The sequence below is a fragment of the Vulpes vulpes genome, unplaced genomic scaffold (assembly GCF_048418805.1).
Source record: "Vulpes vulpes isolate BD-2025 unplaced genomic scaffold, VulVul3 Bu000000626, whole genome shotgun sequence".
NCBI lineage: Eukaryota > Metazoa > Chordata > Mammalia > Carnivora > Canidae > Vulpes > Vulpes vulpes.
This window is the reverse complement of record NW_027325669.1, coordinates 1660807-1732895: the sequence shown is the minus strand read 5'-3', so window position 1 is coordinate 1732895 and position 72089 is coordinate 1660807. Positions and strand designations below refer to the sequence as shown.

Sequence of the window (72089 nt, the reverse complement as noted above, 5' to 3'; positions counted from 1 at the left end):
GTTGTGATTTGTTTTTCCCTGATGATCAGTGATGTTGAACATTTTTTCATGGGTCTGTTATATATGTCTTTGGAAAAAAATTGATTCATGTCTTCTGCCCATTTCTTAACTGGATTGCTTTTTGGGTATTGAGTTTTATAAGTCCTTTACAGATTTTGGATACTAACCCTTTATCAGATATGTCATTTGCCTGATCCTGGAGTCCTGGGATCGAGTCCCATGTCAGGGTCTCTGCATGGAGCCTGCTTCTCCCTCTGCCTGTGCCTCTGCCTCTCTCTCTCTCATTAATAATAAATAAATAAAATCTTTAAAAAAAATATGTCATTTGCAAACATCTTCTCCCATTCCTTCAGTTGCTTTTTAGTTTTGTTAATTGTTTCCTTGAATGTGCAGAAGTTTTAATTTTTTTTTAATTTTTTTACTTATTATTCTAGTAGTTCATTTTTGTTTTTTTTTTTTTTTTTTTTTTTTTTTTTAAATTTTTTTTTTTTTTTTTTAATTTTATTTATTTATGATAGTCATACAGAGAGAAAGAGAGAGGCAGAGACACAGGTAGAGGAAGAAGCAGGCTCCATGCGCCGGGAGCCTGATGTGGGATTCGATCCTGGGTCTCCAGGATCGCGCCCTGGGCCAAAGGCAGGCGCCAAACCGCTGCGCCACCCAGGGATCCCCTAGTAGTTCATTTTTGAATGAACTAGTAAGAGATATATCTAGTAAGAAGTTGCTATGGCCAATATCAAAGTGGTTACAGCCTGTGTTCTCCTCTAGGATTTTTATAGTTTCAAGTCTTATATTTAGGTCTTTAATACATTTTGACTTTATTTTTGTGTAAGAAAGTGGTCCAATTTCATTCTTCTGCATGTTGCTGTCCAGTTTTCCCAACACCATTTGTTCAAAAGATTGTCTTTTTCCCACTGAAAACTCTTTCCTCTTTTGTGAAAGATTAACTGGCTGTATAGTTGTGGGTTTATTTTGGGGGTTTCTGTTCTGTTCCATTGATCTATGTGTCTGTTTTTGTACCAGTATCATACTGTTTGATTACTATGGCTTTGTAATATAACTCGAAGTCTAGAATTATGAAGCCTCCAGCTTTGCTTTGCTTTTTCAGGGTTGCTTTGGCTATTCAGGGACTACTGAGAAGTCTGATTAAAGACTTACAAGTTTTATTTAGCTTTTCAGAGAACAAGCTCTTGATTTCATTGATTTTTTTCAATCGTTTTAAGCCTCTATTTAATTTATTTCTGCTCTGGTCTTTATTATTTCCTTCCTTTTGCTAGGTTTGGGTTAGTCTTCTTTTTCTAGTTTAAGTGTAATGCTTAAATGAGATATTTCCTGTTTCTTGAGGTAGATCTGTACTGCCATAAAGTTCCCTCCTAGAACTGCTTTTATTGCATTCTAAAGATTTTTAACTGCTCTGTTTTCATTTTCATTTGTCTCCATGTATTTTTTAAAATTTCCTCCTTGATTTCTTCATTGACCCATTGGTTGTTTAGTAGCATGTTGTTTAGCTTCCATGTGTTTTTGTTTCTTCCAAATTTTTTCTTGTAATTGATTTCTAATTTCAATCTTTTGTGGTCAGAAAATATGCTTAATATTATTTTAATATTTAAATTTATAGACACTTATTTTGCAGACTAACGTGATGTATTCTGGAAAATGTTTCATGTGTGCTCGAAAAAAAAGTGTGTTCTGCTATAATATATATATACTATATATATTGTATATGCAATATATACACAAATTACATATAAATCACCATATATGCATAATAATATATATACCCATATATATTATATTACATATATTAGGTCCATTTGGTCTAATGGATTGTTCAAAGGCATTGTTCCTTGGTGATTTTCTGTGTGGATGATCTATCCATTGATGTAAGTGGGGTCTTAAAATCTACTATGATTGCATTTTATCCATTTCTCCCTTTATGTCTCTCTTTAGGTTAATCTTTGCTTTATGATTACATGCTCAATGTTAAATGCATAGATATTTACAGTTGTTATATCTTCTTCTTTAGATTGATGCCTTTATTATTATGTAATGACCTTCTTTGTCTTTTTTTACAGTGTTTGTTTTAAAGTCTATTTTGTTGGAGAAAGTATTGCTACGTTGGTTCTTTTTTTTTTCTTTTTTTTTTTAGGTTTCCATTTGCATAAAATATCATTTTACATTCCTTCACTTTCAATCTGCATGTGTCTTTAGGTCTGAAGTGAAACTTGTAGGCAGCATATAGATTGATATTACTTTTTATCTACTCAGTTATCCTATGTTTTTAACTGGAACATTAATCAATTTATATTTAAAGTAATTATTGATAGGTATGTACTTATTGTCATTTTGTGAATTGTTTTACAGTTATTTTTGTAATTCTTCTCTGTTATCTTCTTCTTTTCTGTTTCTCTCCTCTTGTGGCTTCACAGATTTTTTTTTTTTTAGTATTATGCTTGCATTCCTTTCTCTTATCTATTATAGGTTTTTGATTTGTGGGTACTCTTGCATTCATAATAAATATCCTATGTGAATAGTAGCCTATGTTAAGTTGATGGTTTCTTAATTTCAAACAAGTTCTAAAAGCACTAAATTTTTACTTCTCCTCATTTTATGGATATAATGCTAAATTTTACATCTGTTTGTGTGTGTGTGTATCTATTGACTAATTTTCATATATATGATTGATTTTACTACTTTTGTGTTTTAACCTCTACACTGGCTTTATAAGTATTTAATCTACTACCTTTAGTATATTTCATTTTTACCTGTGCAATTGTTTTTCTTTTCATAATTTACTACTTCTAGTTATTGCTTTTCCTTTAAAAAAAGAAGATTTTATTTGTTTATTCATGAGAGACACAGAGAGAGAGAGACAGGCAGAGACATAGGCAAAAGGAGAAGAAGGCTCCATGCAGGAAGCCCAATGTGGGATTGGATCCTGGGACTCAATCCTGGGACTTCAGGATTACACCCTGAGCCAAAGGCAGATGCTCAATCGCTCAGCCACCCAGGCGTCTAGTTATTGCTTTTCCTTTCCACATAATGAATTTCTTTCAACATTTCTTTTAAGACTGATTTGTGATGAATTCCTTTAACTTTTATTTGTCTGGTAAACTAGTTGTCTTTCAATTATGAGTGGCAACTTTGCTACTTAGAGTATTCCTGTTTGTAGGTTTTTTTTTCAGCACTTTGAATACATCATGCCACTCCCTTTTGGGTTATAGTTTCTCCTAAAAATTAGCTAAGACCCTGATGGGGTTTCATTTGTACCTAACTGTTCTCTTTTCAAGGTAGCAATACTTTCTCTTCCTGCTGATAAGATTTTCTATTAAACATTCCTTTTTGCCATTTTAATTATTATGTGTCTTGGTTTGGACCTCTGTGGGTTCATCTTATTTGGGGTTTCTGTATTTTCTGGACCTGGATAGTTGTTCCTTCCCTAGAGTCGGGATATTTTCAGTTGTTGGTTTTTTTCAAGTTTTCTTTTCAAGTTTTCTGCCCCCTTCTCTCTTCATTTTTGGGGATCTCTATAATGCAAATATTATTAGTCTTGATGATGTCACACAGAGTTCCATTAACTTATTTTGTTTTTTATTATTCTTTTTTTTTTCATTTTGCTGTTCAACTAGATTGCTCTCTATTATTGTGTCTTTCAGAGTACAGATGTGTTATAATCTATTATAGGTTTCCTTGCTGTATTTTCATTTCAGTTATTATATTCTTCAATTCTCATGAGTTCTTTTTTATACTTTCTATTTTATTGTTTGAGTACTCACTGAGTTAATCCCCTTTTTTCAAATCCAGCAAGTAACTTTACAATCATTACTTTGAATACTTTATCAGGTATTTGCTTATTTCCATATCATTTAGCTCTTTTATTGTGACTTTTTTTTCTTTCCTTTGGGCATATCCTCTTTGTTCATTTGTCTAATAAGTGTCTGTGTTTGTTTCTATGTACTAGGTATGCCAGGTGCATCATCTCATCTTGAAAGTAGTAACCCTATGTAGAAGAGGTCCTGTGGTGCCCTATAGTCAAACCATCCTTGTCACTAAAGCTCCAGAATGTCCCCTGTGTTGGCTATGTGTGCTTCCTGTTGTGGCTGAGCTGCAATTGTGTTCAGTCCAGCCAGCTACAATTTGCCTGCTGTGGATACACTGGGCTGGATTCAGTCCCTTTGCTGTTAAAAGGCATGGCCGTGGCCACAGAAGGCTTATTGGTGGATGATGCTGGCACTCAGCTTCGCTGTCTATAATTAGCCTCTCTGCACAACTGTAGGACCATCGAAGGATATGGCTTCTCTCTTCTCACCTCACCAGGGCAGGAGTCATTTTGGGGTGTTATATGTCTTCGCTTGGGCTGACTTCTGGGTATAATGGGGTAAGAGCCACTTTGCCAAGATGCAGTGGTGAGATGGGTGTGCCGGGCAGTTCTGGGGTAGGGTACATGTGCTAGCAAGATAGATGGTGAGTATTAACACTGGCTCCTGCAAGTGTCCAGCTTTCTGGGGTGAGGGGGGGGAACAGAAATGGTACCCCTTAGCATTTTTGTTCACAGGGAACTCTACTGCAGGTCCCTGCCCCCCAGCATACATTCTATGATTAGTTAATAAATCTTCATATTTACCACAGGCACTTTTCAATCTGCTTCTCCTGCTTTGCTGTTTTCCATTGAATATCTTTTTCAATGCTTTTTGTGTGCTATTAAAAATCCTTAGTTAACTTTTTCCTCAAAAAGAGTGTCAGCATTAATATTTAGGTCAATGATCCATTTTTGTTTAACTTTCATAGATAATGTGAGGAAATAGCTTATGTTCATTTATTTATGTATGCATTGATGTGTTTATTTACTGATTTATCCATTGTGCATATGGCCACTCAATTGCTTCAGTATTATTTCTTTTTGGAAAGTGATATTCTATTTCATTGCTTTTCATGGCATCTTGGTCAAAAGTCAGTTACAACATATATATATAGACCTACTTCTTGACACTATTCTTTCCTTCTTATCTACAAGTCTTTTTTTTAATGCCAATATCAAGTAGTCTTTACTATAGACTTAGAATAAATTTTGATATCAGATAATGTAAGTTCTCCAAGGGTTTTTTTTTTTTTTCAAAATTACTTTGGCTAACTTAGGTTCTTTACATTTCCATGTAAACTGTACAATGGACTCATCAATTTCTACAATGTAGCCTGCTGAGATTTTTATAGGGATTGTGTTGAACCTCTAGAGCATCACAGAGAGAATTAGCATTTTAAGGAAATCTGAAATATACCAAGCAACAAAGTGTATCTTTCCATTTATTTAGAGCTTATTTAATTTTTGTCAGGAATATGTTGTACTTTTCAATTTACTAGACTTCACTTTTTTTATCAAACATATTTCCAATTTATTATGTCTTTAATTCTACTGTAAATACTATTCATTAAAATATTATCTCCAGCTGAACATTGCTAGTATGAAAAATACCATCAATTGTTACGTGTTGACTTTGTACCCTACTAGGATGTTTTTGCTGGTTCCTTAGAATTTTCTACATAGACAATTATGTTTCTAGATTCTGTGCATCAAGTTATTGATACTTCTTCCTTTGCCATCTAATTGCATTTTGTCAGCCACTTAAGACCATCAAACTTTAAAAAAATACAATATGGTAAATTATATTGATTTTCAAATGTTATATCAACTTTGCATTCCTGGGGAAAATATGCCCCCCATAGTCTTTGGTGTATGTTGTTAAATATGACTTATTAAAACTTTGTCAGGAAATTTTGTTTGTTGTTGTTGTTTTTTAAGATTTTATTTATTTATTCATGATAGTCACACAGAGAGAGAGAGAGAGAGAGGCAGAGACATAGGCAGAGGGAGAAGCAGGCTCCATGCAGGGAGCCTGACATGGGATTGGATCCCGGGTCTCCAGGATTGTGCTCTGGGCCAAAGGCAGGTGCTAAACCACTGCGTCACCCAGGGATCCCTGTCAGGAAATTTTGTGTCTGTATTTATGACATATACTGATATATAGTTCTCTCAGAATTTCTTCTTCTGGTTTAATATTAGGGAATTGTTGATCTCACAGGATAAAATTATATGCAGATTTGATAATATTTCTTTATTAAATTTTGAATAAGTTAATAGTGAAAATATCAAGGATTGGAATTTTCCTCAAAGAAAATGTTCCACTGTATCCAACTTCTTCTTTTGATTGATTGATTTTGTATATATATATATATTTTTATTGGAGTTCGAGGTGCCAATGTATAGCAATAACACCCAGGGCTCATCCTATTAAGCGCCCCCCTCAGTGCCCATCACCCAGTCACCCCAACACCCTCACCTCCCTTTCCACCATCCCTTGTTCGTTTCCTAGTGTTAGGAGTCTCTCATGTTCTGTCTCTCTCTCTGATATTTCCCACTCATTTTCTCTCCTTTCCCGTTTATTTCCTTTCACTATTTTTTACATTCCCTAAATGAATGAGACCATATAATGTTTGTCCTTCTCCTATTGACTTATTTCACTCAGCATAATACCCTCCAGTTCCATCCACATTGAAGCAAATGGTGGGTATTTGTCGTTTCTAATGGCTGAGTAATATTCCATTGTACACATATCTCTATCCATTCATCTTTCGATGGACACCAAGGCTCCTTCCACAATTTGGCTATTGTGGACATTGCTGCTATAAACATTGGGGTACAGGTGTCCTGCCATTTCACTGCATGTATATCTTTGGGGTAAATCCCCAGCAGTGCAATTGCTGGGTCATAGGGCAGGTCTATTTTTAACTCTTTGAGGAACCTCCACACAGTTTTCCAGAGTGGGTGTAGCAGTTCACATTCTCATCAACAGTGCAAAAGTGTTCCCCTTTCTCCACATCCTCTCCAACATTTGTTGTTTCCTGTCTTGTTAATTTTCCCCATTCTCACTGGTGTGAGGTGGTATCTCATTGCGTTTTTGATTTGTATTTCCCTGATGGCAAGTGATGCAGAGCATTTTCTCATGTGCTTGTTGGCCATGTCTATGTCTTCCTCTGTGAAAATTCTGTTTGTGACTTTTGCCCATTTCATGATTGGATTATTTGTTTCTTGGGTGTTGAGTTAATAAGTTCTTTATAGATCTTGGATATTAGCCCTTTATCTGATCTGTCATTTGCCAATATCTTCTCCCATTCTGTAGGTTGTCTTTTAGTTTTGTTGACTGTTTCTTTTGCTGTGCAGAAGCTTTTTAACTAGTTTAAGTTCCCATAGTTCATTTTTGCTTTTGTTTTCCTTGCCTTCATAGAAATATCTTGCAAGAAGTTGCTGTGGCCAAGTTCAAAAAGGGTGTTGTCTGTGTTCAAAAGAAATAAAAGGCATTCAAACCGGCAAAGAAGCCAAACTCTCCTTCTTTGCAGATGACATGATACTGTACCTAGAAACCCCAAAGACTCCACCCCAAGATTGATAGAACTCATACAGCAATTCAGCAGTGTGACAGGATACAAAATCAATGTCCAGAAATCAGTGGCATTTCTATACACTAACAATGAAACTGAACAAAGAGAAATTAAGGAGTCAATCCCATTTACAATTGCACCCAAAAGCATAAGATACCTAGGAATAAACCTAACCAAAGAGGTAAAGGATCTATACTCTAAAAACTACAGAACACTTCTGAAAGAAATTGAGGAAGACAAAAAGAGGTGGAAAAATATTCCATGCTCATGAATTGGAAGAATTAATATTGTGAATATGTCAATGCTACCCAGGGCAAATTACACATTCAGTGCAATCCCTATCAAAATACCATGGAATTTCTTCAGAGAGTTGGAACAGATAATCTTAACATTTGTGTGGAATCAGAAAAGACCCCAAATAGCCAGGAGAATATTGAAAAAGAAAACCAGAGCCGGGGGCATCACAATGCCAGATTTCAGGTTGTACTACAAAGCTGTGGTCATCTAGACAGTTTGGTACTGGCACAAAAACAGATACATAGATCAATGGAACAGAATAGAGAATCCAGAAATGGGCCCTCAGTTCTATGGTCAACTAATATTCGACAAAGAAGGAAAGAGTATCCATTGGAAAAAGGGCAGTCTCTTCAATAAATGGTGCTGGGAAAATTGAATGAAACTAGACCATTTTCTTACACCATACAGAAAGATAAACTCAAAATGGACGAAAGATCTAACTGTGATACATGAATCAATCAAAATCCTAGATGAGAACAAAGGCAACACCTTTTTTGAACTTGGCCACAGAGCTTCTTGCAAGATACATCTATATATCCAACTTCTTTAGTAGATAGGAGGCTACTCAGTTTATGTATCACTTTTTACATGTGCTTTGGTAATGAATCTGTCTTTTTCATCCATATTGTTGGATTTAAGCCTTTAATATGTATATAATGTAGAATCTTCAAATATTCTCATTTCGTAATTTTTAATCTTCTCTCTTTTTTTCTTATGTGTCTAGAGAACTATTATTTTGATTGTTTCAAGAAGTATCTTTGATTACATTATTTTTCCTTATTCTTGTGTTGTCTATTTAATAATAGTCTTATCTTTATTATTAACCTTTGCTTACTTTGTTCTTATTTTTGAAATGTAATTATTGATATTTATAAAAATACTGCATCAAAATAATAAATAATAAATAATAATAAAAATATAAAATAATAAATATATTAGAAATAATATATAAATAATATATAAATATATTTAGAAATAATAAATATTTCTAAATTTAAAAATATTACTCTTTTTTAAAAATTGTATTTATTTATCCATGAGAGACTCAGAGAAAGGTGCAGAGACATATGCAGAGGGAGAACTCCATCCCAGGACCGGGATCACAACTTGAGCCAAAGGCAGACACTCAACCACTGCGCCACTCAGGTGCCCCCCCCCCCCAAAATAATACCCTTAATGCCATCTCATAGAATAACCTGTGACAACTATGTCCTAATAATCTGTGAGGTCTAATCTTTTTTTCTCCTCTCCATGTATTTTTATTCACATACTCACATATACACATATACATATAGACGCATAGGTACACATACAAAACTTTTTCTGAGTCACTTTTGGTGAAGAATGCAATAAAAATAATATAGTGAAGCATATGAACTACAAATTTTTCTAATTCTACTTAAATGGAGATAGATATTTATATAAAAATGGAATTTAAGTCAATAATAATAAAAATGCCACATTAAAAATATTTTAGTCCAATCCAGTGATGAATAAATGATCACTAAGTACATATTCTCTCTTGGAATCATTTGATATTTAAACAGCAATGATATGCAGTCTGCATTCAGAATGCATGTTCATTTATGATTCCCATGAGGCTGCAGAAATCTTCCACATTTTGGGTTTGAGTAGATATTAGTGTAGGAGAAATTCCAACATAACAGAAGTACTAAAGGACATGTCCAATTTCCCTTCTTGAATCATTTGGATTTGGCAATCTATAAGATTAGAGATTACAGAGAAAGCTGAACAAGAGTTCACCAGCAACAAGAAATTGAAATTCTCCTTAAATTCACACATGCTGCCCAGAATTTTTACAGCTTCCTAGAAATTGTACTAATTCCAGATAACATAGCAATAATTTTCATTCACTGCAAATTCTGCTAACAACTCTTGTCAGCAAGAAGAGGAAATAGATTTGACCTATTTATTCACTAAGATTGTACTACCTGGAAAGAATTTCTGAGATACTTTAATTCCTCATAGAAATTCTAGTAGTTCTGGTTAACATATGAATTACAGAGAAATAATATGTCATTTTCTGGTTTGTTCTGAATTTACAAAAGTTAATAACAAGTTAAGGAGATCAAAAATTTAATCGTGACCTTTTCTAGCATATATTAAAATGATCTTAGAGGGAAAAAAGTGAACAGAACCATAGTTCATTGGGTTGGTTAAATGTCCCTTTTTACCAAGACATTTTATAGTCTTTCATTCTACTTAACAACAACCAACCCTTTATTCATAGTGTGCTATATAAGGTGATTGTTTTTCATAATATGCAAGAGCTACTCAGGCACAAATTTTGTTGAAACTCACAGAACTTTATATGAAAGGAGTCATGGAAAATATCTAGTTTAGTATCTTCAATTTTATATATAATGAAATTGCCCTCAGAAATTTCTTCAATTTACCACCTTGCCCTTTTTCCTTCATTTTCAAGCCTAATCACATTCTACATTAAAATGATAGGACATGCACATAGTCCCAAATTTTATCAGTTATGCATTGAATTTCAGCACTGTTGCTCATCCATTTCTATAATTATATATTTGTGTGTGCTGCCAAAAATAATTGGCATTGAGTTTTTGAGGTAAAGTTAGTATATAATAATATATAAGTTTTAGGTATATAACATTATAATTCAACATCTGTATACATTACAAAAGTCGAGTTATCATCCATAAACATGCAATTGACTCTCTTCACCAATTTTGCCCACCTCCCAACGCTATTCTTTTTTGGTAACCATCAATTTGTTCTCTGTATTTATGAGTATGTTTTTGTGTTTTTTTTTTTTTTTTGATTCTACTTATGAGTGAAATGAAAAAAAATATTTTTCTCTATCTTCTTATTTCACCTAGCATAATTTCCTTAAGGCTCATCCATGTTGTCACAAATAGGAAGATTTCATTCATCTTTATGGTTGAGTATTCCACTGTATATGTATACCACATTTTCTTTATTTGTTCACTATCAATGGAAAAGTAGGTCGCTTCCATATTTTGGGTTTTATAAATAATGTTGCAGTGAACATAGGGATATATATATATCTTTTAAAATTAATCTTTTCATAATTTTAGATATATACCAAGAAGTAGCATAGCTAGGTCATATGGTAGATCTATTCTTAATTTTTTGAGGACTCTCCATGTTGTTTGCTATAGTGGTTGCACCAATTTATATTTCTACCAAGTGTGCAAGGATTTCCCTTTCCCCACATTCTCTCCCATATTTATTATTTGTCTTTTTGATAATAACTATTCTAACTGATATGAAGTGATATCTCATTTTAATTTTAATTTCCATTTTTCTAATAATTTGTGATGTGGAACATTTTTTCATGTGCCTGTTGGCCATCTGTATATTCTTTGGAAAATGTCTGTTAGATTCCTGGTTTTTTTGTTTTGTTTTGTTTTGTTTTAGTTTGGTTTTTAGTTTTTTATTTAAATCCCAGTTAGTGACATACAATGTAATATTACTTTCAGATGTACAATACAGTGATTCAAGACTTCCATATAACACCCAGTGCTCATCACAAGGGTGCTCTTTAATCCTCATCACTTACTTAACCCATGCTCTCACCCACTTCCCTTTTGGTAACCATCAATTTGTTCTCTATAGTTAAGAGTCTGTTTCTTAGATTGCCTGGGTGGCTCAGCTGGTTGAACATCTGACTCTTGATTTTGACTCAGGTCATGATCTTTGGGTCATGGGATCAAGCTCCCTGTTGGTTTTGTGATCAGTGTGGAGTCTGCTTGTCCCTCACCCTCTGCTCCTCCCCTTATTTTCTCTCTCTCTAAAGTAAATAATTAATTATTAAAATAATTTGTTTCTTAAATTCCACATATGAGAGAAATTGTATGGTATGTGTCTTTCTCTGACTGACTTATTTCACTCAGCAATAATAGTCTTTAGCTCTATGCATGCCATTGCAAATGGCAAGATTTCATTCATTTTTATGGCTGAGTAATATTCAATTGTAAATATTCCACCACTTCTTTATCCATTCATCAATGCGCACTTGGGCTGTTACCATAACTTGGCTATTGTAGATTATGCTAGTGTAAACATCAGGGTAAACATATCCCTTCAAATTAGTGTTTTTGTGTTATTTGGTAAATATCTAGTATTGCAATTGCTGGATTGTAGGGTAGTTCTATTTTCAAATTTTTGAGGAACTTCCATACTAATTTCCATACTCTGCCCCCTTTTTTGTAGCTTTTTGATTCTCTATTGTTGAGTTTATGAGTTCTGTATATTTTGTATAATAACCCCTAATTGGATATATGATTTGTAAATATCTTCTCCCATTCAGTGGTTTGCCTGTTTTTTTTGTTTTGTTTTGTTTTTAAAGATTGTATTTATTTATTCATGAGACAGAGAGAGAAAGAGAGAGAGAGAGAAAGAGAGAGAGGCAGAGACATAGGCAGAGGGAGGAGCAGGCTCCATGCAGGGAACCTGACATGGGACTGGATCCCAGGTCTCCAGGATCACACCCTGGGCTGAAGGTGGCACTAAACCGCTGAGCCACCCGGGCTGCCCAGTGGTTTGCCTGTTTTAATGATTTTTTTTTTTCTGTAAAGATTTTTGTTTTTTAGTTTGATATAGTTACCTTAATTTATTTTTTATTTTATTACCCTTGCCTTTGGCATAAGACCTACAAATACATCACTAAGATCAACATCAATGCTTGTTGCCTATGCTTTCTATTAAGAATTTTGTGATTGCAGGCCTTAAATTCAAATCTTTAATAAGTTTGGAGTAAATTATAGTGTATGTTATAAGATAAGGTCCAGTTTCATTCTATTGCATGTGGCTAACCAGTTTTCCCAATACCATTTATTGAAGAGATAGCTATCCTTTCTCCATCGTGTATTCTGATTTTCTGTTATAAATTAAATTATTCATTTATGTGTGGATTTAGTTGAGTTCTCTATTCTGTGTCACTGATCTATGTGTTTGTTTTTATGCCAGTACCATGCTGGTTTTGTTACTATCACTTTGTAGTATAGTTTGAAATCAGTAAGTGTGATACTTCCAACTTTGTTTTTCTTCCTTATGATTGCTTTAGCCACTCAGAATCATTTGTGGTTCCATACAAAGTTTAGAATTATTTGCTCTAGTTCTGTGGAAAATGCCACTGGAAAATGATAGGGATTTCATTGAATCCATATATTGCCTTGGGTTGTATGGACATTTTAACAATATTAATTATTTCATTCATGAGCACTGAATACATTTCTATTAATTTGTGTCTTCTTCAATTTCTTTCATCAGTGTTATAGTTTTCAGAGTGCCAGTCTTTCACCTACTTGGTTAATTATATTCCTAGATATTTTACTATTTTCGATGTTACTGCAAATGGGATTGCTTTATTAATTTTTCTGTATGGTAGCTCATTATTAGTGTATAGGAATTCCATAAATGTCTGAATACAGACTTGTATCCTGTAACTTTACTGAATTCATTTTTAGTTCTACAGGGTTTTTTTTTTTTAGTATAGATTTCAGGATTTTCTATGTATAGCATCATGTCATTTATAAATAAAAGCAGTTTTACTTCTTCCTGTTTGATTTGGATGTGTTTCATTTCTCTTGTCTGATTGCTGCAGCTAGGACTTTCAGTACTGTGTTGAATAAAAGTGGCAAAAATGGGCATACTTGCCTTGTTCTTGGATCTTAAAGCTTTTAGTTTTTCACCATTAAGTGTGATGTTAGCTGTGGATTTTCACATATGCCCTTTATTAATTTGAGTTACAGTTCCTCTATACTAACTGTTGAAAAATTTTACCATAAATTTAGATTGAATTTTGTCAGATGCTTTTTCTGCATTTATTGAGGTGATCATATGATTTTTATTTTTCATTTTGTTAATGTGGTGTATTGCATTGATGGATTTGTGGATGTTGAACCATCCTTTGCATCCTTGGAATAAATACCACTTGATCATGGTGTATGATTCTTTCAAGGTTTTGTTGAATTTGGCATGCCAATATTTTATTGAGGATTTTTGCAGCTATATTAATCAAGGATGTTTGTCTATATTTTTTTGTGATGTCTTTTTCTAGGTTTTGGTAATAAGATAATGCTGGCCTAAATAAAATAAAATAAAATAAGATAAGTTTCATAAAATAAGTTTGGAAATGTTCTCTTCAGTTTTTTGGAAAAGTTTCAGATAGATAGGGACTAAATCTCTGAATGTTTGATAGAATTCACTAATGAAATCATCTGATCATGGACTTTTGTTTGTTTGGAATTTTGCCTTACTGATTCAATCTCCCTAAAAGAAAGGTTCCTGATTTATCAATTTTGTTTATCTTTTCAAAAAATCGGCTCTTAGTTTCATCAATCTTTTCTATTAGCTTTTTAATACCCATTTATTTACTTCTGCTACGCTTTTCATCATTTCTTTTTTTCTACTAACTTTGGGCTTTGTTCTTTTTTTTTTTGCTAGTTCTAGATATAAAGTTAAATTGTTAATTTGAGATTTCTCTTATTCCCTGAGGTAAGCCTGTATTGCTCTGATCTTCTTTCTTAAAATCATTTATATTGTATCTCATAGATTTTTGTATGTTCTATTTGTGTTTTCATTTCTGTCTAGGTATTTTTTGTTTTTACTCTGATTTTGTTGATGACCCACTGGCGTTCAGTAGTATGTTTTTTAATCTCCACATTTCAATTTTTTTCCAGTTTTCTTCTAATTGATTTTTACCTTCATAACACTGTGGTCAGAAAAGATGCTTGATATAATTTCAGTCATATTAACTTTACTGAGACTTCCTTTGTGGCCTAACATGTAATGTATCCTGGAGAATGTCCTATATGTCTTTGAATATAATGTGTATTCTGTTGTTTTTTGATAGAATGTTCTGTTTATGTCTATTAAGTCCATCTGGTCTAATGTGTTATTTAAGGAGATATATCCCTTTGATCTTCTGTTTGGATGATATATTCAATTATTTAAGTTGGGTTTTGAAGTCCCCTGCTATTATCACGTTCCTGTCAATTTCTCCTTTTGGATTTGTTAAAGATTTATTTATTTATGTTTAGAGGAGGAGAGAGACCATGAATGAGTGAAGGAGGGGCAGAGGGAAAGGGAGAGAGTGGGAGAGAATCTCCAGCAGATTCCTGCTGAGCATGGAGCTCCATCTCAAGGTTGTGACCGGAGCCAAAACCAAGTCAGATGCTCAACCAACTGAGATGTCCAGGCTCCCCTGCATTATACATTTTTGTTCTCCTATGTTGGAAGCATATATATTTATCAATGCTATCTCTCCTTACTAAATTGCTCTCTTTGTTGTTGTATAATACCCTTCATTGTTTTTTATTATAGTCTTTGTTTTAATGCCTATTTTGTCTGATCTGAGTATAGCAATACCAGATTCTTTTTGTTTCTATTAGCATGGAATATCTTTTTCTAACTCTGTACTTTCAGTCTGTATGTATCTTTAATTCTTAGTAAGTCTCTTGTAAAGCATAGAGAGATGGGTCCTTTTTATTTTTTTATTTTTTTATTTTTTAAAGATTTTATTTATTTATTCATGAGAGACACAGAGAGAGAGAGAAACAGAGACACAGGCAGAGGGAGAAGCAGGCTCCATGCAGGAAGTCTGATGTGGGACTCAATCCCGGGTCTCCAGGATCACTCCCTGGCCCAAAGGCAGGCACTAGGGAATATTATGAGCTCCTCTGACCCTAAGCCGGTGTTCATTTGACCTCTGTGTCTATCTGCCAACAGAACCTGGAGAAAACTTTATCATATGCAGGAAATTAAACAGAATTAGTGTGTTAGCCAAAGAATAAAAGATAAAAAAGAGCACTCCTCCTATCCCTCCATTTTTGTAAAGTCAATCAATGAATTTTGGTCTGTCAGGATGGGTGGACCCAAGATCCAGTGAGTGATTCAGCTGATCCAAGGCTTATATTTTCCTTTATTTATCATCCATCCTCAATTGATGTAACTTCTTGTACTATTATGATTAATTTTATGTAAAACTAGTTTACTTAAAAAAAAAATGTGCCTACGTAATAAAGTCTACACACTGGCTAACTTTAAAAAAAGAAAAGAAAAAGCCACCCAGAGATCCCCGAGATGGGTCCTTTTTTTAAAAAAAATATTTTGTTTATTTATTCATGAGAGAGAGGCAGGCAGAGACACAGGTAGAGAGAGAAGCAAGTTCCATGCAGGGAGCCTGATGTGAGACTCAATCCCGGGACCGTGGGATCATGCCCCGAGCCGAAGGCAGATGCTCAACCGCTGAGCCACCCAGGCATCCCAAGATGGGTCCTTTTAAAAAATATTTATCCATTCAGTCACTCCATGTCTTTTGATTGGAGAATATAGTGCATTTACATTTAAAGTAATTATTATTTAGGTATATACTTATTATTTTAATTGTTTTTTGTTTCTATAGTTTCTCTCTGTTTCTTTTTCTGTTTCTCTATTTCCTTGTGGTTTGATGACTTTCTTTAGCATTATGTTTAGGTTCCTTTCTCTCTCTCAATCTCTCTTCCTTTTTTTAATTTTTAAAATTTTTTTACTTGTGGTTATTGCGAAATTTGCATACAATAGCCTATGTATATAACCTTTGGTTTTAAGTTCATAGAAACTTATATTTGAGCACTTTCCAAACCATATTTTTACTCTTCCTCCCTTACATTTTATCCTTTTGATGTCACATTTACATGTTTATTATGCATACATTAACTAAGTATTGCAATTTTCACTGTGACTGCTTTTGTCTTTTAACCTTCATATTTGCTTTATAAATGATTGATCTACTATCTTTACTATATATTTATCTTTGCCATTGAAATTTTTACTTTTTTTTTTTTTTTCAGGAGAGGAAGAGAGTGCAGGGAGTGAGGGAAAAGGAGGGAGGGGAACTTAGGCAGGCTCCAACCCCCAGTGTGTAATCCAACATGTGCCCAATCTCACAATCTGAGATCATAAACTTAGCCAAAATTAAGAGTTGGAGGCTTAATTGACTAAGCCACACAGATGTCCCAAGATTTTTACTTTTATAAACTAATTACTTATCTGTGCCACTGCTTTTAAGCTTAAATAAGTCTCTAAGATTTCTAGTAGGACTGATATAGTGGCAATGAACTCCTTTACAGTTTGCTTATCTGAAAAATCCTTAATATCCCTTTAATTCTGTATCATTGCTCGGTAGATAATTCTTGGTTGGCAGTTTTTTTTTTCTTTTCCTTTCAACACTTTGAATATGTCATGTTACTCCATTTTAACCTGCTACTTTTTTGCTGAAAATTTAGCTGATAGCTTTATGAGGTTGCACTTATATGTAACATTTTTTTCTTGCTACTTTTAAGATTTCTTTATTTAGTTTTTACCATTTTGATTATAATGTGTCTCAGTGTGTATCTCTTGAGGTTTCTCTTATTTGGAACTCTCTGGAGTTCCCAAATATAGATGTCTGTTTTCCGTCAGCAGAAATGAGGGGAATTTTTAGCCATTAATTCTTCAAATAAAGTTTTTGGTCTTCTCTCTCTCTCTTCTCCTGTGACCCCTATAATATGAGCGTTATATTTAATGTTGTCCCAAAATTCCCTTAAAATATTTTATTTTTTAATGTTTTATTTCCTTTGTCAATCTGTTTGAGTTATTTCCATTTTTATTTCCACCTCACCGATATGTTCTGCTTCATCAAGTCTGCTGTTGTACCCTTCTAGTATATTTTTCAGTTCATTTATTGTGTTCTTCAGTGCTGTAACTTCCGTTTGGTATAAAAAATATTTTTTATCTCTTCATACAGAAAGTTCAACTTCATATAGAAAGTTCAAGTGCACACTGTGCTCATTTTTCTCTCAAGGTTAGTGAACATCTTTAAGACCATTATTTTAGACTCCTGGTTAGATAGATGACTTACCTCTGTTTCATTAAGGCCTTATTCTGTGGTTTTATCCTTTTTTTTTTTTTCCATTTAGAATACATTTCCTTGTCTCTATTTTGCCTGACTCCTTTGTGTTTAATTGTATTGGGCAAATTAGTTACCACTCCCAGTCTTGAAGGAATGATCTTGTGTAGGTGTCCTGTGGGGCTCAGAAGCACCATCTTCCAAAGCACCTGTACCAGGTCCTCAAGGGTTTTCTTTTTGTCAGGTGCCTGTGTCCACCTACTGTGATTGGATCACAACTATGGCTTAGGGGTGGTGAGCAGGGCTGTCACCTGACCTGACTGTGTCATGCAGCCGCCCCCAAGGGTTAATGAAGCTCTTCACTGACTGGCTGTGACATGTAAGTATGACACAGAAGTGGATGGGCTCATACCTGGCCTGGTTGTGATATGCAGCTGTGTTATAAGTGGGGTTCTTGGCTGTCTTAGCTATGATACAGAGCTACATAATGGGTGTAGGTAGAGCCCTTAGAGGGGTGCACACTCTGGTGCAAACAGATTAGAGGGAAAATTCCAAATAGCTCTCACCATTGTCATTATTAGAAGTTGGAATGAGGTCACAAAATGGCATCCACTGGTGTCTCTGCCCCAGAAAGAGTTCAAAAGATTTCCTGCTTCTCTTGCAGATGTTTTAAGATTAATTAGTTGGTTTCTTTCCCATATGGTCTATGTGATTTTCAAACTGGTATTTATGTGCAAGGATCCTGTGCAAGTGAATTTTTTTGTGAGACTTTTAAGAGCACATTTTCTGTTCCCTACAGTTCTGTGGTTTTTCTGGAGTTCATTTATCCTGTACAATATTTAGAGGTTGAAGTACTTGGTGTGGAGGACAGACCCCTTCTTTATCAGGAAAAATTTTACGTATTTTTGAGATCCCTTTTGCTTGTGAATTGCCACTAGGGTTTTGTTTTTGTTTTTGTTTTTGTTTTTGTTTTGGCATAAGCATGTTTCTGGATCTCCTATGCATTTTAATGCTGCCTTTTATCCTTTGTTGTGGAGGCTCTGTTTACTTAGATTTCAGGTCTATTTGGAGGAATCATTATATATATTATAATTTTTGTGTGTCTATAGGAAAAGATGAGTTCAAGATCTTCCTAACACTGCAATCTTGAACCCCTCTAGTAGCATTTGGTTCTTAGTGTGTAGTGAGGCTTCCTCCTCATAAATCATACAAACATTCTGAATACCTAAATTTACTTCCTTCATTTATTTATAATCCATATAGAAGTATCATAAAATACAGTCATATTCAAATTGGATAGAAATCTCAACTTTGTTAAAAGCAAATAAAATGACCCTATTGTATTCAGGGTAAGTTGTTATTTTCTAGGTTAGGGCACACTGTCAAATTGTGCTTTGAAGAATAATTATTTGATCACACACTCCAATTAATAGGGTCAGTTCAGAGCCCATACTACTTACTGCAATCTATTGCTCAAGATAAGAATAATTAATATTAGTAAATAACTATATTGAGCCATCAAAATCATAGCTAGTCTACTTAATATGGAGTTGACCTTTAATGGAAAGGAGAAAAGTCTTTTAATTGAGACTAGACAGGACTCTTCCATTTTCTTCTAATAACCTTCAAGTTTCACTCTTTATTTTATATTTCCACGTAGCTTGAAAAATAAAACCTATATAAACATTTTGCTTGGGAATTGTTATCTCCTATAAAGCCAAATGGAAATCAAGTTGGAGATCATGTGAAAATAAATCATAAAATAAGCAACTTATATTTTCTTTCAGCCTAGACTATGAATAAAAGGAGCGTAAGGAAATTTTAAGGCACACATATGATCTTACTTAGCTGTGGAAGAAATAATTTATAGTTGAAACAAAATATACCCAAATATATTGAGCATTTCCCTGATGTATACCTCCTATACCTATAAATATTATGACAATGGAAGCAGGTGGATGGCATAGTTGATTGTATATGGGAGTTGAAGATCTCTTCTTTCTCTTTCCAAAACTGACTATTACCTTGAATTATAAAGAACAAAGTTTGACCTTCAGCTTTTATCATAATTTAGTGTCTATATATGGAAATTTGAAATCTCAGAAACAAACCAAGAGGAAGAGAAATAAGCTAAGTTTAAAGAGATTAAGATTATGGAAAATGGCTTCTAAGGATTTCTTCCATGTGGATATCTAATCATTAAAATTCCTATCTAAAGGGACATAGTAAACTCATTTGGACCTGCATCGGTAAGAATATAAGTCCCATAGGAGTGGATCATAATTAAAAATTTGTGGTACTTTTAGAGCAGATATATGGAAATTAGTGGTTGATCTTCCTTAACAGAAGAATCTCCAGCAGTAATTGAGATGGTTCTCTATTCATTCTCTGTTAATATGCTCCTAGAAGGTATATTTCTTTTTTTTTCTAATAATGTCATCTATATTGATGAAAAAGAGAAGAAACATCAATTTACTTGTATGCTCTATTATGACTTATTTTGCTCAGTAAGACAACCACAAGAAAAACATTTAATAAAATTTATCTCCCCAAGTAATATTAACCAGTTATGTATACAATAAAGGGACCTTCCATACTGAAAGTGTGGAGTTTTGGAATAAATACACCAATGGAAAGAAAAACCTCATTTCTGATTTTAGAGAAAAAGAGGGAAATGAGGGAGAATTAATTGTTAAAAAACAAATTATCACTTCTGATGACGGAATGAGGAATTGATATTAAGGGTGTTGGAGAACACAATATACCATAAGAGTTATCAACATTATCAACCTTTTTGTCATTATTGTCTAATCATTGATCATATTTTGAATTTATATGATCTATAAACAGACTTTATCATGATTCATCAATCATTCCACCTTGACACACTTGACTTTCAGAAAACTTCCCGGTTTTCTTCCTTCCAAATTGATGGCTTGTTTTTCATCTCTTTTACTGCTTCTTTTTCATCTAACTGACATCTTAAAGCTGGTGGTTTCTGGCACTCAATCTTTTTTTTTTTAATTTTTTTTTTAATTTATTTATGATAGTCACAGAGAAAGAGAGAGAGAGGCAGAGACACAGGCAGAGGGAGAAGCAGGCTCCATGCACCGGGAGCCCGACGTGGGATTCGATCCCGGGTCTCCAGGATTGCGCCCTGGGCCAAAGGCAGGCGCTAAACCTCTGCGCCACCCAGGGATCCCCTGGCACTCAATCTTGATTCTCTTTTCTTCTTATAAAAGTCACCTTTGGTGATTTATCAAGTCTTATAACTTTTTTTTTTTTTTTAAGATTTTATTTATTTATCCATGAGAGATACACACACACACACACACACACACACAGAGGTAGAGACACAGGCGGAGGGAGAAGCAGCCTCCACGCAGAGAGCCCGATGTGGGACTTGATCCCGGGATTCCAGGATCACGCCTTGGGCGGAAGGCAGGAGCTAAACCGCTGAGCCACCCAGGGATCCCCAAGTCTTATAACTTTAAATATTATCTATATGTAAACAGCTCCCTAACATGCATCTCTAGCACAGACATCTCTCCCAGTCATTGAGAACTCCACATGGATTATACAAAACATCACAAAATGATATTACTATAACTAAATGATTTGCTTTTTAAAATTAGTATTTATTTTTTGCTTGACTTTTTCTTTTTGTCTTTTTTTATTCATTATTATTTTTCTTTTTTTTTTTTATAAGATTTTATTTGTTTATTCATGAGAGACAGATAGAGAGAGAGAGAGGCAGAGACACAGGCAGAGGGAGAAGCAGGCTCCATGCAGGGAGCCTGATTCAGGGTCTCCAGAATCAGGTCCTGGGCTGAAGGCGGCGCTAAACTGCTGAGCCACCTGGGCTGCCCATCATTAATTTTTTCTTATAGTCAGTATTTCTGTGTGCATAAGTTTGATCCAAAATTTACAATGAGTGTTCTATAAATAAACAAAGCCTGGGTTTTTAGAAATTGGTTTATGTAAATTTATTACAATCATTGATATGTTTGAATTTATAATCTTACAGTCTTAGCTTGCATCTTCTCTTGCAATATGTTTCTCTGCTTTGCCTTCATTGTAATATCCTCCTTTTGATTGTCAAAGTAATTTTTTGTACTAGTTAGAATGTTATTCTCTTTCTCTTTCTTTCTTTCTTCTTTCTTCTTTCTTCTCTTTCTTTCTTTTTTCTTTCTTTTTTAAGTTTTTATTTATTCCTGAAAAAGACACAGAGAGAAAGGCAGAAAGGTAGGCAGAGGGAGAAGCAGGGTCCAGGCAGGGACCCTGATGTGGGACTATATCCTGAGACCCCTGAGCGTGGGGAAGGCTCAACCGCTGAGCCACCCAGGCATCCCTATGTTTAATCTTTGTAGTTTTAGACATTTTATCATTAATTTTAGGTCATTAAAGTCTAAGATTAATCAATATATTTACTAATGTCCCTTAATACAGGAACCTGAGAATACTTTACATACCTTTATATTTTTATACTGATTTTATCATGTAGATTATTTATTTCTTTTTGAAACCCACAAAAGAGTTAATTATATTGTTTTTATAGCTGTCTCTAGATTTATGCACTAATGTATTTTTTTCTTTGTTCTTTATTTCTTTTTGAATCTTGGAATTTTCCTTTGGTGTTATTTTCTTTTGCCCACTACTTAAAATTTCCTTTGGTAACATTTTATTTGTAATAAAATCTCTATTTTTGGTTTTGGCACATGTCTTTTTTCACCTTATCCTCACAAAGGATATTTGTCAGTATAGGGTAAAAGTTCATGCCACTATTTTCTAATTTCTGTTGTTTCTTTTAGAAATCCAGCATCAGGGCAGCCCCGGTGGCGCAGCGGTTTCTCGCCGCCTGCAGCCCAGGACATGATCCTGGAGACCCTGGATCAAATCCGACATCGGGCTCTCTGCATGGTGCCTGCTCTCTCTCTCTCTCTCTCCCTCTCTCTCTCTCTCCTCTCTCTGTGTGTCTCTATGGATAAATAAATAAAAAAATCTTAAAAAAAAAAAAAAAGAAATCCAGCATCAAAAAAAAAAAAAAAAGAAAAGAAAAAGAAAAAAGAAAAAAGAAATCCAGCATCAGTATAATTTTTGTTCCATCAAAAACTGGAAGGAGAGTTGGGGTAAATCAGTGACAACTATTAAGGAAGGCACATGATTTGATGAGCACTGGGTGTTATGTGCAACTGAAAACTATTGAGCACTATATCTGAAACTAAGTATGTACTATATGTTGGCTAATTGAATTTAAATTAAAAAAAGAAAGTAAATTAATTTTTCTCTGATACTATTATAGTCAATTTATATGATTTTTAAAAAATACTTAAATTAAAATCAAGTTTCATAACTTTTTATATATCCCTAAATCCCTATTTTGCTAATTAATTTGGTAAGTGATACATTTTTAAAAAAAGCTATCTAGGCTTACAACTTTTGATCTAATATCTAAAGAGCTTGGAAGTTGTTACTCCAAATCTTAGAACAAGGAAATATCTATCTCTCTTGAGGGGGCAGGGGGAAGGGCTGAAAAGCATTTCTGAAAGTTGCAGCTATGGCTCACAAACCTGGTAAAATACGTAGACCTAATCATAGGATTACAGAATAATGTCTTCCCCTCCCCATAACTTACTGGAAGTCCACATCAATAGGACTCCTATAGATCAGGCAATTACAGATCAGAAACTACAAAATTTAGACTCTATTTAAGAATAAATTGCCAAGGGAGCCCAAATAATACAGGGGAGACAAAAAAAAAAAAGGATACTAGAGAAAATTTAAAGATTAGATACATATGGTTAAAACAATAAATACAACATAACTCCTATAAGTAAAACTAAAGCCTCACACTAAAGGCCTATTTATCTTAGTTCCTATTACCCAATATATCATGTCTACTTTCAAAAAAATTTAGAAGGCATGCTAACTAAAAAGGAAAACAAAACAAAACAAACCCACAGTCTAAAAGACAAAGCAACAAGAGAACCAGACTTGCAATCGACAGAAGTTTGGAAGTGCAATATAGGTAGGTGAAATAACTATGATTAATACACTAAGGGATTCAGTGGAAAAATAGAAAATATTCAGGAACAGACAAGTAATATAAGCAGAGATGTGGAAACCCCAAAAAACAAGAAGACATATCAAATATTAAAAACTAACAGTAATGAATAATGCCTTGATGGGCCAGTCAGTAGACTTGACACAGTTGAGGAAAGAATCAGTGAGCTTTAGCATATTCTAATAGAAATCTCCCAAAGTTTAATTTAAAGAGGAAAAAAAGAATGGAAAAGGAATGAGATATCTAAAAACTGTGGGACAATTACAAAAGATGTAACATGCAGTAAAAGTAGTGAGAAAGGAGCAAAATAAATATTTGAAGAAATAATGGATGAGACATCTCTCAAATTAATGCCAGACATCAAGCCATAGACACAGGAATATCAGAAAACACCACGCAAGTTGAAAGAGAAAGTGTGGGGAATCCTCACCTATAAAGGAAGAAAGAACAAAGATCAGAGTTACACTGGACTTCTCTTTACAAATCAGTCAAGGTAGAAGAGAATAGGGTTTAAAGTATTGAAAGAAAAAAACCACCATCCTGGAATATGTGTCCAGTAAAACTATTCTTCAAAAGTGAAGGAGATATAAAGAACTTTTTAGACAACAAAAACTGAGGGAAATTTTCACCAGCACATGTTACTTGTGAGAAAAGCTCTAAGTTCCTCAGAGAGGGAAAATGATACAGGTTAGAAACTCAGGTCTATATAAAGAGGAGAACATTAGAGAAAGAACAAATGAAGATGAAATAAACACTTATTTTTCCTATTCTTAATTGCTCTACTTGTTCATTGTTCAAAATAATAACAATGTATTGTGTGATTATAGTTTATGGATAAATGAAATAAATGATGGAAATGCTTTAAGGAGCAGGAGGGAGGAACTGGGGATAATCCATTATAATGTATCTGGACCATCCAGAAAATAGTGTAGTGTTATTTGAACATGAACTTATATAGTTGTAAGCATTTATTGCAAACTCTGGAGAATCAGAATAAAAAAAATTAAAATAACTATAATTCATATGCTAAGAGAGAAAATGAAATTGTATAAAGAACTCAAATCACATAAGACAGAAAAAAGATTGGAAGACAAAAAAGGAGAAAAGAACATGGGCAATAACAGAAAATATTTACAAGTACTATGGCTATTAATCTAAATGTGACAATAATAATAAATATGAATGACAATATACCAACAAAAAGATTTAATAAATCAAAAAATCCATTTTATCTACAAAAACTCATATTCAGTATAAATACACATGTAGATTTAAAATAAAGGGATGGAGGAAGATATATCTTTGTGACACAGTTCAAAAGATAGTAGGAGTATTTCTTTTAATTTTCGACAAAGGATACACAGAAGAAGGAAAATAATCAGGGATAGAAAAGGCATCACATAATGACTAAGGGGTTAATTCTCTAAAAAACATAACAATCTTTAATGAATATGTGTCTAAAAATAAAATTTCAAAATATGTGAGACAAAACCTAATATAATTGCAAAGAGAAACAGAAACATCCATTAACGCCTCTCTCTACCAGTAATAGTTCCAACAGGGGGAAATTCAGTAAAAATTAGCTGAACAGAACATCATCATCAGTCAACTGGATCTTATTCTATACGAGACGCTGTTAGGAGAATGAAAAGACAAACTACAGCAAGCTACGGCAAAACATATCTTACAAAGATGTATCCAAAATGTATTAAAAACACTTAAATTTAATAATAAGAAAACAATCCAATTAAAAATAGGTAAAGATCTGAACAGACACATTGCTCAAGAGAAAGTCAATAACAAGTAAAGATATTAAAAAGTGTTTACCAAGATATGACATTAGAGAATTGCAAATTAAAACAATAATGAGGTACTACTACATACCTATTAGTGTAGCTATAACGGAAACAAAACAAAACAAAACAAACAAACAAACAAAAAACCCTGACAATACCAAATGATGGTGAAGGTGTAGAGCAACAGGAACTCTTCATTGGTGGTGGGATGCAAAAAGATACCACAACTTTGGAAGATACTGTGGCAGTTTCTTACAAAACTAATTATAATCTTACTAAATGATGCAGTAATCACACTCCTGGGTATGTACACAAATGACTTGAAAATTTATGTACACATGAAAGCATGAATAAGAATGTGTACAGCAGCTTTCTTCATAATTGTCAAAATTGGAAGTAACCAAGATGTCCTTCAAAATGTGAATGGATAAACAAACTGTAATACATCCATACAGTGGAATATTATTCAGTGATAAAAAGAAATGAGCTATATAAAACCACAAAAAGACATGGAGTAACCTTAAATGCATGTTGCTTAGTGAAATAAGCCAATCTGAAAAGACTGCATGCTGTTCAATTCCAACTATATGACAGTCTAAAAAGGGAAAAATTATAGACAGAAAAAAAAAAGCAGCTACCAGGGTTTCATGGAGGGAGAAGGATGAAAAGATAGAACACAGGGGATGTTTAAGGTAATGAGTATCTTCTGTATGACACTGTCATGATGGATATATGTCATTATTTATATATATATATATATATATATATATATATATATATATATATATTTGTCAGAACCAAAGAATGTACAACACAGAGTAAACCCAAATTAAAATATGGACCTTAATTAATTATAACAATGACAATAACAATAGTATGTATCAGTATTATTTCACCAGTAGGAAAAAATGTACCACGTTAGTGCAAGAAGTTAATAACAGTGGAAACTCTGGGCAGGAGGAAGAAAGTAGATATAAAGAAATCTTTATATTATCTGCTCAATTTTCTTTAAGGCTAAACTGCTCTAAAAAATGAGGTCGGGGCAACGGGGTGCCTCAGTGGTTGAGTGTCTGCCTTTAGCTCAGGGCATGATCCTGAGGTCCTGATATTGAGTCCTGCATCAGGCTCCCCACAGGGAGCTTCCTTCTCCCTCTGCCTAGGTCTCTGCCTCTCTCTGTGTGTCTCTCATGAATAAATAAATGATATCTTTTTTTAAAAAAAAAATGAGGTCCATTAGTATTTTCAGTGTTATCCGTATCTGACTTAAAATTTTAATTATTTTCATTAGTGGCCATGGCTATTGGCCCACCAGCTACCAGAAATGGTAATGTGTGTATGTGCATGTTCAATATTACTATAGCTGAGAAAAATATTCAGAACTGAAGATGATCTGTTCATAGCCAAAGCTAGACATTTTTAGTGCATAAACTGTACATGGCTAATTGCAGATTACTTTTACTGAAGAGAAAAAATTTTCTGTAATAATTTTTCCATGTAATTGCCATAATAAGTAAAATCTCAGTTAAGTCCTCTGACTCAATTTTTTTTGTTTTTACACAATTAAATTATTTTCACTAAAGAAAACAATTTAGAATTTGCTTCTTCTTGTATATGTCTCTTATTTTAATGGATCATTCTCTAACAATTATTATGTGAGATGGTTCTTTTGATGTAAATTTACAGCAATAAAACGAAAGAAAATGTGCAGTGACCATTTCTTATTTAATGATAGTTGAGAAAATTACTTAAACAGTCTAAAAAGGTGACAGCTGTATTTAAATGACTGATTTTAGGTGAGCATTATCAAGCCTCTTTAAAGAATAATGTCATTGTAAGGACTATGGTGTTGAGTATGTCTTTCAGTACCTACAATTAAAGCCAGATGACTAGAAAGTGCAATAATAAATTTTATTTTAGTGATCAACACAATCGATTTCAATTTTACTTAAATGTGTTCCAATGGACTTCATAGAATACTTTTATTTTTCTTCAAATTTGTTATTTGTTTTTTATATATTGTTATTCCTTGTTGTTTTCCTCCATTATAATAACAAACTGATGAGTTCAGTTTTCCTATGACCATGAACTAAAGCTGAAATCTATTTAGACAGTTAAAACTCTTTAAAGGTTTTTTTATTTAAAGTATTTAAAAATAACTCCAGTTACTTAATATATGGTATAATATAGTTTCAGTTGTACAATTTAGTGATTCAACACAACACTGACTGCTCATAACAAGTGTACTTCTTAATCCCAATCACCTATTTAACCCATCCCTTCAGCCCTCTCCTCTGTTACCAGTTTATTGTCTATAGTTAATGTTTCTTGCTTTGCCTCTCTCTTTTCCCTTTGATCATTCGTTTTGTTTCTTAAATTCCACATGAGTGAAATCACATGGTATTTGTCTTTCTCTGATTTATTCTCTTAGTATAATACTCTAGCTCCATCCATGTTTTTGTAAATGACAAGATTTCATTATTTTTGTTGGCTGAGTAATATTCTAGTGTGTGTGTGTGTGTGTGTGTGTGTGTGTGTGTGTGTGTGTACCGCCTCTTCTTTATCCATTAATTAGTTGATGGACATTTGGGCTCTTTGTATAATTTGGCTATTGTAGTTAATGCTGTGAACATCAGGGTGCATGCATCCCTTTGAATCAGTATTTTTGTATTCTTTGGGTAAATGTCTAGTAGTAAAATTATTAAACTGTAGAGCAGTTCTATTTTTAACTTTTGGGGAAAACTTCATACTGCTTTTCACAGTGGCTGCACCAGTTTGCATTCCAATTAACAGTGTAAGACGGCTCACCTTTCTCCACATCCTTGACAACACATGTTTCCTGAATTGTTAATTTTAGCCATTCTGAGATGTGTGAGGTGATATTTCATTGTAGTATTGATTTGTATTTCTCTGAGGATCAGTGATGTTGAACATTTTTTCATGTGTCTGCTGGTCATCTATATGTCCTCTGGAAAAATGTCTATTCATATGTTCCACCCATTTTTAATTGGATTATTCATTTTGGTGCTGTGGAGTTAAGTTCTTTTTGGATTTTGGATACTAAACCTATGTTTGGATATGTCATTTGCAAATATCCTTTCCCCTTCCATAGTTATCTTTCAGTTTTGTTAATTATTTACTTCACTGTGAAAAAGCTTTTTATTCTGATGAAGTCCCCATAGCTTATTTTTGCTTTTGTTTCCATTGCCTCATGAGATATATCTAGTAAGAAGTTGCTGTGGTCAAGGGTTACTGCCTGTGTTCTCCTCTAGATTTTAATGTTTTCCTGTCTCATATTTAGGTTTGTAACCCACTTTGAATTTATTTTTGTGTATGGTATGAGAAATTCATCCAATTTCATTCTTTTGTATGTCGCTGTCCAGTTTTCCCAACACCATTTCTTGAAGAGACTTTTTCCCATTGGATATTCTTTCCTGTTTTATTGAAGATCACTTCATTTCTGGGTTTTTTAAATTCTGTTCCATTGATCTAAATGTCTATTTTTGTTATAGTCTTGTGTACTTCACTGTTTAACATTAAATACTAATATTTCTTCAGAATATTATGCTGGCAAAAAAAAGGAAAAAATATGAGGGAGGGCTAACATTGTTTTCCTCAATCCAAAAAGAATGTTTTATAGTATAAAAATTTAAATTAAATTGCTAAACTTTTAACTTAATGAAATATATATTTATACATCCTCAATATTCAATTTCATTATATTTAAACACTTCTTTATAAACCAATCCTCTTCAGCAATTCTCAAAATGTTCAAACTCGGAACACTGTCATAATGAAGGTGCTGGATGCAAAGCAATGTTGCACACTACATTCCACTCCCCAATTATCTATGCTATTTTTTTAAATAGTAGATACTTCTGTCAATTTTAATTTCATCTTGGTTGAAACACAAAATGGTGTGAAGGCTAAGCAAATGGCTGTCACAAACAGAGGGACATAAAATTCATAGGAAATTTTCCAGTCTGGTAGAGGAAAGGGGAATTAGTCACCAAACTCATTTTTTTAAAGATTTTTATTATTTAGTCATGATAGACATAGAGAGAGAGAGAGAGGCAGAGACACAGGCAGAGGGAGACGCAGGCTCCATGCCGGGAGCCTGACGCGGGACTTGACCCTGGGACTCCAGGATCGCGCCCTGGGCCAAAGGCAGGTGCTAAACTGCTGAGCCACCTAGGGATCCCCACCAAACTCATTTTATTGTTCATGAGTATTATGTGCCAAACCTTTTTATAACATGTGGAAAATAATCCTATTTGTGAACCCAAACATCTTATAAAAACATTTAACTGAATTACTAGAATGACTGCAAGTAGCTAGTAATTGTAAATGTACTGCAGTGATTTTCTTATTAATAATAAAAAGAAAAAATATATGTAACAAAATGATGAATTAGGAAATGAACAGTTTATGCTTATCTTTTCTATTGTTAGGGACTCTTTGCCTTGAACTGAGTTGTGTTTCATCAAATGGATTTTAGGAGCAAATATTTATATTTTTGTGCCATGTTGAGTTGAGTGGGGGAGTATTTGAATGTTTTTCTTTTTTCTTTTTTTAATTTTTTTTAATTTTTTTTTGTTTTTCTTTTTTCTTAGGGTAATTTGTTCCGTATGTTAATGGATTCATACCTTGAATTCAAACGTTGTAACAAGAAGAGGAGATAAGGGAGAAAATCTTGTATTTTTCAAGTCCAGAAAAAAAGTCTATAGTAAGTTTTATATTTTATGAGTTCTGAAAAATTTCACGTTTAGTGTAAAATAGTGTGGGCAATTTGCATTACTTCAGATATTTCTGATTTTACAAATTAGCCTCAGGAAATGAAAGCTACTCAATTCTGAGATCATCTCTGTTATTTTTATTAAGCATATTAATTTAAGTTTAACATATAACAGATGTAAACTTATAGTATGAAAATTACAGAATATAGGGCCACTTCAAACACAAGCCACTCATAGGCTCACCTGAGTGTTAATAAGGACCTCCAGACTCCTCTCTTTTCCTTTAGATAAACTTAAATGAGCAACTCTTAAGAAATAGTTTTATCTCATTTACTCTAAGGAGAGTCATGATATGAAGTAGTGGTTCTTGAAGAAAATAGAGGGTTACAAATTAAATAAATTCATCTGAAAAGAGGAAACAACACATTTATAAATTATGTGGCTGAATCTTTTACTTACTGTTTTTTAAAATATAAAACCAAATATACCATTTTTTCTTTTTGATATATATTGTATTGTCTATTTTTCTATTCTATTTGTCTAATTTTCAAAGTCTATTAAAAATGTAAAGGTCAAAAAAAAATGTAAAGGTCATACTTAATGCTTCCCACCAAAATTTGAAAAGTAACATATAACTAACTGCATGAATAAAAATACAGAAGGCTGTATGTATATGAGAGAGAGGCACTCAAATTCATTTTGAAATATATCTTATTGGTTCAAACATAAGGCAACATTAACTTCAATTTCTGAATAGGATAGAGTAGTTTAGAATACAAAAATACCTCCATCATGAATAATTCACAAAGTTTGGTGAACTTTAAAAAAAAGAAAGAAAGAAAGTAAAAGTTGAGTTTTTAGAAATTACTTGTTTATAGGCATGAGAAAATTACTGAAGCAGCCAGGATGCAAAAGACCAATATTACCAAGAAGGGAGGGCCAAACAGTTGAGCCAAAATTCTGCATTTGATTTTCTCCTGGAAAGCATTTGCCAATTCTGGGTATAAAGTAAGAGGCTGAGAATCCAGGCTTTCTCAGGCAGAGCTGCTGCTGGAGGACATTGAAACCATCAGAAATTCTGGCAGAGATAAAATTATAAAACTAAAGACATTAGGAGACTGAGCTTACGTGGCCATTCTTAGGGTGAAGCTTTTCCACACATATGAGATCATAGTATTCAGATGATATCTTTGTGGTCCCCTTATGCTCACCACAAAATGACTATTTTTTCAGAAGTTTTTCTCAGATGGGCTCACTGAGCATTCTATAACAAGGTGTTAGCAATTTGATATTTGGTATTGTATTAGTTTTCTAGGGCTGCTGTAACTAAACACCAAAAACTGAGTTCCTTATACAATACAAATTTGTTATTTTATAATTCTGGAGGCGAGATGTCCAAGATCAGGGTGTCAGGAAGGTTGTTCCTTCTGAGGAAGAGCCTGTTACATTTTTATCCCTTAGCTTATAATGGTTTGCTGACAATCTTTGGCATTTCTTGGATTATAGACATATCATCTTGATCCCTGCCTTTATGTTCCTATGGCATTTTCCCTATCTGTTTCTGTATCCAAATCATCGATTTTATAAGAGCACCAGTTATATTAGATTAGAGTCTACCCAAATGATTTCATTTTAATTTGATTACCTATGCAAGGACCCTATTTCCAAATAAGGTCACTTTCTGAGATACTGAGGATTAGAGTCTCAACATATTTTGGGGGGCACGCAATTCAATCCATAATGGGTTACCTAGTTTTCAGGGATGTCATAAGTACCGCTGACTTCTCAACATTTCTTTCTGCACAATTTCTGACAATATCAGTATCTTGCTGGTGTAGGTGATTTGGCACTACTAACTTCTGTTTTGGTAATTATTACACCTTATTATTTAGCTTTGTTGCAGAGATTGTGGGTTTTATTATGCCTACTTGCTCTATTTATATTTGTAAGAAATATTTTGAGATTCAGTGACTATAATATTACCATTCTGCAGTTAGCAGAAATAAAATCTTTAAAAATAATAATAAAGCTTACCTACTTATTAATTCAAAACCTCTAATAGATGTTATTATTCTCCCTATAAATTGAGCCTTTTGGTCATAAAATTTAACATCTTTTCAGATATTATATTCTGTTTCCTTGAATGTGTTGGCTTTTGTTGCTGTTGTTTTGAAATCTTGGATTTACATCTCATGGCATAGAATTTCTTTTTTTTAAAAAAAGATTTATTTACTTATTTTAGAGAACGATGGAGACAGAAGCCCGACCTGGGGCTCAATTCCACCACCCTGACATCATGACCTAAGCTAAAACCAAGAGTTGAATCCTCAACTGAGCCACCCAACCACCCCCATAGCATAGAATTTCTTAATGAATTTTGTAATTTTTGTTTGAGATACATACTTATGCAAAGAGTTTAATTTATCTGTTCAATACCCTTTGTTAGTTACTTTATTCCAAGGTCTTTGGAGTTTATGTCTCCAAATTAAATCTTGTACTTAAAGCTATAGATCACAGGCTGGTTCTGTCTATAACCTTTAACATATGCCTCTGATTCTTTTTTCTGGATAGAACTATAAATTTTCTATTTAATTGTAGGTGAATGAGTAGAGACATTTTATCTCCTGTTTATGATTCAGACATGTAACGTCACTCCTCACCTCAACATAGAGGTCAGTGTCATTTTTCTGACATTAATGGTACATATTTGACCCCAGAATTCAGGCATAAAAACACTAGTTCTTAAAGCTTGTACCTAATGCCAGCTTTTATAGGACCTTGTGACTTCAATGCCAACTCAGAAGCTTGACTTTCCTTTCAATATAGGTTTCTGGAGAATAGCATCTTTGTTTTCACACATTGACATTTATTTTAATAGTTTTTTTTTAATTACCTCTCTTAAGTTTGAAGCAGATTGTCAACTTTCAAAATGTGTTAATGCTACCATCCTGTCTCAAAATTCCAAGAATATTCAGAAGATTACAAAGACACTCACTAGTCAGTAGCCAAGCATAGAGATCTTTCTTTTAAATATTAGCCCAATTAACTGCAGATTTATTATTGATCCCATTGTGACAGCTAACCAAGTCGGTTTGTCTTCTTACACATTCTGTATATTTTAACTTCTGGTCCTATGTCTGACAATTTCCCTATCTCACCAAAGTTCAGAATGGCCATTGTATTCTTTCAGTTAACCTAAAAATGAGGTTGTCCATATCTTCCTCCTAGGAAGATAATGAGTTTGTGAAGATAGAGGAAAACCACCTTACTTCCAAAGTAGACACTATAAGGATGAGCAAATTTCTTTCTTCTCTAGGTCACTTGCCAGATGGATCACCACATGCCTCCTAAATATTCCTCCTATGATTAATTAGTCACTTGGCACAACCAAACATGGCTTAGTCATACTTTCAGAAATGAAACCCCTAAAAGACTATTTTTATATTTAGGTACCAAAAAGGTCACAGTTCATAAATCTGGCTCCAAGTATATTTTCACTAAGAATTTCATGATCTTGATACCATTAAGAAGTTTAGGAAAGTATTACTTTATCTTAAGATCCTGAATCATAATTCATGAAAGAGTTCCATAATTTTAAGTAGTATGATCTTGAAAAAATTAAGAAGCATATATATGACTACCAGCCATACAAATATCATTTTTCATATAATAATAATTTTAATACTTGAAACTAAATTTTATAAAAAATATGAAAAGTTTAGAATAAGTTATCCTAAAATTACATTGTGGCAAATCAGTGGAAGTATCTGCCAAGGTAACCAGAAATGTCAAGTTTAATTTTAACATGCTTGAAGCATTTATTTAACCATCTGCCTACCTCCCTTAGCAATATAGAAAAAAATAAAAGAAATCATGTGGATATCAGTGAAACACACAAGGTAAGAACAGACTTCCAGTGATATGTCATTATGCTGCTTAAAAAATATACCCTAGACTAACATTACTCTAAATCATTAGAGTACAGAACTTAGGAACTCATAAGCAACAAACATACTAATATTGAATTAAAGCCCATATAACATATATCAGAATTGTTGGCTAGAAAAGAAACACACAAGTTCTTTTTTTTTTTTTTTTTTTTTTGTATTTTAGCTTTAAGAACCTATTGTACCTAATCAATCACAAACTCATGAAAATTCACATCAGTAATAAAACAAACCAAGTCCTCCCAGGTTATATGAATGCAGCCATCACGTCAAATCTTTTTTATACCAGTGCTCCTCAAATATATTTAATGGAAAAATGGTTTTGTTGCATGCTGATAGGCATTAGAGAAGTTCCCATTATGTCAGTAAAGTTGGTGGCAGGAAAAGTACAATTTAACTGAATCCACTTACAGAATTTAATTGCATAGTAAATAATTTTAATATTTTGATTTGCACCCATATCTTACAAAATAAAATGAAATTTTATTTCATTTCATTTTATTCATTTCATTTCATTTATTCATTTATTTCATTTTATTTCATTTCATTATTCTCCAGAAACCTATATTGAAAGGAAAGTCAAGCTTCTGAGTTGGCATTGAAGTCACAAGGTCCTATAAAAGCTGGCATTAGGTACAAGCTTTAAGAACTAGTGTTTTTATGCCTGAATTCTGGGGTCAAATATGTACCATTAATGTCAGAAAAATGACACTGACCTCTATGTTGAGGTGAGGAGTGACGTTACATGTCTGAATCATAAACAGGAGATAAAATGTCAGTTAAGAGCATTACCTATTTAACAAAATTTAGGTTGGTAATATGCTAATTTTAAAAATAAAGGATGGCATCTTAATTTTTGCATTATTTTTCTACAATCCCATCCAATAGTATGACTTCACACTTGACTTTTATAAAAAACTATGAAGAGGATCAATTTTGCAAAAATATCTGAAAACTAATTCAATTTTCTTAAAGGCATCTTAATATGTTGAAATTTAATCAGTCCTGGTGTTCTTTATAATATTTCCTATCTGTTTGCATTGACTATACTGTATTTAACTGTTAAACTGTAACTGTTTAATTATACAATGCAATCAGTCATAGACTGTGCCACTGCTGTGTTGGCTATTTACCTGTCTCTCAATTTCAAACTGCTGAGGGTGTGGAGTCTCAAACTATATTTCCCAGTCTACCTTGCTAGGAGCTTTCTCTAGGCACTGCCAATAGGAAATGGCAGTTGGAAATCACAAGCAGAAAAAAAAAAAAAGTGAAACCTCTGTCTTCTCTATAAATATGAGAGTTGCTGGAGGTTGCCTTGTGGCAACAGGAGAAATAAGTTTGGATTTCTGCAGCCTAAGCAGAGGCAGCACACCTGTTAACACGATAGCTCTGGCCACCACTGCATTTTTTGGGGTGGAATCAAAATCAAATGCAACAAATTCTCTAAAATATGGCTTGTGGTTCCCAGAATAAGAATGTGGCAATTCCTCAGTATTGCCTTCCTTTCTTTTGCCCATCCAATGACCTGTTGTTTTGCCTTTGCTCTTGCAGCCCCCTCCAACTACTTTAGAGCCTTTTTTTTTTTTTTTTTAATTTCTGGATTAAACTCTGCCTGTTTGAAATTAGCAGAATGATTTCTGTTTTCTTGACTTTGCCACAATGACACAAGGACTGAAAGATCGATCCCAAAGGGCAGGGATAAATTCTGTAAGGACTTTGGGAGTAGACACTAATTTTTAAGTGACTGTTTCGAAACTATTATAGTGTAAAGATTACTTTTATTTCCCCCAAACAAAAGGTACTTTGGGAGCTAATTTGATGACATTCTTAGACATCAGGGATGCCCTTTAGTGTGAGTAGAGGTTACAATAGTCCATTCATTTCTGGAAAGGTGATTGGACTGAATTTTCCTAAAATTCAAATGTTGAAGACTTAACCCCTACTACCTCAGAATATCACTGTATTTGGAGATAAGGCCTTTATAGACATAATTAAGATTGAATGAGGTCATAAATTTGGCTCTAGTCCCAAATGCCTGGTGTCCTTATAAGAAGAGGAGATTAGGACATACTGAAAGAGACCCCAGGGTATGCGACCACACAAAGAAAAGGACATGTGAGGACATAATGAGAAGGCAGTCATCTACAAGACAAGAGAAGCCTTAGTAGGAACCAAATCTGCCAACACCTCAATCTTGAACTTTTAGCTTCCAGAAGTGCAAGAAAATAAATTTCTATTGTTTAAGCCACACTGCCTATGGTATTTTGTTATAGTAGTACAAGCAGACTGAGAAAGAGGATGAAAATTAGGTAAATAGGTTTCTTTACAGTGTAAATCTCCATTGTGACTTTTTTTCAATGAGATTATGCCTTTTTTTTTTTTTTTTCCAAATTGCTCACTCACCTCTTTTTCTTCACAGAAAGTCTCATAAAACTGGTATCGGCAGGACACATTACAAATCTTAGCCCTATACTTTTTGCTCTTTGTCTCATTTCTTCCCTGTTTCCCCAAGTTTACAATTTCCTTAGTAAGATATTTAGGACCATGACTCTTGAATCCAAGCAGCACTATTTTGCATGTTTACATAATGGTTGCTACAGACATACTATTGAAAGTTCTAATACGTACTTCTCAGACAGTTACTGCATCAATCCCTCTTCAAAAAAGTTAATTTCCATCTTTGAGCATGACTTCATGGCTCCCTTATTTCTTCCTCGATATACACCATAACAAAATCAGAAATTAACTAGACATCTCAAAGGTAACAAAAGGACATATTTATAATAATGTCAGATTTGAATCTCAAAAACATATCAGAATTTTGTCTAAATCCAGGATATAAAACCCTCACAGAGTTGGAAGATTTATTAATTTCTTGTTTTTGTTTTTTTAAATAAAAAAAATAGTACATTTATTTTCATTGGTGTGTGAAAAGTTTCCCTAAAACTTTCAGTGTTTATTATCTCACAGCATTCATAAACTAAAAACTTGGAATCAACTTAGTTGATAATTGGGGCTCAGAGTTTCTCATGAGGCTGTAGTCCAGATATTGGCCATAGCTGCTGTCTTCTCTGAAGAGCTGATGAGGGCTGGAAGTTCTGCTTCCTAATTGATGTGGTTGCTGGTAAAATGACTTTGTCTTTCATTAGCTGTTCTCTAGAAACCTTAATTCCTTACCATGTGGACTTCCTACTGTATGAGGACTAGCTTTCCCAGAACCAGTGATCCAAGAGGGAGGGAAAAGTCACAAAGTCTTTAATGAACTACCCTTAGAAGTGACATGCCATCACTTCTGGCATATTCTATTGGTTATAGAGACCAGCCCTTATTCAAAGTGAGAAAGGACTGAGTATATAAGAGTGTGAATATCAGGAGGTCAGGATCATTGGGTCCATCTTGGAGGCTAGCTACCATAATAGAAAAATGTAAAATAAGTTATCAAATTACATTTCAACACAAATTATTTATCTCTTCCTTAGGTTTTTACTTTAAATATCTTGTCAATATAATCTATTTCTTCAGATTTTTAATTCTGTGATTTGAAATATTTTTAAAATTCATGAGTTGTTCTAATAATTTTATAACTACAATATAATATTAAGAAAGCTTTCATGGGGCACTTGAGTGGCTCGATTGGCTAAGTGTCCAACTCGATTTCAGCCCAGGTCATGATCTCAGGGTTGTGAGAACAAGCCATGCATAGGCTCCACACCAGGCATGGAGTCTGCTTAAGATTCTCGCTCTCCTTCTCCCTATGTCCCTCCTTGCCCTCCACCTCTCTCCGTCTCTCCCTCTGTAAAAAAAAATAAAGGAAAGAAAAAGAAAAAAAAGAAAAGAAAGTTTTGCTAACATTTGTGGAAAAAGTAGAACATCTGAAAATAAATGTGGAATGGTATGAACTTGTCTTGCCTCACTCAGATCTCACACACTTATTTTATATAAGACTTATTCTCGTGTTTCAAAAAAGTCATCATAGTAGACTGGAAAATGGACAATAAATTTGCATATCAGATAATGCATATTAGACTACTTCTGACAATCCAAATGATGAAAAGCTTTCCACTCCCCTCAAAAGAGAAAATATTTTCCTCATGAATACCCTTGGGACTTTTAGGGGTCAGAGAAATTCATTGTGTCAACCTCCATTAATAGAGAACTTGATAGCTATTTCCCCAATCTTGGTGAATGTCTTATCGTACATTTCTTGAGACTTCAATCTGAGACATTCTTTCTGATTTCCAATTTCATTTTTTTCATCCACATCCAATTCATCAGCAAATTCTGTTGATTCAACCTCCAAATTATATGATGAATCCATCCACTTTTATCAATCTCTGCCTCATCAATCCTATTGCAGGGCATTTAACATTCCTTCCTTTCTCTATGCAACACCTTCTTATCTCCTTTCCTACTATTCTTCTTCAATCCAATTTTGTCCTTACTGAGGAACCAGAGCCAATATTTCAAATGGAAACACAAAGGTAAAAATTTTCCATGGCTTCCTATTGCATTTATATTAATATCCAGACTTGTTACAATGGACTCAAGGCTCTTTACTATATTTACATTCTGGACTCATTTCTCACAAAGTTTCAAGCCCACTAGTCCTTCATTTACTCAAAATGAACACTTTTTTTATGCCTTAAACTCTTTACACATGCACTGTTTTCTTTAAAAAAGCTTTCCCTACTCTTCCTATGATTGACTTTTCTCATTCTTCAAGTTGTGACTTAAATACTATCTCCTCATAGAAGTTTTCCCTGAATAATTGACTCTTGTTAGAAAGAGGTGAATTCTCTCTATAGCAATATCTTTTTCAACCAATAATCTCCAATCTTGTTATTTCTTTATGGTAACAATACACACCTCATTGTTTTCCTTGCTTATTTTTGTATTTACCCATTGTCATCTAAAATGTACAAATTCTTTCATTCCCCCAGAGACTAAAATGCCTACCACATGGCCTTGCATATTTTTGAATAAATAGGATAAATCTATAGTCACAGATTCATTACAAATTATTATCCAAATTGAATAATTGGGGCAGTTCCTCTTTAGCAGTTCTATTCAGAGTCTGGCGATTAGACTTGTTAGTCTGTCCTATTGCCTTCCTGCCCTCTACTGTAGATAGCTTTTAGCAAGCAAAGAATTTTCACAATTCAACCAAATTCTTCCTAATTTCCACAATTACAGCTGAAACAGTTTTTCTGTATGGAAAGTAGCTTTTGATATCTGAAAATTAAAATAATCAAAATACTTTATTATAAGTCAAATACTTTATATAAGTGAAAAACCTAAATGCTAACTGAGCTGGCTAACCAAAAACAAAATATAACCTTAACTTTAAAAAAAAAAATACAAAACTAAAGATAGAATCATTTCTCTGTGGTCTGAAAGTTAGTCAGTCCTCTTAAAAGTTTTTTAGCCACTGGAACTAACATGGCATTAGAGCCACTTAAAACATTTGCAGATAACAGGAAATCCAACAAATGGAAACTAATAAAAGGTATTACCACAGTCCACCATTTATAAGCCCTTTAAAAAGTCTTAGGGTCATAAATGCTTCCTGGTAGTTCAAAAATCACAAATACTTTCAACATCTCAGAAGCAGAAAACACAGCAGGATAAAGTTTGTACTTTATTAGTACTGTTAGCCATGCCGTTGGATGACCCTTCTCAGACAAATGTTGCCATATTTAAACAAAGTGCCTATGACATGGCTAACATACAGGAAATGATGCAGATCAACAAATTCAAGACAGAGCAATCCCAAATCAGGAAACACTTTGTTCAACTACTTAAGACAACTTTTTGAGTTTTAAACATCATAAACAAAAATAATTTACATACCAATATAAGGCAATTTTTACTTTTTCTTGACCCATAACTCATGATGATAAAAATTTTACATTTATATTTATTATTTAACATTCTAGTCAGATTCAGGTTTTGAATTTTTCCAAATAGTAAATTTAAGTAAGTTTCAATCTTTCTTCCCTCACAAATAGTTTTACTCTTTTTTTATTTTTATTTTTTTAAAATATTTTATTTATTCATGAGAGACACAGAGAGAGAGGCAGAGACACAGGCAGAGGGAGAAGCAGGCTCTATTCAGGGAGCCCGATGTGGGACTCCACCCCAGGTATCCACCCTGGGCTGAAGGCAGCACTAAACCACTGAGCCACCTGGGCTGCCCACTCTTAATGATGTCTACTAAGTTTTTCCCTAATGATTTTTGTTTTTATTGAATATGAGAGTGTGATTATTATACTTAAAACTGGCATTTGAATCAAAGGAAAAGTTGTTTCTAAATCAAAAAGGGAAATTTATAGAAACTATGTATTTTTGTTGGCATATATCTAAAAGTTGAGATATTTTTTCTATATTTATATGGTAATCAGAACTCTAAAAATAGCCCCCCAAGATTACCTCCTCTAATACTTGGGACTATAAATGTGATTATATTTCATGACTGTGAATATGTTATGTGCCATAGCAAAAAGGATTTTGCAGAGAGGTGCCTAACTGGCTCAGTTGGTAGAATATGTAACTTTTGACCTTGGGATTGTAGGTTTGAAGCCCATGTTGGGAATAGAGATTACCTAAAAATAAAATATTTTAATACAACATTTTTATAAAGAACTTTGCAGATATAATTATGATGAATGATTAATTTACTTTAAAATAAAGTGATTGCTTTGGATTATCATATGGGCCTAATCACATCAGCCCTTTAAAAGTAGAGAGTTTTCTACAGCTAATAAGAAAAGGGGGAAGTCAGAAAAATAGGAAGCCTGAGATTGACATGTTGTTGGCTTGAAATGGCATCATGTGTAAGGACTGGAGATTGGTCTCTAGGAGCTAAGAGTGGTCCCTGCTGACAGTTAGGAAGGAGGGACTTCATGTCTCGAAGTCCTGGAACTGAATTTAGCCAACTTATATAAGCCTGAAAGAGGATTCTTCCCCAGAACCTCCAGAGGAGAGCCCATCCTTGCCAACACCTTGATTTCCACATTGTAAGACCCTGATGAGAGATTCCCAGTTGAGTCTTCTCTTTGTGTCCCTACAGGACTTTGAGATATGTGTTGTCTTAAGCCACTAAATTGTCAAACAACCAAGATAACTAATACAGAGATATTTTGAATTGACCATTGGATTTCTTTTAGAAGTTATTATAAGAATTATTATAATATCCCAAATATCACAATATTTATTATTTTCCTTTGAATGAATTTAATGAAGATGTTCTCTATACTGTCAAATTAGACAATAGCTATCACTGAGGATATTTAGTATATTACAATTTATACATCTTCAATAATTATGTTATGGTGTGTTATTCAACCATAAAAGTAAGCAAGAACCCAGTATGAGTGGTAGCTATAAAACATTAGGATTAAATTTTAATGAAAATTTAAAATAAAAAACTTTTATTCTAAAGTTTGTGCATTTGATTTATGCCACTCCTGTCCTCTACCTTATCTCTAAGCTCATAGAAAGTGTATAAAATGATATTTAAAATACCAGTTTTCATCAGACTTGTCTTTTAAAGATTCTATTACAAAACCAAACTTCATATGAAAATCCCCTACAATGTATAGCATATATTTACTTGAATTTTTCCTAAGTAAATCCATTTTACAGCCCTGTACCTCAGGCAGCACTGTTCATTATGTATTAACTCAATACTATGATTATTTCTGTGCTCTCAAACTCCTTGAAAAAAGTTCAAAATTAAGTTATAAATGAAGTATAATAAAATGAATTTTACTTTGAGTATATCACCTATTTAAATCATAGGAATGTTAATCTATTTCCTGTCTAATTGTATTTCTCAAAGTTTCCTTTTTTTTTTTTTCTCAAAGTTTCCTAATCCTTATTTTCTCAAATTTATGAAATAACATCTCAGAAACTATAGTGAGGTACATATCACCTTTTTAATTATGATTGTATATTACTGCATCTATAAGGTACTATTTGAGGTTTTATATCCCATTGGATCAGTTTTGCTTAAAAGGGTTTGACTCATAAATCAAATAATTTACTGCATCATATATTTAATATATGAATTAGTTTAATTCATTTTAATGGATATAATGAATTTAATCAATTTAATATGAACAGTCTTTGTACTGTTTTTCTAACCAAGATAGGATTTAAGGATACATTGAGAAGTGCCTACCAATGAGACATAATTTAAGAGATATTTTATAACCCATAAATACTTTGACTCCTTTCACATTTTCTACACAACCCCTCTTTCTGATGGAGCTTCTTTTAGGCGGATATAAAATGTTATTCATTCATTGATTCATTGACTCATTATTTTATTCATCAATTCATCTATATTTATTTGTTCTTTCCATAATTTTTTATCTGCATTTGTATAGATTATGGAGGCTAAATTGGTGAGCATGAAATATTTATTATATTATTTCTATTCGATTTTGAAGATAGAGAAAATGATTACAATAACATGTAATGTGTGCTAACTTGATAGATGGAAAGAGTAAGATGGGAACATGAATATTGTCTTAAAGTATTAGGAGATGCTTCCATAAGATGTGAAATCCAAGGGGAATCCTGAAGAACAATGTAAGTTAGATACGTGAGGTGAGAAATAACTATATTTAATTCTGTGCCCTTTCCTGGAGAAAAACAGGGCAAATTCTATGTGTAGAAGATAAGACAGGTTAAAGAAATTATGGTACCTTTAAGGAATAGCAAGTTTGGTGGCATTAGAAATATACAAAACCATGAAGTCCATATGGCTAAGAGTGTAGGGAATAAGGCTGGACTTGAAGTTAGGATGTTGAGGTTAGAAATATGAGTTTATCCATTCTAAGGAGCCTCACTATGTTGAGAAGCTCAGAATGCAGATTTTACTAATATAATTTAACAATATAGCTTGATATTTTGTCTCAGTATATTCTTATCACAGTGTTAAAAATTATCAAAATGAATTCCACATGATGTAGAAAATCTTTGGAAGCTACAGTAAATATATTCCTAAGCAGGAAGATTATTTTTAATGCTTTCTTGAAATGTTTGGTTACATGTATATTAACTAATTTATTATTTCATATGTGTCAGTATTAGCAGAGTAGTTTCCATTGGAATAACTATTTCAAGATAGCAGTGATCAAATCAGGACAATATATTTTTAAATATATATATATTTCAGGGCACTTGTGGGTGAATAAGCAGTCAGAACTGAAGGTGAGCCAGATTTTAGAAGAGGATGTTTGAACCAAGTGAGATTTGCATTTATGTGGCTTTGCCTGAGAGGCTTCTTGGTCCTCATGGCTCAGGGTAGGTGGAACTCAAGAAAAAAATCCAGAGGATTATTGATTTGGGGAGTCAGTGGGTGGAGATTAGGATATCCTGGGTAGCTAAGATACGAAGTATAATTTACCAAAATGGACAGAGCTGCAGAAAGGGTGACCCCAAATATTTGGACTCAAATTCCATCCAAATACTTGGCTGATTTATAAATGAGATATTTGATATGAAATTTTTCAACTGAGGCCTGTAAACTGAATGGCTGAAAAATTCAGCTCTTGCCCACTGCATGGAAAGATAGTTTAGAATATGAGTCCAGTAAAGTTAACTGCCTCTTACAACATAAAACAGTATTTTTCAGAAGAGAATAACAAAATCAACTGTCTCCGCAGTATCTCCCACAATGTTCAATATACAATAAAAAAGTATTAGTTATGCAAAGAAACCACAAAATGGGACCCAAAGTAGAGAGAATATTCTGCTAATATAAATAGGTCTTCATATTTGTTGATTATCAAGGAGATAAGAATTTTAAATTGGATTAAGAGTCATGAATGTTAATTTAGCTAATATAAGTATGCTCAAGAACTAATCCCAATAGATAACCTTATCTAATCTAATGTGTTACTAAATGTTATTTATATGTCCACATAAACCAAATGGTGTTGCTTGGTTAAGTGCATTTTTAATTATGTAAATGGAATTGGTTATGTATTTTGTTGCTTTATGCTTCTTTCATTGAACAAGATGTTTTTAAGATCTATAGATGCACCCAAGGATATATCTATTTCTAAGACTTCATACTTCTCCATCCCCTATATTTTATCTCACCTCTCTCCCAGGGATGACCATGGGGATTGACTATATTTCAACCACAATGATAAAATGAATATCCTGGTATTTTCCTTTATGGCCCTGCCTGATAATTATTTGGAGTATATACCCAAGAATAGATTTTTGTGTAATAAGGTATGTGAATACTTAGCATGAATAATGTTATATAGCTCTCCAAAATGATTGTACCAATCTACGTTCCTGGTAGCAGTACATAATACTTCCTAAAGTCTCATATCTGCAACAAAACTTGAATTATCCAGCTCTCTAATTTGTATCCATCTAATATGCATGAAATAAAATCCCCTTATCATAATAGTTTGCCAATGAATGTGACCATCTCTTCAATATGCATATTAGCCTTCAGGATTTCCTTTTCTGTAAATTTACTGTTCATGACCTTTACCAATTTTTTCCTGATGGTTGTGATTTTCCAGTTGACTTGGAGAAGCAACACATATATTGTACATATTAATCCATTTTTAGTTTTGGACATTGCAAATTCCATCCCCTAGTTTGCCTAATAAACTTTTTTGGTTAACTGTGTGAATATAAACCCGTAATTTTGATGTAAATATGTTTATATCGTCATACAATTCATTTCTGAAATTTAATTTTTTTTGAAATTTAATTTTTGAAGTTCTTCACTCCAAGTCACAATGATATCCCCTTAAATTTTCTTCTATTTCCTTTGTAGTTTTTCCTCTCAGTTTTATGTCTCTAACCATTAGAAACCCACTTTTGTGTCTTTTTAAACAAAATTGAGGAACACTGAAGACAATCTGTTCTTTCTAAGTTTAATTAGTAATTTATATTGCTAGTCATGAGGGCATATACTGTGCTTCAAGAGTCTGTGTCGACTGTTCTTCCTTTTAGAGGTTTCAGAGTAACTTCCAGATAAACTGACAATTGTCCACAACCTTGACTTCTGTCAGATAAATGAAATCTACAATAAGGTTATCCCATGTAGGTAGAAACTAGTGTGTTAAGTTTGGTTTAAGATTTTCATCTAATGGTGAACATTTCATGAAAAGACAGAGCCATGCTAAGAGAAACCAAAGAAACTTCAATCCCCTAAAACCAAAGCCTTCTTCTAAGGATCATGGAACAATGAACTATCTCACTTTATTTTTTCTTTGTTATGTCTTCAACTTCTGTCTCATATAAATCTAATTCATTATATGTGTGCTTGCCAACCAACAAAGAACTTTTACAAAAACCAAAAAGACAACAACAACAGAAAACCCAAACAACAACAATGACAACAACAACAACCTTTTAGGGGTCTCCAATTCAAAAGTTTCAACCAGAGCCTGAACTTCATGATTTTTAATACCAGTTTTCTACTATGTTTAAATTCTATATGTCTTCCGGTAGTTAAAACATTTTGAAAATTTATCTCTAATCTGCTATATTTTGTTCTATCATGAAATGCCAAAAATACTTTAATTTTTTAAAGTATATATTCTGTGGACAAATATTACACTTAGAATTTTTCCTTAGATGAAGATTGAATAAATAAATGGAACCATATAAAACACAGAAAATATTGCGTGATGAAAAAGACAATGCTTTTCTCATTTAATCTTCTGTAAGCTTTTCCTTAAAGATTTGTGGAAACAAAAGAATCATAAATCATTTTGCATGTACATTATCTGCACTTGCAATTTCATTTTAATATCAGTCATCTTCACTTTCCATATCAATGTAACTTTGCCTGAAAAGTCCTTTGGTATTATATCCTTTTCTGTGCTCTGTTTTTCATCCTCACTTCCTTTTCCTTTTCACTCACTTTCTCTGAGTTTAAAATGAATTTTTAATAGATAGAATACAGAGAAAGAAATATGGATTCATTATAATATTATTAGGATATCTGAACTATCTTGCGGGAAAAATATTTTAAAGTAAATATTGTCTATATTGTTAGTGAAATTTCAATGGCAAAATACCATAAAAAGTGTTTTTTTTTTTCTTTTTTACTTAGCTTTATCATTCCTGGTTAAAAGCATATAGTGGTAAAGTAAAATTATAACTCTATTTCTTGAAAATGCAATACCTCATAATATAAGGGTCAATGGCTAAAGCAGTAATACTTAAGAATCAATTTGTGATGACACACAATTTAGTAATGACATTGATCCATCAAGCTTCTAATCCTTATGTAGAAAAAAATAGTTGGACTAAAGGACTTAGGTATTTTGAGAATGTAGAGTATTAATCCTCAGATAGTCACCCTTAAAATGTGAAATTATTTTTATTGTAAAACACACACATGCATTGCATACACACTCTTACAAACACCAAAAAAAAAAAAAAAAAACCCCATCAGAACATTATTTCTTCAAAACACATTTAAAATACATCAACAGAAGCAATAATAGAACTGCATCTATTAATGAAGCTTAAGATATTTTTTTCCTGATGTCATTGAATTTCAGGGATTCTTATTATCCGTGTAAGAAAATATTATAGCTGTTTAAATTATCCCTGTTTCATCTAAAACCTATAATAATCAAAATGACTGTGAATGATTTAGACTGCATGACAGAAGAAGTAGTGGTGATAAAATTGTGGAGTTAATGCATTGTGCAGATCAGAAATTTTTTGGAGTTAGATGTAAGAAGGCAGATTAATAAGAAATAAAGATAATGCATTTGGATTTATACTTTCATAAATCTTTCCCCTGAACAGCAGTAGGAATTTACAGAGGATACATCTAAACTACAGACAGTGCTCCAAAGATAATCAGGGCTTAGAAATCTAATTATAGAATAGTACTCAAGTTTTTATGTTGAGTTGGGTTCCTGGGATAGGATTTAATACATTCACATGATTATTGCCATATTAAAAAGAAAAAAAACAAACAGACCAAAACCTTCTTGTATGCGACTCACTAAAGGAGGAAATTTTGTGTTTCTTAACCATAAAGCTGCCTTTCAATATGTATAATATCTATAACTTGTGCCAACCTTCAGTTTGAAATTCTAACTAATTCAGCACAGAAATCATGTTTTGGTTTTTGAGTCAGTAGAATTTCTTTTATCATCAATCACTCTATTTTGTTAAAGAAATGGAAAGAATTGCAAAATTTGTGCTTTTCCTATGTGGTAGACAATATAATTAACTTGTTCAACATCCTTTCCAATCTTCTTAAAGTTTTCATTCTGCAACCAGTTCTGTCGATTCATAACTGAGGTATGTGAGAAGAGAAGTAAGGTACAGGATATTTATTTTACCAGATTTGAGCACAGTCATGATGGAATGGTTTTGAAGCTAGAATCTTTTTTTTTTATTCTACAGCTTACTATAGCAGAGCACATGCACACAGGAGACACTCCCTGTAGGCCTAGGCCCGGGCACTATAGGACCTCTTCTTCATAAGACCATTACTTTCAGCATAAAAAGAACAGCAAATGCAGCCTAAAACCTATAGAAGGAAGAAAATAGATAGAAATTGTTGTGCCCAAGATTACCTACGTATCCGAGAAACCACCAAGGAGCAAACACCGATGCAAACACACAAGGGTTTATTTACAAGCTCGAGCTTGAGTTCAAGTATACAGAGCGGAAGCAGGGACTTGGTCCCTGAGGTGGGTTCCAGCTGGGTTTTTTGTGGACCTCCAGAAGGGGTGGAGGAATTTCTCAAGTTCTGTTTACACTCTTATATGGGGCTTTCAAGGGCATTAAATTCTGTTCTCATTCTGATATGGGACTTTCTGCCACTGGCTTGAGCTCTGTTCTCATTCTAATATGGGGTTTAACTGGAGTAAGGTAAAGTTCAGCTCTTATTCACAGGGGCCTGAGATGGCTGTACTTGTGCTAACGCTGAACTTAAGGTGGAATGGCCTTAATTTTCTCGGCCTCCACAAAATAGTAGAGCAGGAATGAAAGATATGGAAACTAAAAATAAAATAAGCCAAACAACTAAACAAAAAACAATAGAACATATCAAAGAAACCAAGAGCTATTTCTTTGAAAAAAATTAATAAAATTGATAAACTTCTAGCCACACTTATCAAAAAGAAAAAAAAAAAGACCCAAATACCTAAATAAATAAAATCACAAAGGAGAGAGGAAAAATTACAACCAACACCACAGACATACAATCATAAAAGAATACTATGAAAAACTATATGCCAATAAATTGAAAAACCTGGAAAATGGATAAATTTCTAGACAAATAAATTATTGAAACAGAAGGAAGAAATAGAAAGCTTGAACAGACCAATAACCAGTAAAGAAATGGAATCAGTAATCAAAAAACTCCCAACAAGCAAAATTCAGGACCAGATGCCTTCACAGGCAAATTCTACCACACATTTAAAGAAGAGTTAGTATCTATTCTTCTGAAACTATTCCACAAAAGAGAAAAGGAAGGAAAATTTCCAAGTTCATTCTATGATGACAGGTTTACTGTGATAGCAAAATGAGATAAAGACACTATCAAAAAAAGAGAATCACAGGTCAATATCTCTGATGAATATAGATGCAAAAATTCTCAATAAAATACTAGTAAACAGAATCCAACAATACTTTAAAAAAATCTTTCACCACAATCAAATAGGATTTATACCTGGGTTGCAAGGATGGTTCGATATTCGAAAATCAGTCAACATAATACATGTAATAATAAAGAAAAGATAAGAACCATATGATCCTTTCAATAGATACAAACAAGCATTTGAAGAAGTACTATATTCATTCATAATAAAAGCCCTTAATAACCTAGGCTTAAAGGGAACATACCTCAACAGAATAAAGGCTGTATATGAAAAACTCACACTAACATCATCCTTAATGGGGAAAATTGTGAGCTTTTCCTCCATGGTCAGGATTAAGAAAGGCATTTTCACTTTCACCACTATTATTTAACATAATACTGGAAGCCCTAGCCTCAGCAATCAGACAACAAAAAGAAATCAAAAGCATTCAAATTGGCGAGGAAGTAGCAAACTTTCACTACTTGCAGGTGACATGATACTCTATATAGAAAACCTGCAAGACTTCACCAAAACACAGCTAGAACTGATACACAATTTCAGTAAAGTTTCAGGATACAAAATCAATGTACAACAATCTGTTGCATTTCTATACACCAATAATGAAACAGCAGAAAAAGAAATTAAGGAATCAATCCCGTGTACAACTGCACCAAAAACAGTAAGATACCTAAGGAATAAATCTAGCCAAAGAGAGGAAAAACCTGTACTGTCAAAACTATAAAAAACTGATGAAATAAATTGAATATGACACAAATAAATGGAAAGTCATGCTGTGCTCTGGAATAAGTACAAATAAAATGTCTATATTATCTATATCAATCTACAATTTTAATTTAATCCCTATCAAAATACCAACAGCATTTTTTCATAAACTAGGACAAATAACCTTAAAATTTGTATGGAGTCACAAAAGACCCTGAATAGCCAAAGCAATTCTAAAAAAGAAAAGGAAAGCTGGAGGCATCACAATTTCAGATTTAAAGTTATACTACAAAGTTGTAGTGATCAAAGTAGTATGCTACTGTCACAAAAATAGAGCACAGATCTATAGAAGAGAATAGAAAACAAAGAAATGAACCCACAACTATGTGGTCAATTAATCTTTAACAAAGCAGGAATGGGAAAAAGACAGTCTCTTCATAAATGATGCTGGGGAGATTGGACAGCAACATACAAAAAATGAAAATGGACCACTTTCTTATGCCATACACAAAAATAAATTCAAAGGGGTGGTGGAAGGGGAGGAGGGCGGGTGTTGGAGGGGAATGGGTGACGGGCACTGAGGCGGACACTTGACGGGATGAGCACTGGGTGTTTTTCTGTATGTTGGTAAATTGAACACCAATAAAAATTAATTTAAAAAAAAAACGAAATCCAATCTTGAGAATGAACAAAGATGAAAGCATCACATTCCCTAATTTCAAAATATAGGGATCCCTGGGTGGCGCAGCGGTTTGGCGCTTGTCTTTGGCCCAGGGCGCGATCCTGGAGACCCGGGATCGAATCCCACATCGGGCTCCCGGTGCATGGAGCCTGCTTTTCCCTCTGCCTGTGTCTCTGCCTCTCTCTCTCTCTGTGACTATCATAAATAAACAAAAATTTAAAAAAAAAATATATATATATATACAAAGCTACATTAATCAAAGCAATATGGTATAGGCATTAGAACTGACATATCAGTCAAAGGAAGAGAATAGTAAGCCCAAAACAAAACAAAACAAAATAAAACAAACATGCATGTGGGATCAAGTGATCTTTGACAATGTTGCCAAGATTTCACAATTGGCAAAGAATAGTTTCTTTAATAAATGGTATCGAGAAACTGGATACCCACATACTTAAAAGAATGAAAATGGATCCTTACTTTGTCATGGTAAAAAATCAACTCAAAATGGATTAAAGACTTGAATATAAACTTGAAACTGAAAATCTTAGAACAAAATAGGTAGAAAGTTTCAGGATATTAGTTTGGCAATGAATCCTTAGATATGACACCAAAATTACAGGCAATTAAAAATAACAAAGTGAGGGACTATATCAAACTAAAAAGAATCTGTGCAACAATATAAGCAATCAACAAAGTGAGTGCAAACCTAAAAAGTGGGAGAAAATATTTGCAACTCAGGTATCTGATAAGGGGTTAATCTCCAATATATATAAAGAACTTCTAAAACTCAATAGAAAAAAGAAACCCAATTAAAAAATCTGCAAAGGACTTGAATAGGCATTTCTTCAAAGAATACAAACACAATGACAAACACAAATGACCAACTGGTATACAGAAAAATGCTCAATGTTACTAGTAATTGGAGAAATGCACATCAAAACCACAATTAATTATCACTTCACACCTGTCAGGATTGCTATTATTTAAAAAAAAATAAAGTTTGGAGAAGCTACTGAAAAATTGAAACCCTTGTGTATTGTTGGTAGGAATGCCAAATGGTGCAGCCACTATGGAAAAAGCATGGGGGTTCCTCAAAAAGTTAAAAATAGAACTACAATATGATTAAGCAATCTCTTCTGTATATTTACCCAAAAGACTTGGAATCAGGATTTCAAAGATAAATTGATAATCTCATGTTCATTGCAACACTATTTGAATAGAAAAGGAAAATATGGTATTGACTTTTTTCATTTATTTTCTTTCTGATCCTCAGTATTTTTCAATACTACCATATTCAAATACATTGATTCTTTGTTCTGTCTGCTTAATTCTGCCACTGAATCCCTTTAATGAAGTCTTCATTTTAGCTATTTTACTTTCTAGCTCTCCAATATTTGTCTGCTTTCTTTTTATAGTTTCTACCTCATTATTGATATTCTCATTTGGTTTACAAATCATTTTCTTGATTCTCTTTGCTACTCTTTCCATGATTTTCTTTAGCTCTTAGAGCATATTTGAGTCAGTTTATAAAAACCTTTAGTAAACCTAATGTTTGTGTGTTTCCTCAGAAACAATTTCTGCTAATTTATTTTATGAATAGGCAATGCTTTGTATACATTGTATATACTTTGTACTTTTTCCCCTGACAGTGGCACATTTCAAGTTATTATAATGTGGCAACTCTGGAGATCAGATTCTTTCTCATCATCAGTTTTTCTTGTTTGTTATAGGTGGTATTTATTTGTGTGTTTAGTGACTTTTCTAACTATTTTGTAAAATCTGTATTCTTTGTGATGTGTGCACCCTGAGGTATCTTTTCCTGTAGAACATGTTTAGCTAATGGTTTGTTAGAGATTTCCTTGAAAACAAGGGGCTAAAATGAAAATGAGAGCAAGAATGAAAGGAGGAAGTAAGAGGAAAGAGAGAGAGAGAAAGAGGATAAGCGAAGGAAGAGGATAAGGAAGGAAAGGAAAAGAAAGAAAGATAAAGAAAGAGAAAGAAAGAAAAAAGAGAGAAAGGAAAGAAAGAAAGAAAGAAAGAAAGAAAGAAAGAAAGAAAGAAAGAAAGAAAGAGAAAGAAAGAGGAAGGAAGGAAGGAAGGAAGGAAGGAAGGAAGGAAGGAAGAAAGAAGAAAAAACCTCTTCTAGTTTTGCAGATGAGTTCTGTGCAGCACACACTGTAAATGCTTGGCTAGGCTTGTTCAGAGCCTGGAGAGGAGACAGAGATGAAATTTTAGGATCTTCTCAGTATTATATATCAACAAAGGAGTTCATTGTTGGTGAGGAGATTTATCCAGATTACCATATAAAGTCACATTTTTACTACAGAATTTGGGCAAATGGGGAATTCATATTATTTCTATGCCAAATATTAAAACCTATAGGGATCCCTGGGTGGGGCAGCGGTTTAGCGCCTGCCTTTGGCCCAGGGTGCGATCCTGGAGACCCCGGATCGAATCCCCCGTCGGGCTCCCAGTGCATGGAGCCTGCTTCTCCCTCTGCCTATGTCTCTGCCTCTCTCTCTCTCTCTCTCTCTCTGTGTGACTATCATAAATTAATAAAAAAAAAATTAAAACCTATGAAGACAACATCAAAATAATATGGTGATATCATTGAGGATTCAGAAGCATCAAAAATGGTTAGCTCTTCTTATCAGAAAAAGAACCCATCAGTTCAGCTAAGATTCTAAATGGGGACCAAAAAAATAATAATATATAGAAAAAAATGCTTGTTGTAGAAACAAAGACCATATAAGCTACACATATTTTTGTCTTTTTATTAGTTATATATTTATATAATTTAACTAATTTTCTTCTTTAGTTTCCTCTCTCATTTTACGGTACTATTTTATACAGGCTAGAGTAGTGATTACTACTAGTAACCTTATTTTATACGTTGCTAGAAATCAAGGATGGATTGTTACTGAACTAAAAGGGATAATGAACATCAGTTAGACATGTAAATGTGACAGATGAAAGTTTGAATCTCCTCTTTGGGAAAAGGGTGAGGACATACTAGGAATTGGTCGTGTTAAGTTAATTGGTAGCAGGCTGTTGCTGGAACTGTTGTTCAAGAGTTTAAGCATAAGAAGAATGTTTGATCAGACGTGGCCATTGAATAGCTGTTGATGGTGGCAAATACGAGGACTGGTTCACTCAGCATCCATTCCTATAATCTCTCAGAAGCAGATAGCAGACAGGTATGAAGTATTTATTCAGGTTTCTTTGTATCTAGACTTAGCATATATTTTATTTTATGACAATTGGATGCATTTATGCAAGACTTAGAGCAAATAAAGTCAGAATTTAAGGTATTCATTTTTCTACACAGGTCATGGCAGTGGCGGAATGATTCTGAAGCCAGCAGATTCTTGATTCATCAATTTTTGCAAAGAACAACTTTTTTGATTTTGGAAGAAACACAATAGATCTTGGTGGTAAAAATTGCTCCTGGGACCTTAACCTAGTTACCTTTCTTCATCTCAGCAATTATATACGGGCCGAATTTTCTATGGTAAGTCATTTCTTTCCCAGTTTAGACAGACAATAATGGTTTCTGTTGGTTATAACTGGACACTCTTCAATATAGCCTCCAAATGAAAACTTGCATAATTTGACCAGAACAAAAGGGCTGAAATTCTAGTAAGAACACCCAGTCACCTGACTGAAAAGAACATTTTAAAATACTTTAAAAGGTTAACAAGATTAGAAGTGGAAAATCCTTCTGTGAAATGACTAACAATATATTGCCAATCTGTTAAGCATAGGATTAGGCAGATGAAGATAAAATATGTTACAGTATCTCTTTAACCCACTGATGGTAAGTAGAAAATGAAGATAATATTATTGCAGATTTTCAATAAAAAAGACCTGTTAAAAAAGCTTGAAACCACACTCTGCAAGCATAGGCAGTAGACACTCGCTAAACAGCTTGTAATTATTTCATAGGGTTTATTTTATTTACCTGCTAATATGATTACAACTGTCACTATTTTGGATATCACAATCAATTAATAAATAAAACCAGAAAGACTTATGTGATTTATCTACATGCATCCTAATTGTCTCAAAAGTACCATGTCAAAGGAGGTTATATAACACGAAGTCTACAGATACCAGCAATATTAAAAAGATGAAATGAGATAAACAATGATAACCAGGGGAGGGAATGATAAATCTGCAATGCTAGCTTAGTCCGTTTCACTTATCTCCTGCAGTGAAAAGTAACTTGCTAACTGATTTGGTGTTTCAATTCTCCCAAAAATACTGTGTGAAGATAAAATAAGACTGGCATTGACTACACATTTGCTAAAATGAAAAAAATCAACATTCAAATAATCTGAGGTTTACAGTAAGAAAAGGTGGAAAATGTAGATATGTTCCTAGAAAGAAGTATGGAGGTAGTGCCAGCTCCTTCAAATCCCAACAATCACAAATAAGAGTTTCCTACAGAAATTATTCAAAATTCACTTTATAGCTGAATTTATAATTAAGGTAGTCAGAAATGTATACATTAAATAGATATCAGTCTCTTAGGATAAACCATACACTTAGGATTAGTCTGTTCTATATCCAAAAAATCATAGTAAAAACTTAATATAGACATTACCTATTAGAATTTGTAGAAAAAAATCAAGGAATATGAAAAATTACCTTGTAAAGAGTAGTCTTATTTATTTTTTCAAAGTCAGTCAAGCTAATTGATACTTTGCAAAAGATATTCAAGTTTAGTTTAAATGGTATATTAATGTTTGTTAAATGTTTTATTTGATAAAACATTTGACTATTACAAAAACAAAATTTACAATTATACAAAGATCAAAGCACTAGAAATCACTAGAAATTATATGCATTTTTAAAAAGGTTTTATTTATTTATTTGAGAGAAAATGAGTGAAGTGAGGAGCAAAGAGAGAAGCCAGCTCTCTGAGCAGGGAGCCCAATGTGGGGCTTGATCCCAGGACCCTGAGATCATGACCTGAGCAGAAGGCAGATGCTTAACTGACTGAGCCACCCAGGTCTCCCCATATTCATGTTTTATTTCTATGATATACAAAATTTGATTCTAGTTTTTCATACTATGTTCCAGTTGCTGTGAGTATCAGGAAACATTAGGAAATATGGTAGGAGTTGAAGCATTGCTTCTATGGGAAACAGTTAAGTTCATGCTGAGTGCCTCTGGTTACATTTTCATCAACTGATTCTGTTTAAAGACATCTTTTTTTTTTTAAAGATCTTATTTATTTTTTTCATGAAAGACACACGGAGAGAGAGAGACAGAGACATAGGCAGGGGGAGAAGCAGGCTTCTCGCAGGGAGCCTGATGTGGGACTCCATCCCCGACCCGGGATCATGTCCTGAGCCAAAGGCAGATGCTCAACCACTGAGCTACCCAGGCGTCCCTGTTTAAAGACATCCTATTTAATATATATTGTTGATTCATACCATTGAATTAGTAGCCAGCTGCACTATAACACGTTTGAACAAAGCTTGTATGACACAGACTTTTTTTTTTTTTTTTCTCCTTGTAGCTTTCTTGCATTTAGAAACACTAGACAACACCTCAGGCACTATACTCAGGGGCCATTTAAACAATGATAAAATCACCGACAGCAAAAATATGTGAGAAATGTGGCGCTATATAGATTATGGAAAGGACACTTGTTTGCAGTATGAGGATTGAAACAAGAAGGCACAGCATCACTTTGTTCAACCTCCGGTGAGAATGTGTGCATGGGGCTACTCAAATTTTTCACTGTTCTACATATTCTTGAATGACTGCAAAAATGCCACAAATATTGATTTAGAGGTTACAAATAAATATTAAAAAGATAAACACATAAATCACTCTGTATATGTGTGTATGTATATGTGTGTACACATGAACATACATGTATATATTTATAAATATGTATGCATATATATTTGCAGCCTAAAGTACAAAATATAACATGCAGTATACAAAATAATGCTATTAATAACGTTAAATTAAAAACAGCTTATAGATAAATTGCTAGAAGAAAATAAATAATCTACCATCCATCATTTCAATGGGAGATTTCAGATCACTTTACTTTGTCAATGACCGAAGCGGACAAAAAAAAAATTAAAAATATAAAATATTCATCACAGTGATAGTATAGGTCCATTATCTTTACATGTAAGCAAATACTCAATTTCCTCAAGTATACATGGAACTTTAATAGGCTATAAAATTATTTTTGGTAGGTCTTAAAGAGTCAGGTATAGTCTACATTATCTGTCATGCAATTAAATGAGAAATTGATAGAAACAGTAACAGACCAATAGATTTGGAACTTCCAAGGAAAAACTCATTTTGGAAACTGAAAAATAGTTAGAACTTATCAAAAATAAAAGCTATATGCAAAAACTTGTAGGAAATGGTGTAAGTGGTTCTTAGAAACTTATTTAAATGCCATTAGAAAAGAAAAAGCAAAAAACAAAAAAACAACAAACAAACAACTAAAAGGCCACTTCAATGATTACATGGAAACAAATAATCTTAGAAAAAGGAGAAGAAATAAAACAATCCATATAAAAGAAGATAGAATAAAAACAAAATCAAGAGAATAGAAAAGCAAATTCTTTGAAAAAACAAACTAGTAACATTGGCAATTACTTGTGAGATACTGAGAAAACAAAAAGAAAGCAAAAATTAAAACTATTAGAAATATAGAAGTGATATGCCAATACTGAAATACAAAATATTACAGATATAAAAATGAAAAACTATGCCAAAATAATGAAAATCAAGAACGGACAATCATCTAAAAAGAAATTAATTAAGAAATATTACTCAAGAAGAAATAGGAAATAAGAAGCATCTATAATCACTGGAGAAGTTTAAACAATAATCAAAACTCTATTCACTAAAGAGAACAGTCTTAGAAGGTTTTTAGGAGATTGATACCAAGTATTCAAGTGGCAAAAATATTTCAATCTTATAAACATTCTTCCTGAGAAAAGAAAAAAAGAAAACACAAATGTATTTTATGACACCAAGTTATTCAGGGTGTCACAATCAGAAAAGACCCTACCAAAAAAAAAAAAAAAAAATTACATCAATCTCAGTCACAAAAATAGATGCAAAAATCCTAAATAAACTTTTACCAAACCAAATCAAACATATGATCATTTTACTACTTACAGCATAAGGATCCAAAAAAATTCAATAGCATTTATGATAAAAACTCAACAAGTTAGGATGGGAAGAAATTATGCTGATAAAGGATATCTTTTTCTTTTATAACTCTACAGAAGATATTATACTTACTAGAGAAAAAACAAGGATGTTTATTAATATTATGCTTGTCTGGCATAATCCTGAAAGTCCTAGTGCTATGAGAAACAACAAAATAAAAATATATATAAGAAATGAAAAACAAAAAAGCATAGCTGTTATTATTTGGATTGTATAATTATCTGAATAAATAGCTAAATAGAATCTGTAGCAGAATTGTTAGAAACAAAAAAGTGTAGTTTTGCTGATGTAAATTTTAAAAATTCAGTTGTGATCTTTCACGCCAATAATAATCACTTAGAATTTAAAGAAATATAAAAATGTAATATAAAATACATTATCATTCAGCAGTAAAAATATATAGAATCTTAGAATAATTTCAATTAAAAGTGTGTGCTACTTCTTGGGCATAAATTTTAGCATTTTCAAATATATGAAACAAGATTTAAATAAATGGAAGTGGAAATCTCATGAATAGAAATATCTAATCCCATGGAAATGTCATTCTAGCAAAATTATATTTTCAATGCATTTTCTAATTAAAATTTCAAGGTCCTTCATAACACTTGATAATATGATTCCAAAATGTATAGGGAAGAGTAAAAGACTAAGTATAACTAATTTAATTCTTAAAAAAAAAAAAAAAAGAACTAATTGTGGGAAAATTCTCTTATCAGCAGTATCTGTAAAGAACTACTGCATTTAAGATAGTGAGGTATTGGCATAGGAATAGATTAACGAATAAAGGAAGGCATAATTAGAACACCCCCCCCCCAAATACTTATACATACCTAATTGCCTGGGTTATGATAAGAATTGGGATAATGTAGGAATTTTATATGAGTGGGGAAAATAATAAACTCAAAAATAAATAATACTAGGACAATTTATTATATTAAGAAATTGATTCTTAAACTATAGATACACACATTAAATCTTAGTTGCAGATGGAAAATACATCTAAATTTGAAATATATTGGGGATCCCTGGGTAGCTCAGTGGTTTAGCACCTGCCTTTGGCCCAGGGTATGATCCTGGAATCCTGGGATTGAATTCCACATTGGGCTCCCTGCATAGAGCTTGCTTCTCCCTCTGCCTGTGTCTCTGCCAGTCTCTCTCTCTGTGTGTCTCTCATGAATAAATACAATCTTAAAAAAAAAAAAGAAATGTATTATGAAATCTGTATGACTTCAATGTAGAGATGTATGTTAACTCAGTATTTGGATCAAACAGTGCAATTATTTTGATACCTTTAATTAAATGATGATATATCAGTTAATTGTATAACAAGCCACTATAAAATTACTGACTTAAAATAACAATCATTTATTTTTGTGCACGAGATACAGAAGGTTGGGAAATTCTTCTAATCTTGGTTGATTTGGGTTTGGCTTGTTCAGCATCTGTTATAAACTGGTGGCTCCTGGTTAGAATGGCCTTGGTGGAAATGACCAGGCTCTGCCCCATGTGGTCTCTCATCCTTCTATAAACTTACATGAACGTGTATTCATGGAAGAGGTAGGTTCCAAAGTCTTTGGAGATCATAAAAAAGCAAATTGTTATAACTGGCACAGTGTTATTTCCTTCATTGTATCAGAATGTAAAATATATTTTACAGAATGTAAAACATCCAGAGATAAGATTCAAGGAGTAGAAAAAAAAACAAAAAAACAAAAAAAAACAAAAGATTCAAGGAGTAGGAAAATAGATTCTACCTCCTAATGTATAGAGCAGAAATGTGGAAATGCCAAGAAGGCAGATTTAGAGAATTGTGCAGAATTTTGTTCCATTTTGTAATCAATCTAACTAGAGAAAGTATAATTTCTTTAATTTATTTTAATTGGAAGTAAATATAACACCAAAGATGTTTTTCAGAAGACATCTTGTATCTTTTCAATATTAGATAATGTCATTTTCCCTATCACTGATATGCACTAATAATATATTAAAGGAAAAACAAGATAACCTTCTCTTCTAGAAATCTTCACTGTATCACCACACTTTCTCACCCTAATTTCTTTCTTGCTTTTGTGGGATTTAATGAGGACCAAATTACACATATGGTTATAAATTAACGAAAATTAATTTAACTCTTAGGGCAAATATTTCATGGTATTGCCAACTCAACACATTGTAAAAATGCAAGAAATGTGGGGATCCCTGGGTGGCTTGGCAGTTTGACACCTGCCTTTGGCCCAGGCCGCGATTCTAGTGTCCCGGGATCGAGTCCCACATCGGGCTCCCTGTGTGGAGCCTGCTTCTCCCTCTGTCTATGTCTCTGCCTCTCTCTCTCTCTCTCTCTCTCTCTCTCTCTCTCTCTCTTTCTCTGTCTCTCATGCATAAATAAATAGAATCTTTTTTTAAAAAAATGCAAGAAATGGATAAAACTTTTAAAAATTTAGTGAAAAGATATGTTTATAATAGACATTCATAAGAGCATTATGTGTTCCATTGAATTGCATTACAATTTATTGTCAATGACTTACAAGAGGTTAAAAACATCGTTTATCCTCTGATAGACTTCTCTTTTTTGTATTTTACTATGTCCTTAAATTACTTAAGTAGAATTAACTTAGGTGGGCAATGATTTTCAGTGGAATACAAAAGGAAGAAAACAACTTTTTGATATATTGTTCATAGCCAGAGATGCTCAAAGGATAAATGTTTCTAATTTCAAAATGGACCAGACATCCAATTCTCTTTTGATTCTCATAAATTTTGTTACAAATTTATACTAAGGTATGTAATATTCAATTTTTATTGCTAAAAACCCACATTAGAGAATTCCTAAAAATATTTTTGAATAACAGTATAATAGCAGATTTTCAAAATAGTAACACTTTAAAAATATTAATTTTTGTCTATGAAGGAATTAAAGATTTGTGGAATCTTTACAAATGTATGTGCCAAAACTATTATAAAAAACTCTTGAAATTATACTCTAAAAGCAGTTTTATACTTGAGAACATGAAATAAAGTTCAAATATAGATGGTTAGAAATCTGCAATTATGTGCCAAATGTGCAAATATTTGAACAGGCTGAGATCTTTCATAACTTTGATTGCTTTGATAAAACATGGCAAAAGGTAAAATGGTAAAACAGTTTATTATATTATATTATAACTTTAAATAGTTTATTATAACTTTAAATAGCTTTTATTAATATTATTACATTTTTAAAAATCCATATCAGCTTTTGAAAAAGAATACACCAAAACATAGTTTTTTTGGTAATTATTTGTTTATTCATTTATTTTAGCTTTTTGTTGAGATGAAGTTTATATGTGGAAAAATGTACATCTTAACAGTATAATTTGATTAGCTTAAATAACTGAATATACTCATAAACCAGTACAGCAGGCAAGATATGGCATATTCCGATCACACCAAAAAGGTTTATTATGTGATCTCATCAGTTCCCATTTCTCTAAGGCAATCATTGTTTGATTTTTAATACCATTATTTGGACTTGTTCTTGACCCTCATAAGAAGTGAATCATGAATTAAATTTAACTTATCTGCATGTATTTACATTTAAAGGTTTTTTCCAATTTTTTTCTCCTTCAAACTATTTTTAGATTTATTGAGGTATAATTGACATAAAATATTATATTAGTTCCAGATGTATAACACAGTGATTTGTCATTTCTATGCATTGAAAAATGGTCACTACAGTAAGTTTTGTAACAATCTATCCCTTAGAAAGTTAATAAAATATTAGTGACTTTATTCTTATACTATACATTACATTTTCATGGCTTGTTTATTTTATAGTGGGCATTTTTTACTTCCTAATCCCCTTCACCCATCCTTCCTAAACCCCAAACTCTGGTGACTACCTATTAACTACCTATATATTCTTTACATCTATGAGTCTAGGTTTTGTTTGTTTTGTTTTGTTTTATATTCCACATATAAGTGAAACCATGCAGTATTTGTCTTTCTCTGACTTAATGACTTAATTCATGTAGGACCGTTTAGATCCATTCATGATTTCACATGTGGCAAGATTTCATTCTTTTTAGTACTGAATAACGTTCCATTGGATATATATGCCAAATCTTTGTCCATTCATCCATCAATGGTGCTTAAGTTGTTTTCATATCTTGGCTCTACAAATAATGCTGTAATGAACATAGGGGTGTACATATCTTTTTGAATTAGTTTTTTTTGTTGTTGTTGCTTTGGGTTTTTTTTTTTTTTTTGGATAGATACACAGTAATGGACTTGCTGGATCATATGGTAGTTCTTAATTTTAATTTTTTGAGGTACATCCATACTGCTTTTCATAGTGGCTGCACTAATTTGCATTACCACCAACAAAGCACAAATGTTCCCTTTTCTCCACATCTTTGTCAACACTTGTTTCTTATGTTTTTTATTTTAGTCCTTCTCACAGATGTAAAGTGATAATCTCATTACAGTTTTAATTTGTGTATCCCTGATAATTAGTGTCATTGAGCGGCTATTCGTATGCCTGTTGGCTATCTGTATATCTTCCTTGGGAAAAAAATGTCTATTTGGACCCTTTGGCTACTTTCCTAAGTAGACTTTTTTTGTTTTAGTTTTATGAGTTCTTTATATATTTTGGATATTAATCCCTTATCAGATATGTCATTTGCAAATATCTTCCTCATTCAGTATATTGTCTTTTCATCTTACTGATGGTTTTCTTCATTGTGCAGATGCTTTTTAGTTTGATATATTCCCATGTATTTATTTTTGCTTTTGTTTTCCTTGAATTTGAAGTCAGATTAAAAAAAACAACAACAATAAAACATGTTGCTAAGACTGATTCAAATATTTTACTACCCATGTTTTCTTTGAGGAGTTTTATGGTTTCAGGTCTTACATTCAAGTTTTTAATCTATTTTGAGTTAATTTTTGTGTTTGGTGTAAGATAAAGGGTGAGTTTCATTCTTTAACATGAGCTGTCCAGTTTTCCCAACATTATTTATTGAAGAGACTGTCATTTCCCCATTATATATTCTTGCCTCTTTTGTCATAGATTAATTGATTATATATGTGTGTGGTATATGTCTGGGATGTCTATTCTCTTCTATTGCTTCATGTCTGTTTTTATGCTAATACCATACTGTTTTAATAACCTTAGCTGTGAAAGATCTGTTCTACTAGTCTTTAGGTCATTTTCAGAGTGAGTTACATCATGTGCAGTTGTTGCCTCAGTGTGTCTGTGGAATGAGACAAGTTCAGGGTCCTTCTACTCTGCCATCTTCCCAAATATCTTCAAAAACAGTGTTTAATTGTCAAATAGCTCGTCAAATTTTTTGAGTTACATTTTGAATGATGGGCAAGAGAGATGGGTCACTTTTCTTATGAACTCCACTTAACAGGTAAAACAAACTTTAAATAGGAATATCATAGTGTAGTGAGTGGCAAGGAGAAATATAGGGAATTATTATCATAATCCATATTTTGTCCTCTCCTGTCTCAGAACCACCCCATATCTGTTCACTCCATGTAGATTGTTATTCCCCCTTTATATGCCCTTCATATAGATAGTCAATTTTCCAATGTTGATTTAGTTATCATATTTTTAAGAAAACTTTCTCTGGATTATCTTCTTTTAAGAATACTCCCAAATCTGGATTAGAAACCTCCTTTGTTGGGCTTTATATTACTTGTGTATCCCTTATTAGAGCAATCCACATAGTCTATTATTATTGTCTGTTTGCATATTTGTTACTTCCACTAAGCAATATTATTTTATTTTCATCTTAACTCTACTATGTTTCACACAAAATCTGTATGCAACTGATACATCCACTCCCATGAAATAGACAAGCAAATTGAGATCCAGAAGGGTTATATATTTGGCAAGATCATGAAACTTAATAAAGAGTAGAGTCAAGATTAAACCAAAGTAAATGAAGGTTGACCATTGTGGGTAACCACAAATAAATCACCCTCAACAGAATCATGACTGGCTACTTTGATGAGAAATGCTTCCAGCAATAAAATATTCAAGAAGTAATAACTTGAAAATCATTATTCCTAATTGTGCTTTTCTTTTAAAATATCCAAAATTTTCCCATTAATAAATTACACAAATTCTTCTTGTATATTCTTATATGCCAACTTTAAGATAATTTCTTTTATAGTAATTTAGAGCCAAAAGATACAAGAAAGTGCTTTGTTAAACAAAGACAGAATTTTCAAGTCTTTTAATATCCCCAACATACATATCATAGAACTTACAGATTTCCCTTATGGTTTATTTTAATCAAAAGATATAGTTTTAGTACTCCACGAGGAATCACACACAGATAATATTGCAATTTCAAGAGAGAGAAGTTATCCTTATTAAGTCTGTTATTTAATTATTGATTTTACTCTGATCTTGATGGTTGAAAGGAATTTGGATATGGAGGGTGAATGATGCAAAATACAATATGTTGGTTTTATGTTTGTAACAAAGGATATTTTCCAAGAATATTTCTGCACATAAAATCCAGTTATGCTTGAAGTTATTCATTCTTCGTTACTCCTTTCTCTATTTCATACCTGTCAAGAGCATGATGCCCCTCTCCAGTAGCTAGCAAAACAGATCTTAAATGTAGAACAACCAATTGCATCTATCCACCCATGTATAGTGTATAATATTAAACGTAACCTCTATCCTGTGGGAGCCTCTATTTTTCTTCCAAGACAACTTGGAAGGACTTAATCCTTCTTTAAAATAACTTTTCTTTCTTTAAAATAACTCCCCCTACAGAGGCAATGGTGACTAATAGAAATTTCAAAGGGAAAGAGTATATGGCTTACACTACTCTACGACATAAAATTTCCTTAATTCTCTTTTGACATAACTCCACTTTAAGCATCTCTCTAACTGCCCACAAACATGGCATTTTCTACCTGGATTTGTATATTCAGGAGTCAGTGTTGCTTTTTCCACCCTTCCCCTATTTTTATTTTTCTCTAAGCATTTTGCTGTGCTTCTCTCCTTTTTTTTTAAGCAAATTAATTTTACTGTCCCTTTTTCCCCAAATGCACATATTCAGATACTTTGGCCATTCATCAGGGAAAAGACTCTGTGCATTTCTGGGGTTCACCGACCTTAGAAAGGAGTAGAGAATTATAAATATCATTTTCTTCCTAATCAGTGTCCTGTCATTCAAAGATCCTGTACCTTTGATGATGAAATCACATGGCCTTCTGATACTCTGAAATAACATTATATTGACTTCAGCTTCACCTGTTTTTAAATAGTGGTGATTCCCATATTTGGGGGGGTAATGTACTATCATTCTTAAATAATAAGCATGCATGCAGGAAACTTAGCTTGGTGGCAATGAGTCATCAAGATGGGCAATTTTATAAAGGCAAGAGTGTAAAAATAAACTTTAAACACTCTAGTGGATTGAGTGGTGGCCACCTCAAATATATGTCTACTGGGAATTTGTGAATGTGACCTTATTTGAGAAAAGTGACTTTTAGATGTAATTGCACTAATGATCTCAGGATGAGATCATCTTGGCTTAATCAGGTGGACCCCTAATCCATTAGAAGAGAAGACAACAGAAAGGCATGTAGACTGGGAGGTGATTGAAGACTGGGGCAGAGATAGTAATGATGTGTTTATGAAATAAGTATGCCAAGGCTTGCTGGCAGCCACTAGAAGCTAAGAGACACGCATGGTATATATTCTTCCTTAGAGCTTCTGGAAGAAATCAACTCTGCTGGCACCTTAATTTTGGCTTTCTGGCCTCTAGAACTATGAGAAAAACAATTTCTGTCACTTTAAAGCATCCAATTTGTGTTATTTTGTTATGGCAGTCTTAGGAAGCTAATACAGATATTCTTTGTCTCAAACTAATTATATTACATAACAATAGATATTTATTGCTCATAATCCCTTATTTGGTAGCAGTATGGTATAGAAAATCAGGGAATGACCTTAAAAACATATCAATAAATTTAAACTTACATCCCAATTTTACCTTTTATGGGCTTTGTCAATAATTCATATCCTTAATGTTTTATCAAAAGCATGGTATAATAATAATATATTGCATGAGGTGAGGGGTACATGATCTAATTTTCCTACAACTTTAGTTTTAATTATTTTATTTATACAATTATATTGTTATAAATTTAAAGAAAATGAACTAGTACTGTAAGGTTTATTATAGAATTGAGCAGTTCTGTGCTCTATTCCCTCTATAGCCCTATCACAGTATTCTTATTTCCTATTATTTCTTCTTTCCTTGCCTTTTAAAGATGTTTATGTGTTAACTTTATAAGCCTTGCCACATGAACCCACTATAGGCACTCATGATGTGGTTGTTTGCTCCCTCAAAGTAAGCATGAGTATTTCTCAAACCTTTCTAATGTTTTTAACATTTCTCTGTTGAGATAAGACCCACCAAGATAATTTCCCTTTGAATGAACTCAGAGTTAAGTAATCATAGATCTCAACTTCATCTGCAAATGTCTCTTTCTAAGTAAAGTTATATTTACAGGAATGATATACCATCATATCCACAACATTTAAAAGGTTGGGATTTTATGGAGTCTATACAGGGGCAGGTAGGAATCTGCAGTGTCATCTTAGAGTCTTGCCTTCCATTATCTATAATATATCCTTTATTGAAAAAAATATATATACTTTGTTGAAAAATGATTTCATATATATAATTTGTATAATACACACACACATTTACTGACATTTTCCTAAAATCTTGGTGGTGTTTATGGGTAAGCCAGAGAGAAAAGTATGAGGGAAATGTTTAGAACTTCAAATATATCAGGGCTTACATTTCTTTTAGGTGATCTAACATAAAATTAACTGCTGGAATCCTATGTTTGGATAATCTTTCTGTTCTAAAGAGAAATGACTCTGCTTTACTCATACTATCACATCATCAAGATGTAACTATAAGCAGATCTTCATGATGATCTTGCAAGAATGTTTTGTCTCTAATTACTGTGTATCTGAAACAACATACAAAATACTACATGATAGATTATAGATCATTTCATAAAATTACCATAGCTCTACAGATTAACAATTTATTTACAATAGAGAAAGGTCATTTCTGAACTTACCATGCCAAGCAATTCTTAAACACATTGTTAGCTCAGAGATAAAAGCTGTCACTAAATTATGCTATTCTGTGATTTCCAATGATACATCAATAAACAGGAATTAGAAATTCATATGAGCAGAGCCAAAATATCCTTTTGGCAAACCAATATTTTGATATTAATGTGCCTCTGATTTTTCAGGATAGGTTCACAAGGTATAATGGGGCCGATACTGATGCCACGAATATCACTTGGGAAGTTAGAAATGCAAAATCTAGGACCCCATTGCAGACTTATTTAATGAAAATGAATTTTAACAAGGTTCTCTAGGTGATTCAAAGGCACATTAAATTTCAAGAAGCAGTACTCTAGTTAACAACTCTCACTGTATGATGAGGGTACTATGTGTCAGAAATGGTACAATTTGTCTGAGATCCCATAGCTGGTTAAAGGAAAAGCTGAAAAGTAGTACCTAATTCTCTGGACTCCTAACCCATCACTCTTCCAACACCTTTATTTGTCATGTCCAAATAAGCCTTTAAGTTTTGGAGAACAATGACATCAATTTAAGTATTGGACTCTATGCAACATGAGATTATTTAGGAATCCTACGTCTACATGGTAAACTAAATGGGATAACCACAATACAAAAGAAGCAAAAGTTCTCTTACACTGCTTATTTCTGAAAACAAAGAGTGATAAATTTCAGAAAGGGAGGTGAAAGAATAGGCTAATTTACTATGAAAATAGCAATAGCAAAACCCAACATGTATAAAAATAAGGCTGAATCACTTAACATTTGTATAGCTACTCAATGGCAAGCTTCACTTTCTTTCTTTTCTTCTTCTTTTTTAAAACTATTTCTTTCAGTTCCTAATATCTACATAGGTCACATAGTACGGAATCAATAAACTTGTCATGCTGATCTCTTCAATGATTTTCTAAATCCAATGAAAAATAATTTTGGAATTAAGGTGAAATGGTTTGCATTTCAATTTCTCATTATGCACAACTTAATAATTTTTGGTCCCCTAAATGATGTGAAATTATAAAAGCAGTATCTCTTGCTTTGTACTTGAAATAATAAGTAAACTTCAGGTGGAAAAACCCAGTGTTTTCAAAGATCCCAGGCAGCAATGCTTGACATTTATTAAATCACTTGTTACAGAGGAGTAGAATCAATTTGAACAGTTTCTACCTGTGTATGTATCATTTTCTCTTCTTAAAATGGATGTGTGAGATCAACATTGAATCTTTTTGCAAGGCTTAAAGGAGAGTGATGCAAGGTAGTTTATCATTTGATGCTAGAAAACGAAATACAAAGGGGGTAGGTTTGTTAAATATTTAGTTAAGTAATTAATAGGAGAATAGAAGGATCTCTGTTCTTTCATCCGTTAAAGAGTATATTAATCCAATAACAGTTCTAGATTGAATTATTTTCCTATAGCAACTGTTAATTTAAGAGGTATAAAGACTCTATTTTTGAAAAGGCAAGATGGCAGAAGAGTAGATGTCCTCATTTCATCTGGTCCTCCAAATATAGCTAGACAACTTTCAAACCATTCTGAACACCTATGAATTCAACCTGTGTTCTAAAGAAGGGAAGCTGAACACTACAAATGCAAAAGTGACTACTTCTTGCAAGAGAGGTGCAGCTTCTAGGGGAGAAAGAACTCACAGGGCAAACAGCTTACACTGAGCCTGGCCACCTGACAAGGCACAGACCTGAGAGCCAGTGCAGCAGGCCCCTCCCCTAGAAGACCAGTTGGAAGAACAGGGGAACAGCAAGTTTACTGACCAAACAGGACTGAAAAACTCTAGGACTGAGAGAAAATAGTATATATAACTCAAGGTTTTTTTTCTTATGATTCATTTATCTTTCAGGTTAAAAATTTCCAACATTCTTTCTTTTTTCCTGTCTTAACCATAATGTTTTATCAACTCATTTTTAAGTCTTTTCCCTTTTGACTTTCATATTTTTACAATTACAAGTTATAAATATATTGTTCATTTATGGCTCCTTTCACAGCGTTCAATTTAATTTTTGTGGGTTTTAAAATTTGTTTTGTATTGTTTTATAATTTTGGAATTTAGTACCTTCTAACATTTGGACCAAAATACACTCAGAACCAAGTGGATCACTGTGTTGGTCCACTCTGTGAGATTATATTCTCTCTCTCCCTTCCCACCCCCACCCCCCCACTTTTTCCTTTTCTTTTTATTGCTGTTGCTGTTGTTTCTTTATATAAGTTTTGCTTTTTTATATAAATTTAGAATTCAGTACCTTCTAACATACAGGCAAAAATACACTCAGAACCAAGTATATCACTGTCTTGGTCCACTCTGTGAAACTATATTCTCTCTCCCTCATCATTCCCTTCCCCCTCTTTTTTTTTTTTTTAATTTTAGTTTTTAAATTTTTTTTTTCTCTTTTGTTGACTTTTTTATTTTCTGGCTCCTGACCTCTTCAGAATTGTCTAGTGTGTATTTTGCTTGAATCATGGTTTATATTTTTGACTGTGTTCACTCATACAGCCATTCTGAACTGGACAAAATGACTAGAAGGAAGAATTCACCACAAGAGAGAACCAGAGGTAATACTCTCTGCCAAGGATCTAATGGATATGGATTTAAGTAAGATGTCAGAGATAGAATACAGAAATTATGATTATAAAATTACAGGTGGGTCTTGAAAAAAAATAAAAGACTCTAGAGAATCTCTTTCTGCATAAATGAGATCTAATCAAGCCAAAAGTAAAAATACTCTGAGATGCAATCTAAACTGAATTCTCTACCTGCTAGGGTAAATGAGGCAGAAGAGAGAGTAAGTGACATAGAAGACAAATTGATATAAAGGAAAGAAGCCAAGGAAAAGAGAGAAAAACAACAAAGAGCCAACAAGGAGAGGCTCCAAGAATTAAGTGATAGCTTGAAAAAGAATAGCATCCATCTTATTGGGATTCCAGAGAACATAGAGAGAGAGAGAGAGGACCAGAAAGTATGTTTGAAAAAAATCATAGCTGGAACTTCCCTAATCTGGGGAAGGAAACAGGCATTCATATCCAAGAAAGAGGACCTCCCCCCAAATCAACAAAATATAATCAACACCCTGACATATAATAGTGAAGCTTGCAAATTTCAGAGATAAAGAGAAATCCTAAAAGTGGCTTGAGAAATTCTTGTGTCAAGAAGTATCTAATGTATATGTCTCTAATGTATATGGGGAGAAATATGAGATTAACAGTAGACCTATCCACAGAGACCTGGCAGGCCAGAAAAGGCTGGCATGATATATTCAGGGTACTAAATGAGAAAGACGTGCAGCCAAGCATACTTTACCGGCAAAGCTATCATTCAGAATAGGAGAGATAAAGATCTTTAAGGACAGACAGAAACTGAAAGAATATGTGACCACCAAACCAGGCCTGCAAGAAATATTAAAGGGGATCCAGTAAGCAAAGAGGGAGCCTAAAGAAACAATCTGCAGAAACAGGGACTGTGCAGGTAATATAATGACACTAAATTCATATGTTTCAATAGTTACTCTGAATGTGAATGGGCTAAATTATCCAGTCAAAAGACACAGAGAATCAGACAGTATAAAAAAGCAAGAGCTATCTATATGCTATCTACCAAAGACTCATTTTAGGCATAAGAACAACTTCAGACCGAAAATGAGGGGGTGGGGAACCATTTACCATAGAAATAGCCCTCAGAAGAAAGTCAGGTAGCAATCTTCATATCAGATAAATTAGCTTTTAAACCAAAGACTACTGAGAGATTAGGAGGGACACTATATCATACTTAAAGGGTATATCCAACAAGAAGACCTAACAATTATGAATACTTATGCCCCTAATGTGGGAGAGGAATTATATAAACCAATTAATAGCCAAAGTAAAGAGACACATAGATAATAATACACTAATAGTAGAGTTCAACACTCTGCTCTCAGTCAAGGACAGATCTAAGTATAAGATCAGCAAAGAAACAAGGGCTTTGAATGACACATTGGACCAAATAGACTTCACAGATACATACACAACAAAACAAAACAAAAAAAGCCTAAACCAAGCAAGAGAAGAGAAATAATAAAGATTAGAGCAGAACTCAGTAAAATACAGACCAGAAGAACTATAGATCAGATCAACGAAACTAGGAGCTGGTTCTGTGAAAGAATTAAAAGATAGATTAACCCCTAGCCAGACTTATTAAAAAAAAAAAAAAGAGGAAAGACTCAAATTAATAAAATCATGAATGAAAGAGATCACAAACAACACCAAGGAAATACAAACGATTTTAAACACGTATTATAAGCAATTGTAAGCCAACAAATTAGGCCATCTGGAAGAAATGGATGCATTCCTGGAATCCTAAAAATTACCAAACTGAAACAGGATGAAATAGAAAACCTGAAAAGATCAATAACCAGCAAGGAAACTGAAGCCATCATCAAAAACCTCCAAAGATGCAAAAGTACAGGGCCAGATGGCTTGGCTTCATAGGGAAATCCTAGCAAACATTGAAAGAAGAAATAATACTTATTCTACCAAAGCTATTTCAAAGATATGGAAAGAAAGTTTGACATCTTCATTGCCAATTTGAATGTTTTTTATTTCTTTTTGTTGTCTGATTGCTGAGGCTAGGATTTGTAGTACTATCTTAAATAGCAGTGGTGAGAGTGGACCCCCCTGTCATGTTTCTGATCTTAGGGGATGGACTCTCAGTTTTTCCCCATTAAGAATATTTGCTGTGGGCTTTTCATAGATGGCTTTTAAGGTGCTGAGGAATGTTCCCTTTATCCCTACACTCTCAGAGTTGTGATCAGGAATGGACGTTGTATTTTGTCAGATGCTTTCTCTGCATCTATTGAGAGGATCATATGGTTCTTGTATTTTCTCTTATTGATATGATCTATCACATTGATTGTTTTATGAGTGTTAAACAAGCCTTGCATCCCAGAGATAAATCCACTTTGTCATGGTGAATAATCTTCTTTATGTACTATTGGACTCTCCCTCTTCCCAGATAACATGATACTGAAAATAGAAAACCCAAACGACTCCACCCCAAGATTGCTAGAACTCATACAGCAATTCGGCAATGTGGCAGGATACAAAATCAATGCCCAGAAAGATCAGTGCCATTTCTGTACACTAACAATGAGATTGAAGAAAGAGAAATTAGGGAGTCAATCCCATTTACAATTGTACCCCAAAACATAAAATACTTAGGAATAAACTTAACCAAAGAGGTAAAGGATCTATACCCTAAAAACTACAGAATACTTCTGAAAGAAATTAAGGAAGACACAAAGAGATGGAAAAATATCCCATGCTCATGGATTGGAAGAATTAATATTGTGAAAATGTCTAGGCTCCCCAGGGCAATTTACAGTTTCAATGCAATCCCTATCAAAATACCATCTATATTCTTCAGAGAGTTGGAACAAATAATCTTAAGATTTGTGTGGAATCAGAAAAGACCCCAAATATCCAGGGGAATATTGAAAAAGAAAACCAGAGCTGGGGACATCACAATGCCGGATTTCAGGTTGTGCTACAAAGCTGTGATCATCAAGACAGTTTGGTACTGGCACAAAAACAGACACATAGATCAATG

General features: G+C 33.2%; 1 long non-coding RNA gene across 1 annotated transcript; it reads left to right on the top strand.

Moving 5' to 3' along the window:
• Nucleotides 1–30084: 30084 nt before the first annotated feature.
• LOC140596443 (uncharacterized) lies at nucleotides 30085–55947 on the top strand. The gene is made up of 3 exons (XR_011998417.1): nucleotides 30085–30197; nucleotides 53488–53670; nucleotides 55687–55947. It is a non-coding gene; the product is annotated as an uncharacterized lncRNA (long non-coding RNA).
• The last annotated feature ends 16142 nt before the right edge of the window (nucleotides 55948–72089 follow it).